At 40.5% G+C, this 72,089-nt stretch overlaps 1 protein-coding gene across 1 annotated transcript; it reads right to left on the bottom strand.

Moving 5' to 3' along the window:
- Positions 1–13,786: 13,786 nt before the first annotated feature.
- Positions 13,787–70,306, bottom strand: brinp3a.1 (bone morphogenetic protein/retinoic acid inducible neural-specific 3a, tandem duplicate 1). The gene is made up of 7 exons (XM_062997068.1): positions 70,077–70,306; positions 49,803–49,990; positions 48,286–48,470; positions 22,627–22,732; positions 22,119–22,355; positions 19,108–19,330; positions 13,787–14,894 (listed from the first exon to the last, which is right to left on the bottom strand). Exons 1-7 carry the CDS (start codon positions 70,304–70,306, stop codon positions 13,787–13,789), a joined length of 2,277 nt encoding a protein of 758 aa, XP_062853138.1.
- Between the last annotated feature and the right edge of the window lie 1,783 nt (positions 70,307–72,089).

Here is a 72,089-nt window from a genome sequence, read left to right as displayed (position 1 = left end):
ATGTTAATATAACTTGGATGAGTGCTTGGACGCCTGCACTCTATTAATTTGCTTTTAGTGCCACCAAATTAGTTTCAGTTACCCCCTTTGGCGGAAAAGTCTCCTGTGCATAAATATAATTTACGCACACAAACATTTTCAGTACAAATATTCAGCTCACACAAATGTCAATTACTTGCTACTTGCACTCTACTCGGGTTTCCATCAAATACCCATACTTGCCCATTAATTTTTTGGGAGAGGGCTATTCTAGTCAGACACAGTCTGCTGACACTGCCAGGGCACCTTGTTCTTAACTGATAAAGTCATGACGGAAACAATTTCCTTGGAGAATTGTGTTTTTCTAATAATGTCACCTTCTCCTAGCCAGGGGAGAATGCCAGAGCAATTTCACTTTCATACATTAACAATATCTGTTGCTCCTGTTATTATAAAGTAGCTCCAGTGGAGCACAATTTATCAGAGTGGAGGCGATGATGACAGAACATCACTTTATTAGAGTTATGAATTGAGTAGTGATCTGTGAAGATCATAGACAAGAAAATTCCAAATCTACTCATATCTAGGGTGGCATGGTCGCCTCACAGCAAGAAGGTCCTGGGTTCGATCCCCAGGCGGGGCAGTCCGGGTCCTTTCTGTGTGGAGTTTGCATGTTTACATTTACATTTTAGGCATTTAGCAGATGCCTTTATCCAAAGCGACTTACATTACAGTTACAGTACACAGTCTGAGCAATTGAGGGTTAAGGGTCTTGCTCAAGGGCCCAATAGCAGCAACCTGGCAGTGGTGAGGCTAGAACCAGCAACCTTTGGATTACTAGTCCAGTACCATAACCACTAGGCTACAGCTTGCATGGTCTCCCTGTGTCTGCGTGGGTTTCCTCCGGGAGCTCCGGTTTCCTCCAACAGTCCAGAAACATGCAGTCAGGTTAATTGGAGACACTGTAGGTGCCCTATAGGTGAATGTGTGTGTGAGTGTGTGTATGTGTGAGTGTATGTGTGTTTACCCTGCGATGGACTGGCGCCTCGTCCAGGGTGTTACTGTGTGCCTTGCGCCCATTGAAAAGCGGAGATAAGCTCCAGCAACCTTTCCCCGCGACCCTTATTGGATAAGCGGTTAAGAAAGTGAGAATGGGATATACCAATAGCACACCAGCACCGAGTTTCTGAACTCCTCGGTTCGAAACTCGGTGTTGTCATCGGTCAGCTGGGCGCCATCAGTCGGGCATAATTGGCAGTGTCTGCAGCAGATACTAATTGGCCACCGTATCTGCAGGGTGGGGGTCAGACTATGTGTGGGTGGGTGGGTTTTCATACGCTGTGTAAGGACCCTGATTGGCGGAAGAGACACCTGTGCAGAATGCATGGGCGAGAAGAGGAGGGATGTGCACTTGTCGGAAGAGGCGTGTACAGCGACGTGCTCTCCTCGGATGCAGTTGGGTGTCCCTTAGCAGTGTAGGACAAATTGAGTGTGCTAAATCAAGAGGAAATCGGGAGAAAATGCATAAAAAAAAAGAAAGAAAAAAGAAAGTGAGTGAGTACTCATATCTAATACAGTTGTTCTTGAAAAAATAAATAAACACACAATGTGTTAGTGCCTTTAAGTATTATAGTTATGAGAGTGGTTAGTTTACATAATGTGTCTGCACTTTTTTGCTTTATTGTTTATTTGCTTTTCAAATGGGCTGTTACACTTAAGGGCCGGAGGCACTTGGATTTAATTGTTGGATCTGTTTTATTAGGCTGTTGCAAGAACAACTGCATAAACTACAGCAGAATTTGGAGCACCACAAGTCTTATTTAGCATAATCTTTGCAAATGCTAGAAGCCAAAATGCAGGAAGCAAAAAAAGCCAATACGCAAATACACATTATTTATTAGAGTTTGCATGTTCTCCCTGTGTCTGCGTGGGTTTCCTCCGGGAGCTCCGGTTTCCTCCCACAGTCCAAAAACATGCAGTCAGGTTAATTGGAGACACTGAATTGCCCTATAGGTGAATGTGTGTGTGTGTGTGTGTGTGTGTGTATGTATGTCTGCCCTGCAATGGACTGGTGCCCCATCCAGGGTGTTACTGTGTGCCTTGCGCCCATTGAAAAGCTGGGACATGCTCCAGCACCCACCAACCCCCCCACCCCCCACCCTAATTGGATAAGCAGTTAGGAAAGTGAGTGAGTGTTCCTTGAGAATTCCACTACTAAAATGCTTTAACTTTCCCTCTGTGTACCAATTAGAGCGTTATCAAGAAGTGGAAAATGTGTGGCACCACCAACACCTTGACAATATCGAGCCGTTCCTCCAAACTGGGTGACCAAGTCGGGAGGATATTGATCAGGGAAGCTAACAAGACCAGTGGCAATTTTATACAGACTTATGAGTCTGTATGGCTGAAATTGGGTGGGCTGTGCATGTGATGACAATCTTACAAGCTTTATACAAAGCTGACCTGTGTATGGGTAAAGTATGGCAGGGTGGCAGGAAAAAAAGCTGCTTCTGGAAATGTGTTGTACTGAAAGAGATTCTTAATGCCATATCGCAAAAGGTTTGGACTAAAGTCCAAGCAGTATGTTTGACATAATCTTGAGAACTGATGAACTTTAATAAGAATACTAATATTAACCTTAATAACTTATAAATACCGGTAATGAGTAACTACCGTGTCTGTCATGAATGTAACCATAAAATGTAAAACATGACGTTAAAATCCTAATAAACAAATAAACAAACCATGAAGTACTGTGGTGGCAACATTATGTTATGGAGATGTTTCTTCTCAGTAGAAAATGGTTAATTTATATGATTAAAACTTGGATTTAATTGGATTTGATACACTTGGTTGCATCCATATTTGCTTTAACAACAGGAAGACAAATGCCCCTCAGAGCCAAGTCAGAGCCCTGACCTCAATCCAGTAGAAAATCTGTGGACCTGAAGAGAGCAGTGCTGTGCCAGTCACCACAAAATTTAACTGAACTTGAACAATTCTGTTAAGAAGAATGAGCAGATATTCCCCAGTGTGAGGGTACAAAGCTGCTAGCGACAGATTAAACCACATTAAAGCAAAATGTGGTTCTACAAAGTACTAAATCAAATGGATTGATCACTTGTTCAACTATTTTATTCTAGTTTTTCATGTTTTTTTTTATTTATTATTTTTCAAAACCTCTTTACTTTTTTTCTGTTGAAATGTGTAAATACCATAAAGCTGAAGACATTTGTTTTTTGTGAGTTTTGGTTTCAGTTTTTTTTATGGGCATGTGCATTTACATTTTCGGCATTTAGCAGATGCTCTTATCCAGAGCAACTTACAGAAGAGCTCCCATAGTGAACATGACCTTACTCTAGTTTAAACAGACAACCGTACAAGAACACAAATCTGCTGAAACCTGTTAGAACCAAAGCTATTTTTTTTTCAAAGAAATTAATAAGAGCGTTAGTAAGTAAGTAAGTACAAGTCAGCTTAAGTGCTTAGTAAAGAGGTGATGAAGGTTTTTAATCATTTTTTAAAGACAGCGAGAGACTCAGATGTTCGGCTCGTTCCACCACTAGAGTGCCAGTACAGAGACAAGTCTTGATGCTTGTCTTCCTCGGGTCCTGGGTGGAGGATCAAGTTCAGCGAGACTAGTGGAGCGGGGTTTGATTAGATATTGAAGGTAACTTGGGGCTGGTCCATTTTTGGCTTTGTAGGTGAGCATCAGAGTTTCAAACTGAATGTGTGCAGCTACATGAAGCCAGTGAAGAGAAAGCAGCAGTGGGGTGATGTGGCAGTGTTTAGGTTGGTTAAAAACCAGACGGGCAGCTGCATTGTGAATGAGCTGCAAGGGTTTAATAGCGGACATGTGGACAGTGGATATGCAGAAAGGGGATGAGCATTATATCACAAAAATGGTAATATAGGGTAGGAGATGTGTTACCCCTAATGGGACCACTTTAGGGGTCACCCCTCTCCTCCTCCTTTTATCACCCTTTTTCTGATATAATGCTTATCCCTCTGCTGCATATGCCCATAAAGCCATCTCAATTATTTTTTTATCTTGTCCACCCATGTCACTCCCAACAAGAATCACAGCATCTTTATCTCTGCCACCTCCAGCTTCCTCTCCTGTCTTTTTGTCAGTGCTAACACCTCCAAGCAGTACAACATAGCAGGCCTGACAACTGTCACTAAACTTTCCCTTTGGCAGACACCCTTTCATCACAAATCATGCCTGCATCTTTACTCCACCCTCTCTCCCCTGCCTACACTCTCTTTGTCACCGCTTTATCACATTTTCTATGATTGTGTACACTCGATTCAAAGTATTTAAATGTATCCACTTTTACCTTTTTAACTACTTGCAACTTAACCTTTTCATCAACCTCCCTCTGATTCAGTCTGTTTTACTTCTGCTAGCTGTTATTCCCTTTCTCTCCAGTGTACACTGACCAGACATAACATTATGACCACTGACATCAAATTTGATGTGTTAGAAGCAGGAAAAATGGGCACGCTTGAGGATTTGAGCAAGTTTGACAATGGCCAAATTAATATGGCTAGACGACCGGGTAAGAGCATCTCCAGAGCATCTGCAGTGGTCAGTATCTATTAAGAGTGGTCCAATTGATGCACGTGGGGAGCGAAGGCTTGCTTGTGTGGTCCGATCCAACAGACGAGCTACTGTAGCTCAAATTGCTGAAGAAGTTAATGCAGGTTCTGATAGAAAGGTGTCAGAATACACAGTGCATCACAGTTTGTTGCGTATGTGGCAGCAAAAGGGGGACCAACACAATATTAGGAAGGTGTATATCTCTGTCTCTCTCCCTAACCTGCTCTCTACTGTTGCTACAAATCATGTCATCCGCAAACATCGTATTCCATGGAGACTCCTGCCTTAGTTCATTCATCAGCCTGTCCGTGACCATTACAAACACAGAGCTGATCCCTAATGCAGTCCCACCTCAACTTTAAACCTGTCAATCATTCCTACTGCGCATCTGACCATACATATACATTATTATTACATTACCTGCAATTAGCAGACACTTTATCCAAAGCAACTTGCAATTATCACTGAATACAGTTTAAGCAATTAAGGGTTAAGGGTCTTGCTCAAGAGCTCAACACTGCCAGATTGGCAATGATGGGCTTAAAACGACAGCCTTCTGATTACTAGTCCATTATCTTAACTGCTGTGATACATGTCTTTCACCACTCGTACAACACTCCTGGTTTCTTCATAAAATAATATTACAACTCCTCTCTCAGCACCCTATCATTAGCTTTTTCTAGATTTACAAACACAATGCAACTCCCTCTGGCCTTCCCTATACTTCAGAGCAGTTGTAGCCTAGCGGTTAATGTACTGGACTAGTAAGCAGAAGGTTGCTGGTTGAGCAGACTGCTCAGACTGCATACTGTAAATCGCCCTGGATAAAAGCGTCTGTTAAATGCCAAAAATGTAAATGAACTTCTTCATCAACACTCTCAAATCAATCATTCAATCTGTGGTGACTGCTCAGACTCTCCAACCAAGGAGCTAGTCATCTCTCTTGATGACTCCCAGATCAGACCATCTGATAAGGTAAGAAGCCTTGGTGTTGTCCTGGATAACCAGCTGACCTTCTCTCCTTATATAGCCAACATAACAAGATCGTGCCGGTTCCTCCTCTACAACATCAGGAAGATTCGACCATTTATCTCCATGGAAGCTACTTAGATTCTGGTCCAGTCACTTGTAATCTCACAGCTGGACTACTGCAACTCCCTTCTGGCAGGTGCTCCCATGTCTACTACTAAACCCTTGCAGCTCATTCAAAATGCAGCTGCTCGCCTGGTTTTTTACCAGGCCACCTCACCCCGCTGCTGCGTTCTCTTCACTAGCTTCCTATAGCTGCACGCATTCAGTTTGAAACACTGATGCTCGCCTACAAAGCCAAAATGGACCAGCCCCAAGCTACATTCGTGGTCTAATCAAACCCCGCTCTGTACCACGCAACCTCCGAGCCACTAGTCTCGCTCGACTTGATCCTCCACCCAGGACTAAAGGAAGACAAGCATCAAGACTCTTCTCTGTTCTAGCACCCAAGTGGTGGAACGAACTTCCTCTGTCTGTCCGAACATCTGAGTCTCTTGCTGTCTTTAAAAAATGATTAAAAACCTTCATCACTTTTTTACTAAGCACTTAAGCTGACTTGTACTTACTTACTTACTAACGCACTTTTTCATTTCTTTAAAAAAACAAAAAAAAACACTTTGGTTCTTACAGGTTTTAGCAGATTTGTGTTCTTGGACTGTTGTTTACTTAAACTAGAGTAAGGTAATGTTTACTATGGAAGCACTTCTGTAAGTCGCTCTGGATAAGAGCGTCTGCTAAATGCCGAAACTGTAAATGTAAATGTAAATGGTGAACTTTGCTGGCATGAAACTTAATTACTGCTCAAAAATCCTCACCTCTTTTCTCAGCCTAGATCTTCATGCTGTGGCTGATCAACTCAGTAGTGCCTCAGTAGTTATTGCAACTCTGCACATCACACTTATTTATAAAAATCAATACCATTACGCTTCTTCTTCATTTTTCTGGCAACCTCTCACATTCCAAGATTTAGTTAAACACTCTAGTTAAAAACTCCATTTCTCCTAGACACTCTTCCTTTCCACTCTTCATTCTCGTTTTAGCTGCCCTCACTTCCTCCTTGCTAATCTGAGACACTTCTTGGATCACTATTTCTACTTCATCCAACCTTTCTTATTTTTTTCATTCATTAAAATATTCTTTTTTACTTTTACATTGTACATTGCCATTGGCATATTTTATCATTCTTACATGCTGTATTTACACTGATCAGCCATAACATTAAAACCACCTCCTTGTTTCTACACTTACTATCCATTTTATCAGCTCCACTTACCAAATAGAAGCACTTTGTAGTTCTACAATTACTGACTGTAGTCCATTTCTCTACATACTTTTTTTAGCCTGCTTTCACCCTGTTCTTCAATGGTCAGGACCCCCACAGGACCACCACAGAGCAGGTATTATTTAGGTGGTGGATCATTCTCAGCACTGTGTTAGTGTGTGTTGTGCTGGTATGAGTGGATCAGACACAGCAGTGCTGCTGGAGTTTTTAAATACTGTGTCCACTCACTGTCCACTCTATTAGACACTCCTACCTAGTTGGTCCACCTTGTAGCTGTAAAGTCAGAGACGTTCGCTCATCTATTGCTGCTGTTTGAGTTGGTCATCTTCTAGACTTTCATCAGCGGTCGCAGGACGCTGCCCACGGGGCGCTGTTGGCTGGATATTTTTGGTTGGTGGACTATTCTCAGTCCAAAAGTGACAGTGAGGGGTTTAAAAACTCAATCAGCACCACAACACACACTAACTTACCACCACCATGTCAGTGTCACTGCAGTACTGAGAATGATCCACCACCCAAATAATACCTGACCATTGAAGAACAGCATGAAAGGGCGCTAAAAAAGTATGTAGAGTAACAGAGGGACTACAGTCAGTAATTGTAGAACTACAAAGTGCTTTTATATGGTAAGTGGAGCTGATAAAATGGATTGTGAGTGTGGAAACAAGGAGGTGGTTTTAATGTTATGGCTGATCGGTGTATCTTTACTTCAGCCATTACCATCCTTAAAATGTGTCCATCTACCCTTTCTGATTTCTGTCCATAACATCATTTTTACCCAAAACTTTATCACCTCTATTTTCTCACCAACATGCCCATTAAAGTCAGCTCCGGTCACAACTCTCTCTTTCTTTATTACCATCTTGACCACTTTATCTCACTGCGAAAATATTATTTTTCCTCCATCTCACAACCCACTCATGTGGCGTATGCACTGATGGCATTCATCAGCAACCCATCAATTTCCAGCTTCATACTCATCTCTTTATCAAACACTCTTTTCACCTCCATTACATTCCTAATGTACTCGTCCTTCAGTATTTACCTTCCCCTATTTCTCCTTTCATCTAAACTATGGTAGAACAGTTTACACAACCTCTAATGCTCCCAGCCTTACTCCACTTCCACATGGTTTCTTGTACACATAGTATGTCAGCCCTTCTCTGTTCCATCCTATCAGCTAGCTTTCTCTCTTAGCAGTCATATTGCCTATGTTCAAAGTTCCATCTCTCATTCCCACCTTCCTACCTTTCCATGTCTCACTGCTATAGAACAACAGTAGGACAGTTTCCACCAGTTCCCTGTTGGCTTTGACTAATCCAGTATGTACAGTAAATATGACTTTTGATCCACATATTTGATTTGGCCCTTGATGCCCTTCTTGAGGAAACCCTTCTTCTATTAAGTAATCTTTTACTTTTATTTTGTCACACTGAGGTGTTTAAATAAAAAAATAAAGACTGCATAACTAAAAATAAAATGCAGCTTTAAATACTGATTGCAGTAGTTTGCACCTTGAAACTCTTGTCCCATGGATGCCATTTTTTCCCAGTTTCATTACTATTGTGGAATCGTCTACACCGATCAGCAAAGCATTAAAACCACACATTGTTTCTACACACATTGCACACATTTATCGGCTTACTTACCATATAGAAGCACTTTGTAGTTCTACAATTATTGACTGTAGTTCATCTGTTTCTCTGCATGCTTTGTTAGCCCCCTTTCATGCTGTTCTTTAATGGTCAGGACTCCCATAGGACCACCACAAAGCTGGTATTATTTAGGTGGTGTATCATTCTCAGCACTGCATTGACACTGAGATGTTTAAAAACTCGACTCACACCAGCACAATATAGTCAGTGTCACTGCTGGACTGAGAATAGTCCACAAACCAAATATATCCAGCCGACAGCACCCCGTGGGCAGCGTCCTGTGACCACGGATGAAGGTCTAGAAGATGACCAACTTAAACAGCAGCAATAGATGAGTGATCGTCTCTGACTTTACATCTACAAGGTGGACCAACTATGTAGGAGTGTCTAATAGAGTGGACAGTGAGTGGACACGGTATTTGAAAAAACTCCAGCAGCACTGCTGTGTCTGATCCACTCATACCAGCATAACACACACTAACACACCACCACCATGTCATTGTCACTGCAGTGCTGAGAATGATCCACCACCTAAATAATACCTGCTCTGTTGTGGTCCTGTGGGGGTCCTGACCATTGAAGAAAAGTGTGAAAGCAGGCTAAAAAGCATGCAGGGAAACAGATGGAGTACAGTCAGTAATTGTAGAACTACAAAGTGCTTCTATATGGTAAGTGGAGCTGATAAAATGGACATTGAGTGTAAAAACAAGGAGGTGGTTTTAATGTTATGGCTGATCGGTGTATATTTTAAGTCAAATTAATATTTTTTTGTTTCCTTTTAGTTTGTCAAAGACTTTTCACAAGTCTTTGTGAAATGGCTTTAATAAATAATTATCTACACTTTTTGTCTCCGTGTTATGTTGATCTTTATCAAACCAAACAACTACATTTTAACTGGAGAAAGTCATCCAGAAGTGTTCTGATTACAACCTAAGGCAACTAAAAAAGGTTGTATGCTACTCACACTTGCACGCAGAGACAGATTTGAGATACGCTCAGTCATCTACCCCAGCACTGGTGAAGTTACAGACAAGAAGAGGAATATCTAAGATGATGGGCTTTGATTCGCTGGCAGTCGCTCTCACTCACCCATCATCCATCAATGTAAATATGTAAGACAGTGTAGGCTGGAGAGAGGTTATTCTGCTCCATCAATGCAAACTGGATTTCCGTACACCTGGCTGACCTGTTCAGAAAACAATTCTCATCTCCCAATTCCCAAAATATGATTAATCTTAAATGCACTGCACTCTTCTTTCTTTGGAAATCCCAGGCCAAACAAACACTTTGTTCTTGTTCCAGAAGGAAAATAAAGCAGATGCATTATGAGGAACATTTGACATCTGGCCATGTCATTTGCCCACGCACCACTAATGAAGTTACATAACACACTTTTTTTCCCCATGAAGTATTATTATTATTATAATGATATTAATGCTGTTCAATCCGATTGGTCCCTGTGTGTAAAAGTAATTATCTTCCGTAGCTTATACTCTTAACAATTTCACATTGTAACTACATCTTCTGTCATTTTACCCCGAGGTGGTTCTGACTGAAACCTCTTTACCCTCTCGAGGTTAAAGACTGCAAGTCGAGACTGCAGTGCCAACAATGCTGCTCCTACTAGATGGGATGGGAACCTGGCGTCCTTGCACCAAAAATGTCTAGAACTTAAAACGGACTTTATCACTGACTGAACAATGAAGAAAGTGCTTGATTCTATTTTGGAATCTATAGGTGTTACCCAAAATGTGGTTCTGCCGGAAACCTGTTCACCCTCTCGAGGTTAAAGACTGCAAGTCAAGACTGCCGTGTCAACAATGCTCCTCCTGCTAGATGTGACGGAAACCTGGCTTGTTTGAACCAAAAATGTCAAGAACTCACTACAGACTTTATCACAGACAAATGATGAAGAACTCCAATTATGTTTAACTAGTTATAACTTTTAGTTTAATTAAATTCTGTGTATGCATGATTTGTTTAAATCCTATTTATTTAAATAATCCTCCAGGCCACCCAAGAAGGATGGAGGTCCCTGCTGAGTCTGGTTCCTCTCAAAGTTTCTTCTTGTAATTTTAAGGGAGTTTTTCCTTGCAACTGTCGTCCTCGGCTTGCTCAACATGGGTTTTTGGTCTGTTGGTGCTGGATTCTGTAAAGTTGCTTTGAGGCAATGTTCATTGTACAAAGCGCTATACAAATACATTTAACTTGACTACTTTCCTGGCTAATTTCCACACAAATTTTGTGGTTGTTGCCTAGTTGTCCAGCACCCCTGTTGCAAAGCCTAACAAGCAATTTTTAAACAATTGACTGCTTTCCTAAGTGCTAAAAGGGACTCTATTTCATTAGATGACCATTATAGTGACACATCAGGGACCATCAGGGAAATCAGTTGGTTAATATAAAACTATGGATCAGATCAAAACAAGACAATTTCTCAAAGCAGTGTATCATTAATTAAATAGTTAATAATAATTTAATAAAGAAAAGAACATCTGCATAAAGTTGAATACTAATTAAATTTCATTTAGTGTGTCTAAAAGTATGTAGAAATTACAATCCAACATTCAACATTATACTCATTAACATTTGGGTGCTATACCAGAATCTCAGTGAAGATGATTGGGTGGCACGGTGGCTAAGTGGGTAGCACTGTCGCCTCACAGCAAGAAGGTCCTGGGTTCGATCCCCAGGTTTGGCGATCTGGGTCCTTTCTGTGTGGAGTTTGCATGTTCTCCCAGTGTCCGCGTGGGTTTCCTCCAGGAGCTCCGGTTTCCTCCCACAGTCCAAAGACATACAAGTGAGGTGAATTGGAGATACAAAATTGTCCATGACTGTTCGATATAAACTTGTGAACTGATGAATTTTGTGTAATGAGTAACTACTGTTTCCTGTCATGAATGTAACCAAAGTGTAAAACATGACATTAAAATTCAGTGAAGATGCTTTGTGACAGTTCTAGTGTTAAAAGCACAAAAAAAAAAATTTGTGACAACGCTTAAGAATCTCAAACCTTTATTGTATTAACAAACCCAATTCTATACATTTATGGATATTTTTTCACCATTATGCTTATAAAATCACACAGAACATACAGTTAGGACGCAAGTCATGTTTTCCAAAAAATTATAATAATAATCCTATAGTCATATTTATACAAATATTTAAAAAATCTTTCTAACACCAAGAGCAACTGCTGTTTTGTCAGATACAGGCATACAGTATGTTATTATTACAGGACTGACAGATAGACCTTTTGTACTGTACAGATAAAGTTTAAATTCCTCCCCAACTATACTGATAAGCTTAGACTGAAAGCATGTTTACAGTGGGTTTTAAACACAGGCCCTGATTTATCAAGAGCTTGCTTGCTTGTGTAAAAGCATTGATTTACTTGTAGTTAATTAACTAACAGTATAAAAAGTATCACATCTTTTAAATGAGCTAAATTCAGAGCACATTTGCTGTAATAAATATGTGATTTTGAATGCATTTACTTTGGGAAAAAATGCCCATGATTTAAATTAAGTGCAAATTCTGTGTTTAATTAATATCAGCACCAGTATGTGTTCTGGCTGGGTGGTAGTGCAATCATAAAAATTAAAACTTATTTACCATTAGTCATTTAATAGGTGATTAAATGAGGAAATAGTAAAACTCAACCATCCACTTACCATATAGAAGCACTTTATAGTTCTACAGTTACTGACTGTAGTCCATCTATTTATCTGTATGCTTTGTTAGCCCCCTTTCATGCTGTTCTTCAATGGTCAGGACCACCACAGAGCAGGTATTATTTAGGTGGTGGATCATTCTCAGCACTGCAGTGACACTGACATGGTGGTGGTGTGTTAGTGTGTGTTGTGCTGGTATGAGTGGATCAGACACAGCAGCACTGCTGGTATAGAAAGTGCTTCTATATGGTAAGTGGAGCTGATAAAATTGACAGTGAGGTGTTTTAATGTTATAGTTGATCTGTGTATTTGTCCTCATTATAATTAGACTTTTTGTGTGGATTATAAGCACTATTTGTGCTTTGTTCCCACCTACGCTTAGTGGCTGAAAGTGTCACTGTGACTACTTTTATTTGAACTTTGCATATTAATAGCACATGCTAAATGTTTATATAATTTAATTATTGTGTTGTAATTTTTCAGGCAATCCTGGTCTTCACTTGTTTCATGGCCATTAAGTAAACACAGTTGAGCTGAATGCAAAAGACCAAGACATGCAACAGAAAATTCCTTTTGGCGAATTATCCATCCATCCACACATCCATCCACCCATCCATCCATGCATCCTATCCATCCATCCACCCATCCATCCATTCATCCATCCATCCATGCATCCACCCATCCATCCATGCATCCATGCATCCATCCAGCCATGTATCCATCCACCCATCCATGCATCCATCCACCCATCCATCCATTCATCCATCCATCCATGCATCCATCCACCCATCCATTCATCCATCCATCCATCCATCCATCCACCCATCCATGCATCCACCCATCCAGCCACCCACCCATTCATGCATCCATCTATCCATCCATGCATCCATCTAGCCATGCAGCCATCCACCCATCCATCCATCCATCCACTGTTTCACCACCGCTTTATCCCAGTCTTGGTTGCAGTCTAATTCATTAGGCAAAAGGCAGAAAACAGTTCATCTCAGGGCAGAAACACACAAACAAACACACACACACACACACACACACACACACACACACACACAAACACAGGGTGATTTTAGTAGCTCCAATTTGCCTGACTGCACATCTTTGGACCATGCCACCCATATTATTTATGAACCTGTAAAGGTCAGCTTTATGTATGGAACTGGACTTTCTAACAGATACATCTTTATTTGTAGACATTTGACTTAACTGTAGTTCTTTATACTGTTTAAACAAATCAGCACTGTTTATTAGGTATCTTGGTAAATCAGGGCCATTAATAATGATAAGAAGAAGAAAAAGAAGAAAAATAAAGGCAATTAAAATGAAGCTATTTTCCACCTGTTTACACTTTAGCTACTGTAATCAATAAGTATCAGTGCTGCTTCCAATGAAGGTACATGTGAATAGCGCTACTGAAGTTTAGGTATTTTGTTGTAGGGTAAAAAAAAAAATACTAATAATAATTAAATAATGACCCCAACAGCCTTACCCCAACAGTCTTAAAAGTGTGCTATGTAAAAGAAATAGTCTTCATAAAGTGTAGATGATCTGATTAGCTACATAGTTTGGTTGTTTCATACTCCTTTGAACTGGGCTGCTTGACACTAAAGGCTTGCAAAGCGGCCTGAATTCGGACCACATCATTGGTGGACAGTTTTAGACGATGGCGCAGAAGGCAGGAGAAAAGGTCCAGAGGCTGCTGACCTGGTGGAGAGAGTCGATTCACTCGGTCTTGGATCTCCAACAACTGCAGCAGGGCTGAATCCCTTGAGCCCTGTGTGTACGGATAGTCCAGCTGCAGGATCAAGTCCTGGATCGCTTCGGGATCAAAGTGCATGCTGTACCCAAACAGCTGCATGCTGTTAATCTTCATGTAGCCTAGATTGCGTGAGGAGTCCATGTACTCCAAGGGCTCGAAATAGGACGTTCCATTCCCGCCGGTTCTGACACGGCTTCTCAGGTATATGTGTACAGTCTCGAAAAATGTCTTCCACTTATTTCCCAGAGTTAGCGTCCAGTTATAACAGTCAAGTGGGATATCTACCTTGGTCCTTTCCCAATCAGGGTAATTATTCTGGTCTATGGGCATGACCCAGCTCTCTGAGTGACTGCCTCCAAAAGGATTGATGTAAATTGACAACACTGGTTCCAGAGTACTGTTCTTAGTCAGGCAGATCTGCAGGGAAATGCCCAAAAGCATGTGCACATGAGTGGACTTAAATTTGTTGCTTTTTAAGGTCAGGAGCATCCTCTTCCTCCACGAGGGGTCGAACCAGTTGTTAAGCCTGACATCATTGCTAATGAACATGGCGTGGATGCTGATTCTTGTGTCTCGCTTCTGGAGGAGGTAGCGCAACTCCTGGTCCTGAAGATCAGTCTCAAAGCCAATGTAGGTGTCAATGGAATCAGGAATGATGTTCCTACACATGCCCTGGCTCAGAGTGTAACCTGGGTTACAACTGGCACACCGTGAGCGGTTCTCATAGGAACAGGAAGCACAAAGTGGCCCATCACCTACGGTGCATGGGATGACACCCTGGCAGGACGAGGAGTCATACTGACAGGAGCAGATCCGCTTCTCCTCCATATAAGTGCCTAGCTGATTATTCTCACTGCAGTACATAACAGAGAGGATGTAGTTCAGCCAATAGGTTAAAGACCTGTGAAGAAAGAAAACTGATTAAAATCAAATGTTTTGTGAATAAAATATGACACTTGCATTTATCCAATCATTTACAGGGTCACAGTGGTATCAGATCCATCTTAGAAACACCGGGTACAGGATGGGAATACACTTATCCACTGAAGGACATAAAAAAATCATTTACTGATTCACACCTAGAGGCAGCTTGGGGGAGCCAGTCCCCCCTAAAGGTGTATTTTAAAAAGTTGGGAGAAAGCCAAAGTTCTCAAAAGAAAACTCACACAGTCAGAGGAGGCCAAACTTCAAACTAAAAGGAATTCAAGTTTATAATAGACCCCAGATCCTCAGGACCTCGTGGCTATGAGGCACACTACATGTAACAAAAATACTGACAGTAGAATTCATCATATATTTTGACCGCCAATAACAGGTCAACAAATGTAAAGCATTATTGTTCATATACATTTACAGTTAAAGAAATAAAAAATAAATAGATAGATAGATAGTAGATAGTAGATGGCACCTTTCCATCAAAACCAGCATTAACTTCTTCAGCAATTTGAGCTACAGTATCAATGAGCCTTGGCCGCCCATGACCCTGTCGCCGGTTTACCACTGTTCCTTCCTTGGACCACTTTTGATAGATACTGACCACTGCAGATTGGGAACACCCCACAAGAGCTGCAGTCGACTAGCCATCACAATTTGGCCCTTGTCAAACTCGCTTAAATCCTCAGGCTCGCCCATTTTTCCTGCTTCTAACATCAACTTTATCAACTTAACATCAACTTAAAATGTTCACTTGCTGCCTAATGTACACTAACAGGTGCCGTGATGAAGAGACAATCAGTGTTATTCACTTCACCTGTCAGTGGTCATAATGTTATGCCTGGTCAGTGTATAATAACACTAACTCTGATTTTTTTTTTCAGCACCCCCCTTTCTTCACATCAATATGGCAAAGCCACATGATATATAACAAAAGTTTTATAAAATGTAATTTTTAAATTAAACTCAATTATAATGTGTATTATTATTATTATTATTATTATTATTATGTGCTGATCTCCAACTAATATTTCAAGAAATAAAATATATAATAATAAAAAAATAATAATAATAAATAAATAAATAATACCAGGGCATTTGAGTGGCACAGCAGTAAATAATGCAAGCCCACTTCTGCTGGAATCAGTGTTTCAAATCCCGAGCAACGCTATCAACCGAAAGGCGCCCAGTAATTGTAGAAAAAACTGACCTACTATGACTATGAAAGTTTTAGTTTTTACTTGGACATGCTAATTGAAAATACTATGCTGGTATGCCATTACATAGACCAGTGGTGTTTCTTGGTGTGTAATTGCACAGTAAATTACACTTATATTTTATGATGCAAAAACACCTGGCAATATGTAATACAGTCTGATTTAATTCATAACATCCCCAACATAGTAGTCTCCACTCTAATTCATTCCAAAGGTGTTCTATCGGCTTGAGGTCAGGACTCAGTCAAGTCAAGTTGAGGCCAGTCAAGTTCTTCCACACCAAACTCGCTCATCCACGTCTTTATGGACCTTGCTTTGTGCACTGGTGCGCAGTCATGTTGGAACAGGAATGGGCCATCCCCAAACTGTTCCCACAAAGTTGGGAGCATGAAATTGTCCAAAATCTCTTGGTATGCTGAAGCATTAAGAGTTCCTTTCACTGGAACTAAGGGGCCAAGCCCAATTCCTGAAAAACAACCCCCACACCATAATCCCCCCCTCCACCAAACTTTACACTCGGCACAATGCAGTCAGATGAGTACCGTTCTCTTGGCAACCGCCAAACCCAGACTCGTCCATCGGATTGCCAGATGGAGAAGCTGATTCGTCACTCCAGAGAACACGTCTCCACTGTTCTAGAGTCCAGTGGCGGCATGCTTTACACCACTGCATCCGACGCTTTGCATTGCGTTTGGTAGTGTAAGGCTTGGATGCAGCTGCTCGGTCATGGAAACCCATTCCATGAAGCTCTACACACTGTTCTTTAGCTAATCTGAAGGCCACATGAAGTTTGGAGGTCTGTAGCGATCGACTCTGCAGAAAGTTGGCGACCTCTGCGCACTATTTGCCTCAGCATCCGCTGACCCCGCTCTGTCATTTTACGTGGCTACCACTTCGTGGCTGAGTTGCTGTTGTTCCCAATCAATTCCACTGTGTTATAATACCACTGACAGTTACTGTGGAATATTTAGTAGCGAGGAAATTTCACGACTGGACTTGTTGCACAGGTGGCATCCTATCACGGTACCACGCTGGAATTCACTGAGCTCTTGAGAGCGACCCATTCTTTCACTAATGTTTGTAGAAGCAGTCTGCATGTATAGGTGCTTGGTTTTATACACCTGTGGCCATGGAAGTGATTGGAACACCTGGATTCAATGATTTGGATGGGTGAGTGAATACTTTTGGCGTATATTTGGTGTATTTTGGGGATTTAATAAATTGCTTTTACTAAAGCTTTTTTAAAACAGCTGTGACAAAATACAAAACAAAAGGTCTTTTAAATAACAACAGCAATATTCTAAAATAATTCTAAAGAAAACTCACTTCTAACAGAATTAATAGTTACATGAGATTGTAGTTTATAAAACAATTACTCTTGCATACTGTCTACTATAGTGCAGACTATTATGAGAGCAGTATATACTGGTAGTATGTAGTTTACCCTTTAAAACAAAGCCTGTAACTTAAATATATCTCCCATAACAGGTAGGGCAGTAGTGCAGAGTGTCGGAAATAAAAAAAAAGGTAGTAGATAAGAGGGGAAGTGAGTTTGTAATGGAACCTCTGCTCAGTGAAGAAAATAAAAAACGTGTTTCTTGGTTTAACATGCACACAGAATGCATAAATATTTAAAAAGCAGTTTGTCTGAGAATGTGACGCTGGGTGGCAGAGGAAGAAATCTCTGCTGTGTGTCAGCATATTTCTTTTATGGTAAGGTTGAAATGTGCACATGGGACAAAACACACTTACATCCAGTTACTCTCTGTAAAACTGATTTCCTGGGAATTTACATATTCTAAGGAATGTTCAGAGATAAAAATGTGCAAAAAAAGTAAGTGTCTTACTTTTGACAACCATACAGGAGACGAATATTAATCCAGGTATCCTAACTGTACTTAGTCTTTTGGATTAGTTCAGACACTCCTGATCAAATTCTATGTTTTGTTGATTCTCTAAGTATAAATAAGTGAACACCTCATTTACAGAAATAGAAGAATCTGGATAGTAATCTCTCTCTCTCCATCAGCCATAACATTAAAACCACCACCTTGTTTCTACACTCACTGTCCATTATATCAGCTCTACTTACCACATAGGAGCACTTTGTACTTCTACAATTACTGACTGTAGTCCATCCGTTTCTCTGCATGCTTTGTTAGCCCCCTTTCATGCTGTTCTTCAATGGTCAGGACCCTCACAGGACCCCCACAGAGCAGGTATTATTTAGGTGGTGGATCATTCTCAGCACTGCAGTGACACTGTCATGGTGGTGGTGTGTTAGTGTGTGTTGTGCCGGTATGAGTGGATAAGACACAGCAGCACTGCTGGAGTTTTTAAACACCTCACTGTCCCTGCTGGACTGAGAATAGTCCACTAACCAAAAACATCCAGCCAACAGCGCCCCGTGGGCAGTCCTGTGACCACTGATGAAGGTCTAGAAGATGACCGACTCAAACAGCAGCAATAGATGAGCGATCGTCTCTGACTTTACATCTACAAGGTGGACCAACTACGTAGGAGTGTCTAATAGAGTGGACAGTGAGTGGACACTGTGTTTAAAAACTCCAGCAGCGCTGCTGTGTCTGATCCACTCATACCAGCACAACACACACTAACACACCACCACCATGTCAGTGTCACTGCAGTGCTGAGAATGATCCAACACCTAAATAATACCTGCTCTGTGGTGGTCCTGTGGGGGTCCTGACCATTGAAGAACAGGGTGAAAGTGCTCCTATGTGGTAAGTGGAGCTGATAAAATGGACAGTGAGTGTAGAAACAAGGAGGTGGTTTTAATGTTATGGCTGATCAGTGTACATATTATTTATTTATTTTTTACACAAAGTTTGTACAGAAATACTAAGAAACATTACACAGACTCTCCACAAAACTTCAGCTTCACAGTCACAATCTCTCCTCAAGCAGACCTTTCAACAGAAGCCAAACTCTTGCATATCTTACCTCTCTTTTGGCACGGATATTTTGGGCTGAGTTCGGCACCTCTTGCTGAGGGTGAAGAGTTTGCTGACGATCCGCTGTGCTTTGCTGAGAAGCTGTTGAGTGTTCGTCTCCAGTTGCTGAAAGCGCTGATATACAGCCTGATCGTTTTTCCAAAAGTATCTAACAGCAGATGTGTTCAAAGCATAAAATGTTGGTAGTCTTTTCACAAAACCCTGAAACTCATCTGGAAAGCAAAGAGTGTTAAATAATTAGTGACAGATTTCACATAAAAACAGGATCATTCTCTTTTAATTAATTAAAAAAATGAAAGATGTAAAGCCATTAGCATCCTGTGATCAGAATGTATCATTATAAAAGACTAAAGAAAATTAACACCATTGTGAATGAAAAAGTAAATAGCTCTAGTTTTTAACTGTACTGTACCTACTGTACAACTAGTGCTAAGTATCTAAAATCCACACAACACTGCTGCACCTGATACACTCAGTCCAGAACAACAAACACACACACACCACAAAGCACTATATGTGCTAGTCAGTAACTGTATACATACAAAGTTCATCTGTAAGGTAGGTGTAGCTTAAAAAGTACTAAATATAATACATAAATAAATAAATCAATCAATCAATAAAGTTCAACTAAATCATTTATAAAATTGGCAAATAAAGCAGAAGAGCTGGTCCCTATTTGGGCTCTGCAATCATATGCAAACATAAAGGTTTTTCATTCTATCATTGCCAAGGGAGGTGGATTGGCTCAGTGCTCAGTCAAGCAAATGTAGGGCAAACCAAGCCACATTTACCATTGTAGTAGTTCCCTAGAAATAATTCCTATCATTGCCCTATAAGTCAAAAAGTAATACTGCAATACAGTGTCAATACTGCAATACAGTGTACAGGACATACATAGGATTGAAATTACATTACTCGCAGACCCATGGTGCAACAATAAAAATTAAATAAACACTAAACATAAATTGTAAAAAAAATCATTAAATATCATTAATCAGTCATTAAATATGAAAAATGTAGGTCCTGATATTAACAACCGAGACATTAAAGTGACATAATGCAGGTTTAAAGTCTTTGGGTATGACCAGTGCAATTATAAACAGTAGTGCAAATTGAATAAGCTTAAAGACAGGTTAAAGTGATGAGTACGTAAACAGTAAACAGATCCTGGGGATGTTAAAGTTCGGTATTGATGGGGGGGGGTGGTTAAATATAAATAAATATATAAAATAGTATGACTGAAATATCTTTGTTTGTTTATTTGGATTTTAACGTCATGTTTTACTATTTGGTTACTTTCATGACAGAAACAGTAGTTACTCATTACACAAGATTCCTCAGTTCACACAAGGTTATATCTAACACAATCATGGACAGTTTAGTATATCCAATTTACCTCACTTGCATTTTTTTGCAGTGTCACTGCAGTGCTGAGAATGACCCACTGCTCTGTGGTGGTCCTGTGGGGGTCCTGATCATTATAGAACAGGGTGAAAGCAGGTTAAAAAAGTATGTAGAAAAACAGATAGACTACAGTCAGTAATTGTAGAACTTGAAAGTGCTCCTATATGGTAAGTGAAACTGATCAAATGGACAGTGAGTGTAGAAACGAGGAGGTGGTTTTAATGTTATGGCTGATCGGTGTATATACCCTCTTGGATTGTCCAACAGTGACACAATTTAAGCTACTTTTAACATGTAAATGTATAAAGAACTTATCTGAATGAACTAATTAAGGTGATTTTATTTACAATTTACATGTATGGCATTTTGCTGAGTTTTATTTAAAGTAACTTACAATTATTAATCTGTACAATCCAAGCATTTGCTTGATGGCTCATCAGTGGCGAATTTGCAGATATGGGGCTTGAACCAGCAATCTTCTGATTACTAGTTTAGTACACTAACTGCTTAGCTACCAATGACTTACCAAAAAAGACAATCTTTTCTAGTTTGACCTTTTTAATAAAATGAAATAATGCCGCTCAGGTGGCGCAGCGGTAAAACACACTAGCACACCAGAGCTGGGTTTTCCAATACATTATATCGAATTTCAGCTCTGCCATCCGGCTGGGCTGGGCGGCTGTATGAACAACGATTGGCTGTTGTTCATAGGGTAGGACAAGCCGAACAGGGTCTCCTCATAACTGAGTGAGCTATGACCTCTGCTGGCTGGTTGATGGTGTCTGCACAAGAGTAGAGGAATAATGCTGATCAGGGTGTGGCTCTCCGTGCACAAAGCTGATCGGGATGTGAACTCGTCTCGTGCGGAGTAAAGATGTGCGATTACTGCGCATGTGTCGGAGGGGACGTGTGACAGTCTCGCTCTTCTCAATCGGGGTGGGGAGTCGGCTCCAGTAGAGAGGAAGCGTAACGCAATTAGGTGAAAATTGGACAGAAAAAAGGGGAGAAAAATCGGAAGGAAAAAGGGAAAAAAATGCAAAAAAATAAATTAATTAATTAAATTAAATAATAATAATAATAAAAATAGCTACTTAATGTTCCTTTATTTTTTATGATTTGTTACCATGTTTCTATATGCAACGAAACATTATGCATTAAAATAAAAGAATAAGCGTACACTTTAACTTATGATGACTTATATTTTGACTAAAATACAATTCAGAAATGCTTTTTTTAAATGAATTAGGCTCATTATTCATTAATTTATGATTACATTTTATAACTAATTTCTCTTCAGCAGTGTTGTAGCAGGTCCAATCTATCCAACACACTCAACTCACTCATTTATTTCCTCCCTCACACCTTGTCAAGTATGTGTAAATAATCCACCCACTGTTTGGTTTAAGCAAGTGGGAAAAACTAATTTACCCAATAGAAAACAACCAAAACATGAACATGAATATTAAAAACTCCTTAAAGACAGTAACAGGACGCAAGGATCGAACCCAAGTCAGTAAAACAGGTATACAGGTAAGAGAATGTGAACATAAACATTTAGAAAACAGTTAGAAAATGTAAGTAATTTAAAAAGCCTACCTGATTCCTTAAATTCAACATTAGCTTGTGTCCAGGACTCTCTGATGACCCTCAGGCTGTCCTGCATGGCCTTCAGGTTTTCAGTGGGGCAGTTACACTGAGGGAAATCCACGCTGCACTCACACCAGCAATCATTGTTCGTGCACTTAAATTTGCCCTCAGAGTGGCAGCTGATGTAGCTGAGGGCTGCCTGGACAAATTGGCTCCTCAGGTACCCAGGCAGAATGGCCTGCAGCCCTGAGGGAACAACATAAGTGGTTTTATTTATTTATTAGCATGTTGTATAACATACAACTTACAGGGAAAAAGTCAGTCTATATACACTTTATAAAAGCTATACATCATTATATTACATGTTATATTGTATTACATGTATATTCCACTTTTTTTTTTATTAAATTACTTTTTTTGCATGTTACTGCCAAATTCTTCAAGACAGTTCATATTTTGTACTAACGTATATATTTATAAATGGGTTTTATCATGAGCTCAGTTATAAATTTAGTACCTTGTAAATAAATCTTGTTCTCAGGACTTTGAACAAGAACTGAACTGACAGAATCGAGGTTGTCATAGTTACTGCATCCTAGAGGACCCGTCCTTGTTTCGGTCACCTAGGAAGAAGAAAAAAAGTCATGAACAACAGATGAGAAAGACAAAGGGTGTGTTCAAAACCTAGTGAGCTGCCTTGCTGTCTTACTGCCTACACAGGCAGCTGCCTAAGTAGAGAGGATTCTAATAAATCATTGACTTATAAGGCAGGTTATTCGAACGCACTACTTAGACAGCAATTCCATCAGATTTCGCTAACTAAGCTAACACAGTTAGCCTCATGCCATTCAAACCAATGGAACAGGGTGGCACAATGCGCTAGCATGTCAACTAACATCTCCCTCCGTGTCCGAAAACGGTTAAATTAGCTGACAAGCCTGAACTTGCAAATAAAAACACTTGTGCAATTTTATACAACTTAAAAATCAATAATAATTTATTTACATTTGAAAATAACTCATTCGTTTCTCCGCACCGTCCGCTTTATGTTTTTATTTTTCTGTGAGAAAAGTTGTGCCGCACTGAATGCTGGGATTGCCTCCACCGCTAAGGCAGCATCAGATGCTCACTCGTTCTTGAGTTAAAATACCATTGAAATTTTAAGATACCTTACTAGTGAGAATTTTAAGGCATCTAGGATTTCAACAGCCTACTTCTCGGGAGTGCGTACGATGGCGTAAAATGCTGTCTATGTAGAGAGCTCACTAGGTTTTCAAACACACCCAATGTTGTTTGCATTTTTAGAAACATCTGTTTGCTGCTTAAAAAATGCAGTTGTTGTAAACATTTAGCAAGTGCTAGTATTATAAGTGTGAGGTTAGATAATTGTTAGGGCTTTACTATGTGATTGCTGGGGGTGTTACTGCTAACTGCAAAAAATGGCAATTAAACTGGCACTTGAAATTGCTACGTCTAAACTTTTAGCTGTTTCAATGTTTAAAAAAACATAATGAAATAAATATAATGCAAAGGTCTGTAAAGGTTAAAACACTGAGCGGGAGGTTTTTCGGATGTTGGAGTGTTTTTTAAAATTCCATCTTAATCACAAATTCAAGACATAGTGCAAAGGCAGTCTAAGTTTAAAATGAAGCAGTGCAGTAAATAAATAAGGCAAACAGGTCAGAAAGATAAATGGACCAAAATAAGCTATTAAGGTATACCAACATCCTGGAAAGAAGAAAAAAAAAAAAAAAAAAAAAAAAAAAAAAAAAAAAAAAAAAATTGCAGTAGTTCCAGATGTAACTGGTACCACATTTTGGTACCAAAGTCAATGTAATAATTGGTACTATATATCCCGACCAGGCATAACATTATGACCACTGACAGGTGAAGTAAATAACACTGATAATCTCTTCATCACGCCTGTTAGTGGGTGAGATATATTAGGCAGCAAGTGAACATTTTATCCTCAATGTTGGTGTGTTAGAAGCAGGAAAAATAAACAAGCGTGAGGATTTAAGTGAGTTTCACAAGGGCCAAATTGTGTGGTCAGTATCTATCAAAAGTGGTCCAAGGAAGGAACAGTGGTAAACCGGCGACAGGTTAATGCTGGTTCTGATAGAAAGGTGTCAGAATACACCGTGCATCACAGTTTGTTGCGTATGGGGCAGCAAAAGGGGAACCAACACAATATTAGACAGGTGGTCATAATTTTAGGCCTGATCGGTGTAACATTATAGCATTTTATCTATTTTCTATCTTTTAAATAAATGTGCATGCGTAAATGAATACATTTTAAAGTCATGAAATCTAAACTCATCATGGTTATCAAAACCAAACAGCACATGTACAGTCACATATAATCACGTCCCGTTTTATATCATTTTCATAATTAGTCTTTGTAAATCCTGTTTTAAATGTTTACTGACTATACACAAATGTAATGCTCTATTTGGGACTCTTGTGCACAATATGGGCAAAGGAAATGTAGACTCCCCTCCTAATTGTAGTCACAAATGCTATTTTAACACAAATGGCACAAAATCCTAATTTTGTGAAAAGCCTGGAACAGTGGAGGTTGTTATTGAGTCCAACATAACATAACATAGCATATGTTAGCCACAAAGTTCAATGAAAAGCACCCTTCAGCTTGTCTTATAGAAGAGTGTTCAGATTAAACTAATCTGTCTACTGCAGTGTACACAGTAAGCATTTTCAACAAACATCCCAGAGTTCTGATGAGAACCGGATTTACATGGAATTTGCAGGCTGTCAGTCATCCAAAAATGATTACTAAGGCTTTATTTAGAAATGTCCTGTAATGCTAAATCTCTCTAGAAGAGCTACAGGAAAAGTGAAACAGTCAAAAATAACTGAAAACAGCAGTAAGATAAAAAAAATTAATAATAATAAATGAGCACAACACAGCACAGATCAGTGTTACTGTACCCTATAAAACCTTGGACTCGCCAAAGGTTTGAAATTAATTATTATATTAGGTAAGATCTGGCAAAAATCTGAGTTCATGACCACATTCTGAATTTTTATTTCCAACTGAAAAAAGAGGAAACAAACTGTGAGAGGAAAAGATCTGAAAGATAAAAAGAAAGCGGCTGATCGAAAACTGTGAACCGCTGCTCAGCCAGGACAAACCACAGAACCGATATAAAAAAGTATTATTTTATTGGTATTGTACCTCCACGCTTGAGGTGTGGTGGCCAATATAGCATTCACCTTGTTGCAGATTGAATTCTGAATATATGCATCTATCTATCTGTCTGTTTGTCTATCAATCTGTCTATCTATATGTCTGTCTATCTATCTATCTATCTATCTATCTATCTATCTATCTATCTATCTATCTATCTATCTATCTATCTATCTATCTATCTATCTATCTATCTATCTATCTATCTATCTATCTATCCATCCATCCATCCATCCATCCATCCATCCATCCATCCATCCATCCATCCATCCATCCATCTATCTATCTATCTATCTATCTATCTATCTATCTATCTATCTATCTATCTATCTATCTACCTATCTATCTATCTGTCTAATATCTGTCTGTCTGTCTGTCTGTCTGTCTGTCTGTCTGTCTGTCTGTCTGTCTATCTATCTATCTATCTATCTATCTATCTATCTATCATACTTGCACATTTACTCACACAAAAGGAAAATTCAGGGAGTAGCCAATCCATCTTTTGCATCTGGAGAACATGCAAAACACTGCACATAAAGTAACTGTAGTTAAGGTTTGGACCCATGTGCCTCAGACTCTGGTGCACTGCTCATGTTTAAACTGTTTATTCAACCATGCATTTATTTTACTACCCACTTCATCCTGTTCAAGGTCAAAATGGGTCTCACCTTGACAGTCTTGCCTACACACACACACACACACACACATTCGCGTACACCCACAGGACATTTAAAGCAGCAGATAAACCTTTTGCACATTTTAGGAAGAGAGAAGGAAGAGCCAGAGTACCTGGGAGACACCCACACGAACATGAGCCAAACATGCAAAACTTCCAAGACCAGAGGGGGGATCGAACCCTGATCCTCACGAACCATGATGCTGCACTGCAGTAACTATTCCAACTTAAAACTTCCCATTGTTTAAAAATAAGAAAATACACAATTGTGTGACTTGATCAAGTACAGTATGTCTGCAGTTTGAAAATTCATGAGTTCAATTCCAGCATTTGCTTCTCACTAAACACACATAACAACTCAGCACACGACTTCTGTAGAACAATCCATGTGATAAGTGCTTGTTTTTTTCTTTATTGCAAGCCAAGGTGACCTGTTTTACCATTACTCCAGCTTTTCTTTGCACTACACGTTGTGTTGTTTTGTTCTGAAATGTCATTGTGCCTTACATGATCCATGGCGATATTATGCAAGGTACAAAGAACAAAATGACATTCTGAGGGCTGAATTTATCCTGTCCGGCCATCCATGAATCCAAAAATCTACAATTCTCAACTTTCAAACAGCCCATTTAATAATAACGTGGTGCTGACACTGACTGAGACGAGAGAGCAGGAATCATTTTTGCTCTTTCTATTAAAAAGAATGATTGGCTCGCTGATATGAATCAGTGTGCGGGAGAACAGGCATAGAACCACCTCCTCCCAAGGCTGCTTTAACATGCAAAAGTGCGGTAGGGTATCCAGCTATACACAGCTACATCAAAATGGTAACTTAACAAAAACAAAACAACCAGCAAACAATATACACTGATCAACCATGACATTAAAACCACCTCCTTGTTTCTACACTCACTGTCCATTTTATCAGCTCCACTTACCATATAGAAGCACTTTGTAGTTCTACAATTGCTGCATGCTTTGTTAGCCCCCTTTCATGCTGTTCTTCAATGGTCAGGACCCCCACAGGAACACCACAGTGATGGATCATTCTCAGCACTGCAGTGACACTGACATGGTGGTGGTTTGTTAGTGTGTGTTGTGCTGGTATGAGTGGATAAGACACAGAAGCGCTGATGGAGATTTTAAAACACCTCACTGTCACTGCTGGACTGAGAATAGTCCACCAACCACAAATATACAGCCAACAGCACCCCATGGGCAGCGTCCTGTGACCAATGATGAAGGTCTAGAAGATGACCAACTCAAACAGCAGCAATAGATGAGCGATCGTCTCTGACTTTACATCTACAGGGTGGACCAACTAGGTAGGAGTGTCTAATAGAGTGGACAGTGAGTGGACACGGTATTTAAAAACTCCAGCAGCGCTGCTGTGTCTGATCCACTCATACCAGCACAGCACACACTAACACACCACCACCATGTCATTGTCACTACAGTGCTGAGAATGATTCACCACCTTAATAATACCTGGTCTGTGGTGGTCCTGTGGGGGTTCTGACCATTGAAGAACAGGGTGAAAGCAGGTTCAAAAGGTATGTAGAGAAACAGATGGACTACAGTCAGTAATTGAACTACAAAGTGCTCCTATATGGTAAGTGGAGCTGATAAAATGGACAGTGAGTGTAGAAACAAGGAGCAATGTTATGGCTGATCAGTGTATGACATGCAAGATAAGAAAGAAAGATTGCAGGATGACCTGAAAGGACTTAGAACAACAGTTCCATAGTAAACAATAAGCAACAAATTGCATTTTAAATCATCGTAATTTCCTAAAGAAATTTCCTCTGCTTATAAAAGAAGTAAAGAGATGCACATGGGCTTAGTGCTACAATTTGCACACGCATTCAGTCAAACATCTTATGAACAATATACTCTAATCATGATTATTGTTGTTGTTATTATTATTATTGTACAAAAATAGAACTCTGTGAAAGGAGAAAAACATTGCGTGAACAGCAGTTTAAAATCTGTTTGCTGGTTTCACACGTCTCGCAGAAAGCATGCATTAGCCCTCGATAGCTAGTATTAATATCTCATGGGTGGATTAGTAATCACCAGATTGAAGTAATATTAAGGCCAAAATGTTGTTATGCATGCAAACGCCTCTGACAATGATGCCAGGCATTCATAGGCATCCACACACTTCTGGGTGCCAAATGATATCATATGGGATCCACATGCTCTTAAGAATAGAAAAATAATAGTAATTAATTAGGAATAGCAGGAGTATTTGGGACATACTGTGTGTGTTTCTAAATTGGCAGCTGACTGGGATATACCCAGCAATTGTGTCAAAGGGGTGCTGGGACAAACAGATGGTTGAAGGCAGAGCAGCTGTTACTTTTACAGAAAGGGAAGAGGATGTTGACCTTGGGGCTACCTTTCAAGGTGCCGTCTCTCAGCAGTGTGCTAATGGGGTATTGTGAGACAAAAGGTGGATGTTGTGTAGTTTCACTTTTTTCTGAATGTCTGCCCTACTTCGCAGTAACATGTCCACTTGTTCCATTAAACTATACACGGATCAGCCATAACATTAAAACCACTGTTTCTACACTCACTGTCCATTTTATCAGCTCCACTTACCATATAGAATCACTTTGTAAATCTACAATTACTGACTGTAGTCCATCTGTTTTTCAGCATGCTTTTTAAACCTGCTTTCACCTTGTTCTTCAATGGTCAGGACCCCCAAAAGCCAGCCTTAATGAAAATTTGGTTTGTAAATTGCATTAGTTTTATGGTTATGTATTTAATATATGGGCCATTATTTAGCAACCAATGGTCAGGGAAGAAATACAGCTATTGTTGGAAAAAATTGTAATTGTAACAAATTGTAACAAACTGTAATTGTAATAAAAAATACAGTCAAAATAAGTAATTTAGACAGAAAAGCAGAATGTTTTGAGGATCCATAGCTTGCATTTTATGACGTGTAAAAGTGTCTTAAGTGTCATAATAGTGTCACAGCGTTTATGACAGTTATATAGATATGTGTGTTAAATGCTTAAATGCTCTTTTCTTTCTGCAGGAGTGTGAAGATAATACATATATTACGGCTGTCACACGATTAAAATTTTTAATCAAGATTAATCGTGATTAATCGACTGAAAAAAATAACTAAGCAAAATTTGAACAGTTATGCACATTTTTATTGCAAGAACATGTTTACCAATAAAAAATTATGATAAAATTATTAAATCTAAAATACTTTTTAAAAAGCCAGCCAACGCCAATATAGAGTTGTTAACAGCTGCCCAGCTTTCAGCCAGTTATTTAAAATGACAAGTCTGTTCACATTATCTGGCAAAAGTGAGGATCTTTTCCTGTTCGTAACCCTGCCACTGAAAACAGGTGCTCAGGATACTAATATGAACCATTTATAGATGCAACACATATAACATCATGTAGACCCACATCGTTAACTATTGCAACATACTTTTCTGTGGTGGTGTGTTATGACAGTGTCTGATGAATGTTTTCACGTTGGGTGTGTTTTGTCCCTTTGGGGATTCCATGATGTATGGAATAGCGTGCTCCTGACACGTGATCCTGACACGTGATCTGGTGTGTCTGTGCTTTACCGTAACAGAAGAAGTTATTAAAGTATTATGCTCCCGATAATATGTTAATGTACCTTTAATTTCTTAATTAATCAAGCTAGTATACAATTAAAGATGCTCGGTTACACTGTTAAAGCATCTACAGTCCATTGCAATCCATTTAACACCAGTGTTTGTAATGTTCCCACGAAACACCCCTATATTTCGCAATATGTAGCAGCAGCAGCTCAAGTAATTTGTAACTCAAGACCACAAACTGGAGAAAGACCCGTGTTATCGCTATACATTATAAACACAATGTTGCTGTGTTAAAGCAGCGCAAATTACCATAATGACGTGTGTTTAAAGTAGCACAAACATAGCCCAATAAAAATCGTTTGATTAAAAATTTTATTGTCGATTAATTTTTTTTAATCGCAATTAATGACAGCCCTAATATATATATATATATATATATATACTGTATATCACTATATCAGTGATGGACTTCTGATAAAAGCAGATCTCTAAAACTAGATGAGCACAGGACTCTGAGACGGCGATCACGACTCAATCATCCTTGACAAAAGCTTGATTTAAAGCTACTGTATGTCACAGCCCTGACAAATGAGAAGACAAAAAGGCGGCCTGGAGGCAAATCCATCTCCCCTGCCGTCACTTAAAAGTGATCCTGATAGAAAGCTCTTTTAATATCTTTCCTGTGGGCAAATAAAATTCTTCCTACTGTTCTTATAAATTAAAGCTGAACAGACAGGAAGGGGGAATCAGAAATATTATTCTTTTTATCATGAACTTAAAGGCTATGAAAAATCTGTAAAAATACAAATTAAATAATAATGTATGTAAAATGTAACTATATGCCAGAGATGGAGACTTGAGACTGCGACTTCAGTCTGAGTTGCACGTAAGTCGCACACACAGCGACTTCAGACTCGACTCGTTTCAAATGACTCGACGCATGACTCGCAAAAAAATGACTTGTAAACAACAAGAGTCGCTAGCATCAGCATGTGTTAACATTAGTTACGTGTGAAAATTATATATAATTATTATTATTATAAATATTCTGCTCTCTAATAATGCTCCAGCTGTCTTAACCCGCAACACACCCAATGGGTAAATAATACAAACAGCTTCTGGTGTAGTGATACAGCGTCGCTCCCTACTCCCTACACATTTTGAAGTTCACTTCATTAGAACATTTTCGTTACCTTTGAATTGGAATCTCACTTGGTAGAATACCCTACGTAGTAGTTCATGTGCACTTCACATGAACTACTGAAACAGGAACGCTCCTACAGAATTGGCACTAATGGTTGAAAGAACGCTTTCTGAACCAGTCAGACTTCCTGATTGTAACTTTTAGTAAGAAATGCTGTTATTTGCATTTATTCAGTTTGTGTCACACAGATGATGTGTCAATGAAACGCTTGATTGGCTTTCTAACAAGTTTGGAGGTTTTTAATTATAAGCACACATAACGGATTATGTTCCTAATGGGACAACACACGGTTATAAATGTAACAGCATCTGGAAGAACAGAAGCTAAGGTAAGCAGTGGTTATGATTTTTTTTTTGCTGTGTTTTGGATGTTGGCCGCTGTGCCGTGATTTATCGCACACTTTTGTTTTGCAATGAAAACAAAACGTATCAGTTTAAGCTTTTAACTGGTACCTTCTTGTTATGTAAATTACATTTATTTGCACAATGACTAGGAAAGTAAAGGCACTAAGTAAAATGGCAAAATACAGTCGCTAATCTGTTGTTGTTTTTTATCTGAACTTACATTTATTTGTTTATTTCTATGCTACATTTCCAATATATGTTTTGTGTAGATTATATTGACTCGTGGCTTGACTCGGACTCTAGCCTAAAGACTCGTGACTTGACTCGTATTTTGTGACTTGTGAACATATCTGCTATATGCTAGTAAATCCCCAAAACATCTAAAAAGAACAGAACAGTTGAAATAATTTTACTAATATGTCTGACAAGCAGAAACTCCCATTATCAGTAAGTGATTCATTTGACTTCCATTCAGTAAATTGAAATAACTTTAGTAAAGTGAAAGAACAGAAAATGAGGAGGAAAAGCACGAGTTCAGCAAGTCTAGCACTGCCATTTAAATTCTTTTTATTGATGTTCCCACACAATTAATTAAAAATCCACCGAGCCTCCACTGGGATCAGCAGATTAATTTTTAACAGAGACAGATGTCCGACTTAAACTGAAAACTGGCCAAATGCAAATATTTTCTATGCATAGCAATGAGCACATCTGAAACCAGGGAAAGGTGGTGAGCGGCACAGAGCAGCCAAAGCTTTCGCTTGATGTTATTTCTGGATGGATTTTCTAGCTGTAGCGCCAATATGGGATCACCCCGTAATGACACTGCACCTAGAAAGTAGATAGTGTTGTGTAGCATCATGTTACATAACTGTACACGACTGCTGATGCTCACATTTTAGTCAAGTCATAGTAAAGTGTCAATGTTTGCCAAACCAGCACAAATACTTGTTCTATCTAAATAACAGTGTCAGGATCTGTTCCTTTCTCCATTGTGCTGCTCCTGAGACTGTTATTCATGCATTTGTGACATTTACAATTGACAATGCAATGTTGTATTTTATGGACTCCATCTTCAGGTTTTGAACAGGTTGCAGTATGTGCAGAATTCAGCTGCAAGGATTTGAACCCATACTAGATCTTTACTGGCTTCCAGTACAGTATTGTATACAGTATACACCGATCAGCCATAACATTAAAACCACCACCTTGTTGCTACACTCACTGTCCATTTTATCAGCTCCACTTACCATATAGAAGCACTTTGTAGTTCAACAATTACTGACTGTAGTCCATCTGTTTCTCTGCATGCTTTGTTAGTTCTTTAATGGTAAGAGCAGGTATTATTTGGGTGGTGGATCATTCTCAGCACTGCAGTGACACTGACATGGTGGTGGTGTGTTAGTGTGTGTTGTACTGGTATGAGTGGATCAGACACAGCAGCACTGCTGGAGTTTTTAAACACCTCACTCTAACTGCTGGACTGAGAATGGTCCACCAACCAAAAATATATCCAGCCAACAGCGCCCCGTGGGCAGCGTCCTGTGACCACCGATAAAGGTCTAGAAGATGACCAACTCAAACAGCAGCAATAGATGAGCGATCGTCTCTGACTTTACATCTACAAGATGGACCAACTAGGTAGGAGTGTCTAATAAAGTGGACAGTGAGTGGACACGGTAATTAAAAACTCCAACAGCGCTGCTGTGTGTGATCCACTCATACCAGCACAACACACACTAACACACCAGCACCATGTCAGTGTCACTGCAGTTCTGAGAATGATCCACCACCTAAATAATACCTGCTCTGTGGTGGTCCTGTGGGGGTTCTGACCAGTGAAGAACAGGGTGAAAGCAGGCTAAAAAAGTATGTAGAGTCAGCAACTGTAGAACTACAAAGTGCTTCTACGTATATGGTAAGTGGAACTGATAAAATGGACATTGAGTGTAGAAACAAGGGAGTCATCTCCCTCTCCTGTGGGAGTAGAGCTCTTTTACAAAGGAGATAGGTAGTGTGTTTTGCTATGGCTGCAAGGGGGTGAGGAATCACAGGCCTGAAGACAAAGACAAGTGATGAGGGAGGAATTCTGTATTGGGGTAATAGTTGGAGTTTATGGGTTATATTAATCAATACATGTTAGAGTGTTTATTAATACATTGGATAATGGACCATTGAATCACTGAGAGAATTTCTTGAAGGGGCAGATGACGACGATGATAGGGATGATCGGGTTTTCTGTCTGTGGATGGCTTTCTCCAGTTAATATGCGTACTGCAGTGACTCTGTAGGTATCTGCCCAGCTTTTGATTCAGTCACTCCACCTGTCCATTTGATTGTGGACGATGACCAGAAGTCAAGCTTATATTAATGCCCTCCAGAGGTATACTGAAATGATGCCCTAATAAATTCCACACCTCATGAGGACAGGCTGAAATGTTTGTAAGTTTTTAAAGCAGTAAGTTATGGAGACCTGGGAGAGCAATTAGACATCTGATCTATGAGGAGAACCAATTTATCAGCACAAGGTATATTGTGGTATTACTTTCCCTCTCTGGGAGGACTGTGATGAAATTATCTCAGTGGAAATACTCCTCGAAAGGAAATTTTCACAGCAAGCAACTCCTGATTGTTCACATTCTAATTTCTTTCAGCTGATGAGTTTCTTAAAGTAGTAAGCAATGGGGTACATTTATTTTGGGATTGTCTTGGCTCTGTGAGAGAATGGCTCCCACTTTAACCTCTGAAGCATCCACTTCAGCTATGAATGGTTGTGTGGGATCTGGCTGATGCAGGATGGAGCTAGGTGAATTGCTATTTGTGGAGGATGAACCCTTGCTCAGCAGCAGGTGACCAAGTAAGTTGGGGTGGAGCCTCCTTGAGGAGTCAGGTAAGGGTTACAGCAGCATGAAATGTAATTGGTGAATCCCATGAATCTTTAACTTTGTGTGGTTTAGGTCAGTCTTGCACTGCCTAAATGGTATTATCTCTAGTGCATACAAACCATGGGACTTAACTCACAAAGGAGACCCTTGTTGCATACAGACCTCAGAGCAACTCTCTCCTTATATATGAATAAGGTTGTACACACTCCTTAAGTACAGTTTAGTAAATATTTGAGCTCCCCATAACTGCCTCAGTGTAGCCAGCACCAACGAAAGGATTGAGTGGAATTTCTTGGTTAAGAGATTAAGTGCCTAGTAGTCAATGAAGAGTCTTAGTCTGCTATTCTTCTTGATCATAATAAATAATCCAGCAGATTCTGCAGGACATCCAAGTCACTTGCATCCAAGGGTCTCTTGAATATATGCACTGATGTATTATTCAGGTTCTTTGAGGAATAGATGATATAGTCTGGGACGAGGTAGGAAAGCCCAAGGAAGCAGGTCTGTTGGAAGGTTGGATGCTTTGGTCTTGCTAAACACATTACTCAGATGGTATGTTTCAGGGATGTTAATGGAAATGGGACTGGTAGGTCTTTCAATAGTCATAGAGCATCACTGGAACTGGAGACATTTGTTATTGTAGTTCTTTGACCATCCTTTGATTTTGCCATTCAACCAGGAATGTTCGGGTTATGTTGCTTGAGCTAGTAGAGGCCAACAACCACAGAGAATCTGGAGGACTGAATGACATACAGGAAAAAGGGTTTCTCAGTGGTCTACATTTACATTTTCTGCATTTAGCAGACGCTTTTATCCAAAGTGACTTACAGTACTGGGACAGTGTATTATCTAAGCAATTGAGGGTGAAGGCGCTTGCTCAAGAGCCCAACAGTGACAACCTGGCAGTGGTGCGGCTTGAACCAGCGACCTTTTGATTACTAGTCTAGTATCTTTTTTATATATTTTGTTTATTCATTTTCTCCCCTTTTCTCCCTTTTTAGCTCGTCCAATTGCTCGATTGCATCAAGCTTCCTCTCCACCAATGCCGGTCCCCGCTCTGATTGAGGAGAATGAAGCTAACCCTTGCCCCCTCTGACACGTGGGCAGCAGCAGTATGCATTTTGTCACCTACACTTTGACAAGTGCAATGCAGATCAGCACTGTGTACAGAGAGACACACCCTGACAGCACTCTTTTCCCGTCTCTGTGCAGCCATCAATCAGCCAGCAGAGGTCGTAATTGCATGTTATGAAAGAGTCCCTATCCGGCTTTAATATCCCACCCCTATATAAACAAGGGGCCAATCGTTGTTCATGTGGCCGCTCAGCCCAGACGGCAGGAAGAGCTGAGACTCGATACGATGTATTCAAGATCCCAGCTCTGGTGTTCCAGCGTTTCATTTTACAGCTGCGCCACCTGAGCGGCACGCTAGTCCAGTATCTTAACCACTAGGGAACAACTGCACCTAGCATAGTGCCAGTTGCTACTGTGCTAACGTTAATTACTATGTTACTAGTGTGCATGCAAAGTGAAGAGGCAAAAGAAAGCATGGCAATGATAGTATACAAACAGCAATGCACAGAAGGTACAATGCTGTGTGAGGAACTGCAGTATGGAGGTTCTTTGTAAGCAAACTGATGATGTGCTAAAACTCAGGTGAGTAGGAGTACTGTCGTTACTTAGCCAGAGGTGTGACCAGGAAAGTGTGTAGTTGGAAAGTGTAGTCTGTTGCATTCATTTACCATTATAGTTTCACTCTCACTCATTTTCCACAACCGCTTATCTAATTAGGGTCGCGAGGTGCTGGAGCCTATCCCAGCTTTTCAATGGGCGTAAGGTACACAGTTACACCCTGGATGGGGCGCCAGTCCATCGCAGGGCAGACACACATACACACACACATACACACACACACATACACACACACATTCACCTATAAGGCAATTTAGTGTCTCCAATGAACCTGACTGCATGTTTTTGGACTGTGGGAGGAAACCAGAGCTCCCGGAGGAAACCCACGCACACATGGAGAGAACATGCAAACTCTGCACAGAAAGGACCCGGACCACCCCGCCTGGGGATCGAACCCAGGACCTTCTTGCTGTGAGGCGACAGTGCTACCCACCGAGCCACCGTTCCGCCCATTATAGTTTCATAAATAACATAATTATTTTAATTCCTAATGATATACTTGTACAGTTATCATAAACATATTCACCAATGTATGTTTAGATGAGAGTAATCTAGAGAACCTAGAGGAAATGCACAAGGACATAGGAGAACATGTGAAGGCTCTTACTGAAAGTGGCATGAGCTGAAGTATGAACCAGCATCTCAGGACCTTATGTCGCTGTGTAGCACCCACACCCACAAACTAAACTCTACTTCCATATTCATATAAAATGAAACACTGTAAATAATATATTTCCCATACACTCATAACACTTAAATAAAATATTCATTTTAATCAAAAGTCCTTTTTCAGCTCTAGTTTCTACAGAATTAAACATTAGCTACACAGCTAATGTAGGGAACGGTTTACTGCACAGACCAAGGAGGAGCGAGAAGGTCGACTGTTCTCCCACAGAGATTCTCTCAACCATCTATTTACAGCTAAAGGGAAAGAGCACTAAGTGGAACAGCGACGAGTCAGCCAACCAGCTACTCAGTCCATTAGTCCGCTGATACGCAAAGTTCCAATGCTTCTCTTTCTAAAGTGTATCTAAAAAAGAAACCTAAATGGAAAGAAAAAGCCAAAAATTGGTTAACTGGTTAAAAAAAAAGACAACGCTGTAAGAATCAGCTCAAAAAAAGGCTCCAGAAATCTGGAACAAATTAGCAATAGCCTGCACTGATCTCTGGACTTTCCTTAAATAGTCCTGTAATCAGGTATGATGCATTAGTGCTCATTAGTGCTACATCTCTTGGGATTTGTAGTCCATTTGGGACTACAACGGGTTGAGCTATGTTTCCGAGCAAACAAAGAAAACCGTCCTGTTACACCTTAGTTTCACACATTTAAATCTGAGAGTTCTTACATTTCACTGATAGTTTTGAGAAAATTAAGGACATTTGTGAACAGATTTAAAGGGTTTATATCACAATAATGTAAATTACTTAAAACCAAAAGAGCCAAATGCATTTCTTCTTTGAGAAAAAAATAAATGAATTAATTTAAAAAAATATATATATGTGTATATACATACACACACATCAATCAGCCATAACATTAAAACCACCTCCTTGTTTCTACACTCACTGTCCATTTTATCAGCTCCACTTACCATACAGAAGCACCTTCTAGTTCTACAATTACTGACTGTAGTACATCTGTTTCTCTACATTCTTTTGAAACCTGATTTCACACTGTTCTTCAATGGTCAAGACACCCACAGGACCACCACAGAGCAGGTATTATTTGGGTGGTGGATCATTCTCAGCACTGCAGTAACACTGACATGGTGGTGGTGTGTTAGTGTGTGTTGTGCTGGCATGAGTGGATAAGACACAGCAGCGCTGATGGAGTTTTTAAACACCTCACTGTCACTGCTGGACTGAGAATAGTCCACCAACCTAAAATATCCAGCCAACAGCACCCCGTGGGCAGCGTCCTGTGACCACTGATGAAGGTCTAGAAGATGACCAACTCAAACAGCAGCAATAGATGAGCGATCGTCTCTGACTTTACATCTACAAGGTGAACCAACTAGGTAGGAGTGTGTAATAGAGTGGACAGTGAGTGAACACGATATTTAAGAACTCCAGCAGCGCTGCTGTGTCTGATCCACTCATACCAGCACAACACACACTAACACACCACCACCATGTCAGTGTCACTGCAGTGCTGAGAATGATCTACCACCTAAATAATACCTGCTCTGTGGTGGTCCTGTGGGAGTCCTGACCATTGACAGGGTGAAATCAGGTTAAAAAAGTATGTAGAGAAACAGATGGATTACAGTCAGTAATTGTATATATTACATTTCCGTGTGGGTGGAACTTTGCTGGAATGGCCAGATGTTGGCTATCAGAAGTTAATACAGTATAGTTAACATTTAACTTATACAGAAGTCTACCTAGTATTAAATTAACAAATGTAATCAATTAATACAACCTGTGTTCTAATAAGACAGGCTGGGGAATAATTAACACTCCATGCATTAATTAAAGTCTGGGGATTCTTTCTTTGTAACATTTAGAATTAGGAAACCTCATTATCGGTTTAAAAAGGTGATCCGTTCTGCACACATGAGTAATGAATTAGTCTGCGGGAGTGTAAGAAGTAGGTTCGAAACAAATGAAATGATTTGTGTTGATGTGCACAGAGTGATGAAACCTTTTCAAAAGTTATTTAAAAAGCTTTTGATCAAACAAATAGTTCATTGAATAAATATACACTGATCAGCCATAACATTAAAACCACCTCCTTGTTTCTACACTCACTGTCCATTTTATCAGCTCCACTTACCATATAAAATAACTTTGTAGTTCTACTGTACAATTACTGACTGTAGTCCATCTGTTTCTCAACATACTTTTTTTTAGCTTTTACCCTTCTTCAATGGTCAGGACCCCCACAGGACCACTACAGAGCAGGTATTATTTAGGTGGTGGATCATTCTCAGCACTGCAGTGACAATGACATGGTGGTGGTGTGTTAGTGTGTGTTGTGCTATGAGTGGATCAGACACTGCAGTGCTGCTGGAGCTGGTGTCCACTCACTGTCCACTCTATTAGACACTCCTACCTAGTTGGTCCACCTTGTAGATGTAAAGTCAAAGGCGATCGCTCATCTATTGCTGCTGTTTGAGTTGGTCATCTTCTAGACCTTCATCAGTGGTCAGAGGATGCTGCCCACGGGGCGTTGTTGGCTGGAGATATTTTCAGTTAGTGGACTATTCTCAGTCCAGCAGTGACAGTGAGGTGTTTAAAAACTCCATCAGCGCTGCTGTGTCTGATCCACTCATACCAGCACAACACACACTAACACACCACCACCATGTCAGTGTCACTGCAGTGCTGAGAATGATCCACCACCTAAATAATACCTGCTCTGTAGTGGTCCTGTGGGGGTCCTGACCATTGAGGCTGATAAAATGGACACAAGGAGGTAGTTTTAATGTTATGGCTGATCGGTATACAGTGTATCACAAAAGTGAGTACACCCCTCACATTTCTGCAGATATTTAAGTATATCTTTTCATGGGACAACACTGACAAAATGACACTTTGACACAATGAAAAGTAGTCTGTGTGCAGCTTATATAACAGTGTAAATTTATTCTTCCCTCAAAATAACTCAATATACAGCCATTAATGTCTAAACCACCGGCAACAAAAGTGAGTACACCCCTAAGAGACTACACCCCTAAATGTCCAAATTGAGCACTGCTTGTCATTTTCCCTCCAAAATGTCATGTGATTTGTTAGTGTTACTAGGTCTCAGGTGTGCATAGGGAGCAGGTGTGTTCAATTTAGTAGTACAGCTCTCACACTCTCTCATACTGGTCACTGAAAGTTCCAACATGGCACCTCATGGCAAAGAACTCTCTGAGGATCTTAAAAGACGAATTGTTGCGCTACATGAAGATGGCCAAGGCTACAAGAAGATTGCCAACACCCTGAAACTGAGCTGCAGCACAGTGGCCAAGATCATCCAGCGTTTTAAAAGAGCAGGGTCCACTCAGAACAGACCTCGCGTTGGTCGTCCAAAGAAGCTGAGTGCACGTGCTCAGCGTCACATCCAACTGCTGTCTTTGAAAGATAGGCGCAGGAGTGCTGTCAGCATTGCTGCAGAGATTGAAAAGGTGGGGGGTCAGCCTGTCAGTGCTCAGACCATACGCCGCACACTACATCAAATTGGTCTGCATGGCTGTCACCCCAGAAGGAAGCTTCTTCTGAAGTCTCTACACAAGAAAGCCCGCAAACAGTTTGCTGAAGACATGTCAACAAAGGACATGGATTACTGGAACCATGTCCTATGGTCTGATGAGACCAAGATTAATTTGTTTGGTTCAGATGGTCTCAAGCATGTGTGGCGGCAATCAGGTGAGGAGTACAAAGATAAGTGTGTCATGCCTACAGTCAAGCATGGTGGTGGGAATGCCATGGTCTGGGGCTGCATGAGTGCAGCAGGTGTTGGGGAGTTACATTTCATTGAGGGACACATGAACTCCAATATGTACTGTGAAATACTGAAGCAGAGCATGATCCCCTCCCTCCGGAAACTGGGTCGCAGGGCAGTGTTCCAGCATGATAATGACCCCAAACACACCTCTAAGACGACCACTGCTTTATTGAAGAGGCAGAGGGTAAAGGTGATGGACTGGCCAAGCATGTCTCCAGACCTAAACCCAATAGAACATCTTTGGGGCATCCTCAAGCGGAAGGTGGAGGAGCGCAAAGTCTCGAATATCCGCCAGCTCCGTGATGTCGTCATGGAGGAGTGGAAAAGCATTCCAGTGGCAACCTGAAGCTCTGGTAAACTCCATGCCCAGGAGAGTTAAGGCAGTTCTGGGAAATAATGGTGGCCACACAAAATATTGACACTTCAGGAACTTTTACTAAGGGGTGTACTCACTTTTGTTGCCAGTGGTTTAGACATTAATGGCTGTATATTGAGTTATTTTGAGGGAAGAATAAATTTACACTGTTATATAAGCTGCACACAGACTACTTTTCATTGTGTCAAAGTGTCATTTTGTCAGTGTTGTCCCATGAAAAGATATACTTAAATATCTGCAGAAATGTGAGGGGTGTACTCACTTTTGTGATACACTGTATATGCTAATAAACCAAAAATCAATCCTACGGTCTGCTAAAATAAATATAATATGCATTCATATAAAAAAGAGTATTGATGAGCCCTGGCTGGGAAAAAGCCAGAACGAGGTCTTTGTGCACTTTCATAGCGGCTAACAAAGACACGTATAGCTCAAGAGATAGCTGGTAAAACTCTACACGGTTTATGCTTGATTCACAGCACATCATGAACGGAGTCAAATGTTAATTAAAAAGAAAAGAAAAAGAAAAAGACAAATTTAGTTTCTCTGGTTAATCAAGGAGTCATAAGCCATACTGCCTTTCTGACTGTAGCAGCTAACTATTGCTGTAGTGCCTGTACATATTTTAGTTTGATGTCCAAGTGACAACAGTACTGTAGTTTTTAACAATAGTGGCATTGTGACTTTTAGTCTACTTCAAATCTGCCTCAAATTTAAGATAAGATAAAATAGACTTTATTGTTATTGTAGTTAGGGTGCTCTCAGTGAGACCAGCAGCAATAAGAAAATGAAAAATAACATTACAAATATTAAAAAATATATAAATAAAAGATGACTTGGTACAACATAAAATAAGCTAAAATTATATGAAATATAAAATATTTACATGATTATATGGATATATACACAGGGTTTAAATAGTGCAAAACAGAGCAGCAAAACCGGTATCACAGTAGAGAAAAAGAATAATTTTTGCACAAACTGTGCTGATTTTATACTGATCAGCCATAACAATTAAACCACCTCATTGTTTATACACACACTGTCCATTTTATCAGCTCCACTCACCATATAGAAGGACTTTGTAGTTCTACATTTACTGACTGTAGTCTATCTAATTCTCTACATCCTTTTTTTAACCTGCTTTCATCTTGTTCTTCAATGATCAGGACCACCACAGAGCAGATATTATTTAGGTGATGGATCATTCTCAGCACTGCAGTGACACTGACATGGTGGTGCTGTGTTAGTGTGTTGTACTGGTATGAGTAAATCAGACACAGCAGCGCTGCTGAAGTTTTACACTCCTGTCTAACTGGTTGACCTTGTAGATGTAAAGTCAGAGACGACTGCTCATCTATTGCTGCTGTTTGAGTTGGTCACAGGATTCTTCCCATGGGGCACTGTTGGCTGAATATTTTTGGATTGTGACAGTGACAGTAAGGTGTTTAAAAACTCAATCATCATTGCTGTGTCTTATCACAACACACTAACACACAACCACCATGTCAGTGTCACTGCAGTGCTGAGAATGATCCATCACCTAAATAATACCTACTCTGTGGTGGTCCTGGGAGAGTCCTGACCATTGAAGAACAGCATGAAAGGGGGCTAACAAAGCATGCAGAGAAACAGATGAACTACAGTCAGTAATTGTAGAACAACAAAGTGCTTCTATATGGTAAGTGGAGCTGATAAAATGGACAGTGAGTGTAGAAACAAGGAGGTGGTTTCAATGTTATGGCTGATCAGTGTATTTAAATAGTGTATTTAAATAGTGAAACATTAAGTATAGTCTTAATTCTGATTCTTATTCTCTGTAATAATTATTGACTAATGATAAGGAAAGGTAGGTTAGAGAGAAGCCAGTGGTCACCTTCATCTGATATTAACAGGTTCCACACAGAGCTGTGCCATGCATGGAGACGCACGCTATGCTCTATGTGACTTCCCCTCCTGCAAACGCTGCCAACTGTGTTTATTGGATGCCTGAGCAGAATAATTTCATGGCTGAGATTCGAACTTTGATCTCAGCTGAACTAGAATTTAGACAAACCAGATCATGTGTTCTAGGCACACAAGAAAAATAAATAAATAAATAAAAACTCTCTCTGGCAAGACAGAATTAAAGCATAAAGTGATAAATAACTTAGAGACTTAGGATTGGTTTCCAAAAAGCAGAAGACGTTGAGTCCACTGGGAGACATCTATAATCTTTAAAAGTGATTTGCTAAAGGAACAGAGCCAACATTGTACCACTATGCTATAAAAAGAGCATTGTTACAGGATATGTTTTAATTGAATTGATATAATTGCCAACGATGACTAAATAACAAGTACTAATGATGATATGTTGTCTACACAATTTTAATCTATCATTTTAATAGAGACATTAAAAAGCTCATAAAAGATCTGGCTTTCTATTATTAGTCAATGATGGTTCACAGAGGCATAAAAATCTTATAGCCCTAAATTACAAGGTAGAAATATGCAAATATGCCAAAAACAACACACTTGCTTCAATTAGTGTGAAGATAAACAGAGTCAAATCTAATAAAATGTCAAGTAGAGTGTCTTGAGGTTTGTTTGTTTGTTTGTTTATTAAGATTTTAATGTAATGTTTTACACTTTGGTTACATTCATGACATGAATGGTAGTTACTCATTACACAAGATTCACCAGTTCACAAGATTATACCAAACACAGTCTTGGACAATTTAGTGTCTCCAATTCACCTCACTTGCATGTCTTTGGACTGTGGGAGGAAACCGGAGCACCCGGAGGAAACCCACACAGACACGGGGAGAACATGCAAACTCCACACCTTCTTGCTGTGAGGCGACAGTGCCACCCACTTAGCCACTGCTCCGCCCTGTCTCGGGGAATTTTTGCACTTTAGTTACATTTTGGTCCATTTGGACCCAGAGTTTGATACATTTAAGCATAAACAGAAGCAGGTTTCAAAGCATGGTTCAGTCCTAAACGTTGATCTATCAGAAAACAAGGACCAAAGGTTCAAGTTAAGTGATCTAGGATGCTACCTGGGCGGTGTGTGAAAATTTGCTACCAGAACACTGATTGGCTGTGATTGACACTGGAAGACAACAAGACACTATATAAACACACACACACACACACACACACACACACACACACACACACACACACAAAGCTGTTGGTACAAAATGTACGGCTAAAAGCTGTTGGTTATGGCTGAAAAACCTAAACTCAATAATTAGGAGGGGTGTCCACATACTTTGGTCATATTCCATATGTAAAATAAAACATTTTTGGGACAATTACTTTTCTTTGCTTACAGGTAAGCACTTAGCATATATAAATATAGAGTTTTAGGTCAGTATTATCTGTACTATATACTATCTATACTTAGTATTAGCCTGGTACAACCTTACATTCATGAGAATAGGACATATACACTGATCAGCTATAACATTAAAACCACCTCATTGTTTCTACACTCACTGTCCATTTTATCAGCTCCACTTACCATACAGGAGAACTTTGTAGTTCGACAATTACTGACTGTAGGACCACTACAGAGTAAGTATTATTTGGGTGGTGGATCATTCTCAGCACTGCAGTGACACTGACATGGTGGTGGTGTGTTGTGCTGGTATGAGTGGATCAGACACAGCAGCGCTGCTGGAGTTTTTAAATATCGTGTCCACTCACTGTCCACTCTATTAGACCTACCTAGTTGGTCCACCTTGTAGATGTAAAGTCAGAGACGATCGCTCATCTGTTGCTGCTGTTTGAGTTTTTAATGTTATGGCTGATTGGTGTGTGTCTACATACATCTGTACTGATCTGTAATCAATAGATAATGCAACTGTGAAACAACCTATGTGCCTGAACACATTGTGGTTGTCTCTGAAAATCTTAGCAGCTGTTTTTATTACATTTTTGCTTCTTCTGAGTATGCTTACACACCTTGTGTCTGCTCATATTGTGAATCAGCTTGTGGCTGGAAGAAAGAAAGAAAGAAAGGAAGGAAGGAAGAAGGAAGAGTGCCTTGAAATGGAATTACATTCCTGAAAAATTGAACCCCAGTAAACCAGCAGGAAGTAAAAGATAGTGCTTAATACTTTCAGCTTAGCCTTTTAAATGAAACAGTGATACGCTCTGTGCAAGAGACCTCATCCACTAAGATTAGCTGGAATAAATCTTTTCAGTTTCCAATGTTCTTCTATTTCTGAGTTAGAATTAGAAAGTTTTGAGTATACTGTGTAAAAGAGCAAAGAAATGAAGCAGTAATAATTACCAGCAGATCTTTTACTTCTCTCATTTTTTTTTCCATTATCAGAGACTTTGATTACTGACCCAAATAGGAACAAAACTGATGTTAAACACAATAATTAGTTGTGTCACACTTTGTTGTGTCATTTACTAAGAATAGCACCTATGAGAAAATGCTTAAGAAGGTAAAGACTATATTAATGAGGACACTAGTAGGTCTAAACTAGGCTGGAAATGCACTGTGCTCCATTTCTAATCGACACAGTGGGACAGATGTGGTATTTTTAGTCACTATACCTAAAGCCATACCTGCCTTTTGTTAATTTAATCACATATGCAAGCAATCATACATAAGAGGCGGACACTTTTTCATAGTTTTTCCAATAAAGAGCATACACAGACTAGGCATAACATTATGACCACTGACAGGTGAAGTGAATAACACTGATTATCTCTTCATCACGGCACCTGTTGGTGGGTGGGATATATTAGGCAGCAAGTGAACATTTTATCCTCAAACTTGATGTGTTAGAGTCGATGAGCGAGTTTGACAAAGGGTCAGAGCATCACCAAAACTGCAGCTCTTGTGGGGTGTTCCCGGTCTGCAGTGGTCAGTATCTATCAAAAGTGGTCCAAGGAAGGAACAGTGGTAAATTGGCAACTGGGTTATGGGCGGCCAAGGCTCATTGATGCACGTGGGGAGCGAAGCCTGGCCTGTGTGGTCCGATCCAACAGACGAACTACTGTAGCTCAAATTGCTGAATAAGTTAATGCTGGTTCTGATAGAAAGGTGTCAGAATACACAGTGCATCACAGTTTGTTGTGTATGGGGCAGCAAAAGGGGGACCAACACAATATTAGGAAAGTGGTCATAATGTAATGCCTTATCGGTGTATAATACATTATTCCAAAAGCACACAGAGCTAATGGTGTGTGTGATTAACCTGAGAATTTATAAGATTTATTTTACTTTCTAGTTCATATGTGTGCACACATCTGAGTACATTAATAAGGCCGCCCAGGTGGTGCAGCGGTAAAAACACACGCTGGAACCAGAGCTGAGATCTCGAATACATCGTATCGAATTTTGGCTCTGCCTGCCGGCTGAGGCTGAGTGGCCACATGAACAACGATTGGCCTGTTGTTCAGATAGGGACGGGATTAAGCCAGATGGGGACTCTCTCTCAGACTAGTGCAATTACGATCTCTGCTGGCTGGTTGGTGGCACCCGCACGGAGATGGGAAAGGAGTGCTGTAGGGGGTGTGGCTCTCCGTACACAGCGCTGTGCTGCACTGCATTCGTCAAGTGTAGGCGATAAGATGTTCAATTGCTGTGCACGTGTCGGAGGGGGCTCCACGCAGCCTCGTCCTCCCCAATCAGGAGCAGGGACCAGCATTAGTGAGAGGATGATTGACGGGCAGAAATTGGATGTGCTAAAAGTGGGAGAATAAAAAAAAAAGGGGAAAAAAAAAGAATAACCAAAAATAAAAAGTATCCTTCCTTATTAGAATTTGTGTAGGTTTTACAGAAAATCTGAATTTTCTTATTAACTCATCTAGTCACTAAATAACTGAATGTAATATTGGAAATAAAAATCATCATCATGTAGTAAAACACATCACATGGGCACTAATTTTAATTCATATACCCGACTGTAATGACTGCACTCCTCTGTGTCTCAGATTCTAATGAATAACCCAGATTTATGTCAACTGTCACATTCTGTATTTCTTCTTCAGTTTCTCGCTCACTGTTGAGGTTAAAAATCAATTTATTACTAATGGTGCAGAAAACACTTCTCATTTGTCTCTTGCTCATTAGAGAATAACACGCTGACTGTATTCAAATTGGATGACAAATGGGAAGGGTCTTAGGGAAACATTGGAATGGAAATATCATTTCTCACCCTGATGCATAATTCTACTGCCAATTTCATATTTATTTACTTGATATATATAGTCTATTATGTTTAAAACCTTGCAGCGCTTTTGTATTGGCAGTTTACTCCCTGTGTGGCATCATAATGTTTAACAAGAAAATGATCAGCAATTATTTAACTGTATTCTTTTCCATCTTCATCCAATAACTGCATTAAGGATGCTGAGTCTTGAAATATTTTTCTATCAATCATAATGACAATCAATATGACTTTATTGTGTATTTATTTTAATAAGCACGATGGTGGATACCACACAGCAATTTTAATCCTGGGTTTGATCATTGTCTGTGATCACTGTCAGCAGTTTTGCATGTTGTAGATTTTCTCCAGGTACTTCTGTTCCTATATCCTCCCAAACACAAGCAAAAAGGCAAACTGTCTCTTTCTAGGTATAATAGGTACAGTATAATAAGATTGTGTTGCCCTGAGAAAGATTGGCACCTTGTTTAGATTGTATTTCCACCCTGCACCCAGAATTTCTATCGATGTTGGACCCACTATGACATTTAGCATTAGGCATTAAGCAAAACTAAATAAACAAATAAAATACACCGATCAGCCATAACTTGTTTCTACACTCACTGTCCATTTTATCAGCTCCACTTACCATATAGAAGCACTTTGTTGTTCTACAATTACTGACTGTAGTCCATCTGTTTCTCTACATACCTTTTTAGCCTGCTTTCACCCTGTTCTTCAAAGGTCAGGACCCCCACAGGACCGCCACAAAACAGGTATTATTTGGGTGGTGGATCATTCTCATCACTGCAGTGACACTGACATGGTGGTCGTGTGTCAATGTGTGTTGAGCTGGTATGAATGGATCAGACACAGCAGCGCTGCTGGAGTTTTTAAATACCGTGTCCACTCACTGTCCACTCTATTAGACACTCCTACCTAGTTGGTCCACCTTGTAGATGTAAAGTCAGAGACGATCGCTCATCTATTGCTGCTGTTTGAGTCGGTCCTCTTCTAGACCTTCATCAGTGGTCACAGGATGCTGCCCACGGGGCGCTGCTGGCTGGGTATTTTTGGTTGGTGGACTATTCTCAGTCCAGCAGTGACAGTGAGGTGTTTAAAAACTCCAGCAGCATTGCTGTGTTTGATCCACTCATACCAGCTCAACACACACTAACACACCACCACCATGTCAGTGTCACTGCAGTGCTGAGAATAATCCACCACCCAAATAACACCTACTCTGTAGTGGTCCTGACCATTAAAGAACAGCATGAAAGGGGGCTAACAATGCATGAAGAGAAACAGATGGACTACAGTCAGTAATTGTATAACTACAAAGTGCTCCTATGATAAAAGCTGATTAAATGGACAGTGCGTGTAGAAACAAGGAGGTGGTTTTATTGGTATGGCTGATCAGTGTATTAACTAATTAATGTCGTCATCCACCATACACCTCAAAAGCCAAAACCCTTCCCCCCAGCATCCACTCTCCCTCCAGAACACGCAGCTGCATTCTAGCTGTAACTCAGACCTAAATATAGACACTGAAGACTGGGGGTCAGGTCCCCGGCTCTGTATGCATCTGGGCCGCGGGGTTACCTTGATGGCGGTGGAGGCGATCTGGAGGTGGTGCAGTTTGCGCAGTGTGCTCTCTCGGTCTATGAAATATGAGGCGGCCAGCTGGTGAAGAGCCTCCAGTGTCACAGCCGTACTGTTGGAGTCAGTCAGGTCCACCGTCCGGCTCAGCCTCCTCTTGTCAACAAATATAGTTAAAGCCTCTCCACCTGCAACAAAGCAACAAATAAAAGAAGAGGAAAAGCTCAGGAGGGCGGGGCAGAAATGTGGGTAGGACATTAAAAGTGAAAAGATGCATTGGAAATTCCCTGGCCAGTGAGAAAAGATACAAGAGGATTTTATTAGATTATAAACCTACTATTATAGGCCACTGTTCAATGATAAATGATGTTAGGAAATATGGGAACAGTAAACAGACTGGTGGGTCGACTTTTATCATATTTTTATTTGGAAGCCAAAGACTCCTTTCAACCCTTGATGTCTACTTCTAAGGGCGCATTCACATGAAAAGCGGCAAAACCACTTTTGCGCTTTGGAGGGTGGCGGTGCTGCTTAGCTTACCGCTGCGCTTCCCTAGGCATACATTTGCCACGTTAGGTTTGAGATTTTCGCACTTGTTGCGGCGCTCAAAGTTCACCTGATTGAACTTTGGCTCAGGTGGGCACTGACCTTTTCAAAGCACCTCCAATGAGACGAACTGTTTGATGTCACGTAGTCTTAAGTGACTCGGGCAGAACGAACAATGCTTAACGAGAACAAAACTGAGCGTCACTTATTGTACTAAAACAATGACAGAGGAATTCAATTAATGGGGAAAACATATAACCAGTAACTATTAAAATAAGTTTAATAATCCTATGTCGTTCTTTAAGTACATTAAACCATGTTTTCTAATGACAAGCGTTATGGACTCTGATTCTCACAGAGGCTGATTCTCACAATTTATCAGAACCTCAAGCTATAATAATAAGTTTAAAAGTGAAACAGTGAGAAAAATCCAGCTAAACACAAATGTATGTAGATGCTCTCATAGTGAATTTGACGGTTATTCCACCCAAATGCAGATTTGCGTCACTTCTCATTTGAATGCATCCTAACTATCCAGTAGGGAATCTTTTATGCACTTTCCCCCAATTTCTCTCCCAATTTAGTAATATCCAATTACCCAATAGGCATTTCTCTTCTTCTACTACTGCATGAGATCCGTATCGGGCACTGAGTAACTCACCAAACTCCATTACCCATGTCTCATAGTGCATGCACTGTCAGCCTGCAGCCTGCAGAAGTCATAACTACAGCACTCGGACAAGCCAATCATTGTTTGTATAGGCACCCAGGCTGCTGATAGCATAGCTATGATTTAAACTCACAAGTTCAAGATGGCAGCTCTGGTGTGCTAGCGTGTTTTTACCTCTGCGCAATCCGAGCATCTTGTTTTTATTGTAATGACATAAGTCCCAAGTCAATTAGAACATATACTGTCCCAATTTCCTAAAACAAAACAAACAAAAATATACCAGAAAATATATTTGTTCAAATACCTCCCAGTGTAGCTGAAGACAGGAAGTGTGTTCCGTACTTTCTGATGATGTTGTCAGTGATGGCACTGAGGGTTGGACGGCGGCCCAGCTGCCTGATGGTCTGCATGAACTCCGGGTCCAGGGGCAAACCAATGCCATTGTTTTCTCTTTCCAGAGCCAAGCTGTTCACCTTCCAACGTCCGAACTCTCTGAAATATAGCACAGGCACCCACACACACACACACATGCACATAGATGACTATTAGGAAACGACCTTCACTGCCACCAAAAGTGGTACAGCCGTGAAACAGGGCTGACTGCTGAGTGACTGTTTTCTGTCTCGCTCCAAAAGCTTTAAAGAGCCTTTGTAGAAATGGAGCTTTTACTGCAGTAAAAGTTTAAAATGACAAAATGACAGACAGAAAATGCTCACACAGCTTGAGTTCAAGAAGCAAAGGCATTCAGATACAGCAGGACCTGCTGGGGGGAAGATGTGATAACTGTATGACCCCAGTCTCGGCTTTTTGAATCTCTTTTGTACTATTTTGTCCTGAAAAAAGAGTGCCATTAGGTTCCAGCTCTGCCTCTAGGAATTGTGCCAACTTTTGCAAACCCAGCTGTCCTCCCCTACTGGCCTTTTTAATGCTGGAATCGAAGGTTATTTAATGTGATGTTTTATGTGGCTGCTAATGAACATAAGCAGGACTTTGTGTTGCACAGTGTGTGAACTGAGACTATTCATACAGAGACACTGATGCTATTATAAATCAGACACAGGTGCAGGCAATTACGAGAGGGGTGGAGCTGAATGGCGAAGCAAGAGCAGAGCGTGATACGACACGAACAAATGGGCCAGATGCATTGGGTGTGTCTAAATCAAAAATAGTGTTGCCTTTTAGGGTAGTATTCATAGACAAGAGGGAGTTTAGTTATGTCAAAAATGCCATTAAAGCAACACTGGAAGAATTACATGACTGAAAAGTTATTGAGTTCCCAATAAACTGGCAAACTGTCATAGAATGCCACCTTTCACATCAGATCATAAGATTCCTTTTCACTGAATGTGCACAAATCCCCAAATGTACTCACCCAGATGGCATAGCGGAATATTCTGTCAACACACCAGTTCTAGGATTCTAAACTCCTCGAGTCTGAATCTCAGCTCTGCTACTTGTCAGCTGGGCGTCCCTAGCAGACACATTTGGCAGTGCCTGTAGCTGAAAAAACTGCCCACTAAGTCTACTGGGTGGAAAAAGACCAAACTAAAAAGAGGATGGGGTCTCTAATGCCGTGTAAGGACCCTGGTTAGTAGCCCGAACCACCTGTACAGAAGTGGAGGAACAAGGAGATCCTTTTAGAGTAGTATTCAGAGACAGGAGGGTAATTAGTTATGTCAAAATGCCATTAAAACAACTGACTAAAAAGTTATTGAGTTTCCAATAAACTGGCAAACTGTCATAGGCTGCCACCTTTCACATCAGATCATAGGATTCCTGCCCTGCTTCGCCATTCTTGTCAAGAGGGTTTTTTCCCTTAATTTACAAATTCACTGTTCACTTAATGTGCACAAATTCCCAAAGGAACTCACCCAGATGGCATAGCGGAACATTCTGCTAGCACATCAGTGCTGGGATTCTAAACTCCTCGAGTTTGAATCTCAGCTCTGCTACCGGTTGGTTGGGCGTCCCTAGCAGACACATTTGGCAGTGACTGTAGCTGACAAAATTGGCCACTAAGTCTACTGGGTGGGAAAAGCCCAGACTAATAATAGGGTAGAGCCTTTGCCGCTGTGTAAGGACCCTGGTAAGTAGAACAAGGCACCTGTACAGAAGTGGAGGAACAAGGAGATCCTTTTAGAGTAGTATTCAGAGACATGAGGGTAATTAGTTATGTAAAAATGCCATTAAAACAACTGACTAATAAGTTATTGACAAATTGTCATAGGCTACCACCTTTCACATCAGATCGTAGGATTCCTGCCTTACTGTGTGGGAAGAGTACAGACTAATAAGAGGGTAGAGTCTTTGCCGCTGTGTAAGGACCCTGGTTAACCACCTGAAGATCAGTGTGTGACTCTCCATGAGTGAGACTGGCCTCACATGCTGGTATGAGTGGATCAGACACAGCAGCGCTGATGGACTATTAAACACTCCTACCTAGTTGGTCCACCTTGTAGATGTAAAGTCAGAGACGATCGCTCATCTATTGCTGCTGTTTGAGTTGGTCATTTTTGAGATCTTCATCAGTGGTCACAGGACGCTGCCCATGGGGCGCTGTTGGCTAGATATGTTTGGTTGGTGGACTATTCTCAGTCCAGCAGTGACAGTGAGGTGTTTAAAAACTCCATCAGCGCTGGTGTGTCTGATCCACTCATACCAGCAAAACACACACTCTCACACCACCACCATGTCAGTGTCACTGCAGTGCCGAGAATGATCCACCACCCAAATAATACCTGCTCTGTAGTGGTCCTGTGGGGGTCCTGACCATTGAAGAACAGGGTAAGCAGGCTAAAACAGTATGTAGAGAAATAGATGGACTACAGTCAGTAATTATAGAACTACAAAGTGCTTCTATGTGGTAAGTAGAGCTGATAAAATGAACAGGAGGTGGTTTTAATGTTATGGCTGATCATTAGTTTTTAGTTCATCTCTTATGTTTTTGAGTCATCTAATGATTTTGAAGCTTGCAAATGATAACCTGCAGTCACAATCCCATCAAGATTTTGACGTATTGCTGCCTCAAAGCCGCCTGTCTCAAACCATTTGATTACAGGTACCATTGTAGCGATCTAAATGCTTCCCCTCAGGAGCAGAGTCAGCTGCCTTCTGTTTCAGACACAGCGCTCTCTCTCAGCACTGGCACTCTTGTAAATTTGCATAATGAAGAGTAATAATTACTCCTGCGGCTGATGCAGAGCGCCAGAGGGCCGACAGAGAAGCAGAGATTGATAAAGGTGATTGACGTTACGTCGGAGCACAATGATTTGATGGACGGTCATGGATGGACCCGGAGGTTAATCCAGCACCGAGCTTGTGGTGCAGAGACTCAGAGAGACTCAGCAGAACTGAGCTGGCTGAAGAACTACCTGCCATGCTTCCCCACTGAGAGCTCTGGCTACACCGAGTCAACAGAAAGAACATGCTCCTGTGAAACATGGAGGCCAAAACTAAACTAACACCGTCACTCACAGGAAGCCAGCGAGACTGCCTCCATTACTCTCTGACAACACTGCAGCTTTGAAAAATGAGCTTCCTGTAAAAATGTGGCAGATGGTTTCCTGCTTAGCTTCTCTTTACAAACAGGAATATGAATTAATTGGTTCATTGTGCAAAACACATTTTGATTAAAACTGTCAGCCTGTGAATCTCATCAGTGCCACGAGCCTGGCCAGGGCGCTATACACTCAAAATGGGCTGTGTGTTAAGGAGGGAGGGCCAGTGTTAAGTTACCTTGTTGCTGCTGCATTAGCAAGTTGTTGGCATGAGAGGCAGAGGAATACTTGGAGGATAGAATAATGATCAAGCATTTGTTATGGCTATGTTTAGGTCTGCGTCTGAATAATTCACACATATCTAGGGGGAATGTGCATGTCTTGGGTTCTCCTTGGTCAGCTGTTCTGGTAGTTGGGGTAACCACAGCAGATCTAGTCAGCACTGGGTCAGTGGTAGTCTAGTGGGTAGAGCTGTGGGTTATCAACTAGAAGGTTGTGGAATTAAATCCTTGCTCTGCCATATAGCCACTGTTGGACCCTTGATTAAGGCTTTTGACCTTCTAAGCTCCAGTGATGCTGTATACACTGATCAGGCATAACATTATATACCTTCCTAATATTGTGTTGGACCCCCTTTTGTTGCCAAAACAGCCCCATAACTGTGATACACTGTGTATTCTGACACCTTTCTATCAGAACCAGCATTAACTTCTTCATCTCGTCTGTTGGATCGGACTACACGGGCCAGCCTTCGCTCCCCACGTGCATCAATGAGCCTTGGCCGCCCATGACCCTGTCGCCGGTTTACCACTGTTCCTTCCTTGGACCACTTTTGATAGATACTGACCACTGCAGACCGGGAACACCCCACAAGAGCTGCAGTTTTGGAGATGCTCTGACCCAGTCGTCTAGCCATCACAATTTGGCCCTTGTCAAACTTGCTGAAATCCTCACGCTTGTCCATTTTTCCTCCTTCTAACACATCAACTTGAGGATAAAATGTTTACTTTCTGCCTAATATATTGCACCCATTAACAGGTGCCGTGATGAAGAGATAATCAGTGTTATTCACTTCACATATCAGTGGTCATAATGTTATGTATAGTTGTAGACTGATTCCAGCCTCCAGTAAATAATTCAAAGCTTTAGTTAAAGATTTTTATTGTACTGTACACATGTATATAAAAAGTTTTTACATTGGATGCCCTTCCTGATGCAACCTTGGGACTGGCACTGAGAGCACACTGACAAGTGTACCTCCCAGTGGCTAGGCCGTTTTGGCCAGAAATGTCTGTGTAGGTGCTGGACTGGCCGACACACAGCACCACTGAGGTTCAAACTCCAGATTCCCGGGTCTCAGCGGTAGTGGGCTACCACACTTTTTCGCTGTGCCACATTGGCCCGCATACACTGATGTGCAAAAACATTAGGTACACCCAACTAACTAACATTAGCAATGACCCAAACAGGTCATTCAGCTTCTACAATGCATTCTGGGTTGATTTCTTGCACAGGTAAACAATGCAAACATGCCTGGGTGTTCATCTGACCAGTCAACCTTCTTCTTTGCTCTGTTGTTCACTTCTTATGACATTGGGTGTGTTCGAAAACCTAGTGAGCTGCCTCGTTGTCTTACTGCCTACATAGGCAGCTTCCTAAGTAGAGAGGATTCTAATAAGTCAAGGACTTATAAGGCAGGTTATTCGAATGCGCTACTTAGACAGCGATTCCATCAGTTTTCGCTTACTAAGCTAACAGTTAGCCTTATGCCATTCGAACCAATGGAATGGGGTGGCACAGCGCGCTAGCATGTCAACTAACATCTCCCTCTATGTACCAAAAACGGTTACATTCGCTGACAAGCCTGAATTTGCATAAATGCCACTTGTGCAAGTTTATAGAAATTAAAAATCAATAATAATTTATGTACGTTTAAAAATAATATACTTTTTTTTTTTTCTGTGAGAAAATTGGTGCCGCACTAAATGCTGGGATTGCCTTGATCACTAAGGACGCTTCGCATGCTCACTCGTTCTTGAGTCAAAATAGCATTGAAATTTTAAGATGCCTAACTAGTGAGCATATTAAGGCATCTAGGATTTTGAACAGCCTCCTTCTCGGGAGCGCACACAGGATGACGTAAAATGCCGTCTATGTAGAGAGCTCACTAGGTTTTCGAACACACCCATTGTGTCCATTGTGGGTGCTTTCAAAACTAAACATAGGTAAGCATGAGTACTTTGGCCTGGGTCAGAGGAGCCCCATAAACACTTGCGACACTTGCACCTCATCAGTCGCATTAAAATGATCTACAATTAGAACCATATTAGCCATTCTGTTGGTTCATACCATACACCACAGCCTTTATGTCATCTGGACACCCAACAACCTCCTGCTGCTTTGTTAATACTTCAACTCAGTCATCAAGCCATAACAATTTAGCCCTTATCAAAATCGTTCATGTGTGCACTACAAGTAACTATCATCAAAGTTATAAAGTTATGGCACATCTGTTTATATGTTGTAGATAAGGTGAGGTTGGTAAGTATAAATTAAATGGGAAAAAAAAGTAAAGTGTAGGAGAGGATTTTTCATAAGCTGTTAGTAATGACTGACTATAGCTGGTGACTTATCTTTGCCTCTTTAATAGAAGTGTATTTACTAAGACCAATACAATTTACATGAAACAGTTGTCTTTTGCCAAAGTCAGTTAGAAAACCCACAGATGTATATAATCAGATGTAATTCAAGAACCACCAAAACAGGTCTGTATTTGCATTGGCCAAAAAAAAAAAAAAAAAAAAAAAGAATTACTCCAAATTTGGCTCTCCCTCTCTCAGACTTGGCCAGTTGTGTCTGTTGAGAGCCTGGCCAGAAGAACCCAGGTCCCCATGTGGTGAGCGAATTCATATCTGAGTGCCAGTACTCTTAATTCTCTAAATGATGAAAATACAATTATGCATTCACTTCAGCTAAGAATACAGAGCAATAAATCGTTGTACAAAGAACTTAAATCATTAAGAGCTTCATAACAAATATCCACAAAGTTGAATCAGTTCATCTGGACACAAGTTTGTTGTAGAGATACGTTTCATCACTCAATCCGAATGACTTCTTCAGTCTGAGCTGGTGTTGAATACCTCAACCTTATATGCAGTTGATTTGCATAACAACTGATCACCACCCATTGCATAACAATGGAACTGGTGATCAGGTCCATATGAAATTCACAATGACCATTAATTACAATGGTCATGTGTGTCTTTCACACATGATTGGGGTAAAGCTCCAATTACGGCGTTGTAAGATGGTGAGAGATGTACTCTCAGGCCCCCTCCCCGGTTCAGAGATGGTCGTCAAATACAAATCAGAAGGGCTTTATTGTCATTATATGATTCAAATAAGGAAATTGCAGAAGCTGAAACCCAGGTGTGTTACAAACAGACATAAGACCAAAATTTAGTTTAAATAAACAGATAAGATCAACATAAGAACAGCCATGACAAACAATACTAGAAAATGCTTTAAATCCTTTAATCCCTCAGATGCCAAAACATTTACATGCAAAAACTATATGCAATAAAACAATGTTAATATATAGATGCGAGACACAGACCCCATATCGGAAACACATCAAAGCGCTTGAAGATTACCATGGTCGCTGCCTGCGGAGCATCCTTGGCATTCGATTATGGCACAGAATACCGTATGCGGAAATTCTAAACAAGGCCAGCATAACTCCAGCCGAACACTTACTGCTAGGGATGTAACGATTCACCACAATACAGTTAATAACCAATTCAAAAATTCCACGATTCAAATCGATTTGACATGTAAAATGAATCGATATTCACTTTAAACAGCAGAGGACACTGGCGCTATACACCTCACCTTGTTGACGTCACTGGTGCTATACGCCTGGTTGCCAAATTCGGGGTTTTTCAGCCAAAGTGGGCTTAATTCAAAATTGTTTTGCATAGTTTGTACCTACCTCAGAAATAAAAGGGCATTCATTATTTAGATACATAAAAGAGACAACTACGCTGGGTATGACATTTCATTCAAATGCCCGAAAAACGGCTTCCCCGCCGGCTATTCTATGGTGAAGCCTTCAGTCGGCCGTCCTAAGAAGCGGTATATGGACCACATTAAAGCAATTCTGCTCAAATGCAACATCAAACCATCTAACTTGGAAGCCAAGGCAGTCGACAGAGATGAGTGGAGATCCCTATGCCAAGCAGGTCTACATAACTTTCTAAATGAATGGTTTGATGCCGATCAAAAACGTCACGCAAAGCGTCATGAGGCCGCGGGAATTCCAGAGGTCGGCCCTCGTTGTCTACACTGTAATAGACCAAGTGCATCGGACTTTGGCCTTCGCAGCCACCTACGGGTTCACATGACAAAAACCAATAATAAATGACTACAGTACATTGTCGTCATCCATAATCGATGGACTACTACGCACACAATATAGCAAAATGATGGGAATCAATTTAATCACATGGAGAATCTCTGAGATTTGTACAGAATGTTTCCCAAATGCTTTAAAAGCATGAATTAGCTGGGTACAGCTATGGCCGTAATAAACAATTCAGCGATATCTGTCTGGTGCAGGTGATAAGAAAAGTCAAGCCAAGGACAGTGTGAAGTAATTATTTATAATCATCATACATTTCTCCCTGTTCACTTTGTAGTCGTACAGGCCACATTGGCTGAATAATAATAATACTGGATTAGGAATAAAATTAGACACTGTATCTATCAAAGAGGATGTCAGAGTGCCTGTAAACAATAATACTATATAATGAAAGCACTTCACTGTCGAGGTATTATAATAGGATGCTCTTGGCCAAAGGTACTTAGCTTTATTGCAAGCTTTTGAAGGATGGAAGTCTTTCAGGATTAACAACAAGCCTTGAGAAATACTGACACACTGACGATTTGTTTCATTACATTTAAAATAACACGTATAGTTCAATCAGTTACAATGACTTAAATGTATGTATTTCTGAGCATCAACACAAACACACACACACACACACACCTTTTTATATTATATTAAGCATTATATTCTCTTTTTATACACGGGCTTAAATGTAAAATACACCAATGAGGCATTACATTATGACCACCTTCCTAATATTGTGTTGGTCCCCCTTTTGCTGCCCCATATGCAACAAACTGTGATGCACTGTGTATTCTGACAGAACCAGCATTAACTTCCTCAGCAATCTGAGCTACAGTAGCTCGTCTGTTGGATCGGATCCCCACGTGCATCAATGAGCCTTGGCCGCCCATGACCCTGTCGCCATTTTACCACTGTACCTTCCTTGGACCACTTTTGATAGATACTGTTCACTGCAGACCAGGAACACCCCACAAGAGTTGCAGTTTTGGAGATGCTCTGACCCAATTGTCTAGCCATCACAATTTGGCCCTGGTCAAACTCGCTCAAATCCTCACGCTTGCCCATTTTTTCTGCTTCTAACACATCAAGTTTGAGGATAAAATGTTCACTTGCTACCTAATATATCCCACCTACTAACAGGTGCCGTGATGAAGAGATAATCAGTGTTATTCACTTCACCTGTTAGTGGTCATAATGTTATGTCTAGTTATATATGAATTTTTATTGTAAAAGAAGGATATTGACGTGAGAGCGATCCTGTGCAAAATCAGTAACATTTCTCTTTATTTGAGGGGTCGCTCATTATTATAAAAGTTGTTATGCTGGCTGCAGTGTGCACCTGATATAAGCCTATTAAATCTTTTTTTTTTATGCTTTATGATGATTTATCCCAGTCATGGTGGGTCAGGTGTTTTTGTAATTACTAGATGCAATGTATTAACACAAACTGGACAGGACGTCAATCCAATGTGGGGGCTCTGCCATCCAACCCTCTTAAGGTATAGCTAATTATGTCTGTATGTGGATGATTTGAATCCTGGATTGCTGTGGTAGTGGGTTAGCGCAATTAACCACTGTGTTTCCCATCGAATCCTAATGTTTAAAAAAACTTTATTGGTTATTTAAGATTATTTTATGGTGTTGTTAACTACTGCTGCCACCTCTAACTATTAAAACATATTAGTTTGGATATTCTGTTAGCACACCAGCGCCAATGACCGGACTATGTGGGTGAGGTCTTCATACGCTGTGCAAGGGACCTGGTTAGCAGATAGAGGCGTCTGTGCAGAATGCATGGGTGAAAAGAAGGGGTCCGCTAAAGACTGCGCACGGGTCAGAGCAGTCAGCAGTTCTTAACCAGTTTTTCTCTTAGACACCCCTGTGTTTAAAAAAAAAAATCTGGGACCCCTTTAACACGGGTTATATTATTATTTTTACACTTTTAGCAAGATTAACAAAAGGTGTTGTGATCTGCACTTGACACCTAAATCGGAATCTTTCATAGTCACCGTCCGTTGATCTTTGCACTTTTGTGGTTGGAAAATCCAATATTTGTTCATTCTCAAAGACCCAACAGTAAGTAAAAGTAGTTTATGACATCACAAGAGATCTCCTATATGCCAATATCCTATTGATTTTCCCATCTCATCACATGTGTTTCTTTTTTACTTTATCAAGTTCAATGTGATTCCCCTCTAGGCTCACTAAGGCCCCCTTAGGATGTAAATATTTTGCCATTCTCTAACTAATCAGTTCATCTGTTTAAAGCAGATGAATAGACCTGGTATCCTGAACTAGCCAAGCATCTCACATCAGTGGCTAAAAAAAGAGTAAGCGTTTTGTCCTTGCATGTTCTACCAACACAAGTACAAGAACTCTCCCGAGATCTGCATGCCTTGAACCATAAAAAATGAGACAATTAACCAGGGCCTGGTTCCACTACATTCAGCTCCATTCAGTACACACTCTCCCTCTGGTCTTGTAAATAAACTTCCTTTTGTATTGCCTCTGTGTAACATTGCCATCAGGCATTTAACACATAAAGCCCAATTAAACAAACCAACAAAAAATAGCTCCCCAGTTCCGTGTTGACACAATCGACTTTCTCAATAACCTCAATAATTTCTTTGGACAGTTTGAGGCATTAAACGGCACACCAGCGATAAAACCACTTCACACCATGTGGGCTAAGTACTACGTCTTGCCCAGGCTGCTTGCTTAAGCAGTGTGCATACCCACTTACTCATGTTCTTACAGTCATATTCAACATTCTCTGAGTCAAGCCATTGTCCCATCCTGTTCTTAAACCCTAATCATCGTCCCAGTGCCAAAAATCATATAGTTACCAGTTTAAACAACTATCACCCAATAGCTCTCACCTCTAATATACACCGATCAGCCATAACATTAAAACCACCTCCTCGTTTCTACACTCACTGTCCATTTTATCAGCTCCACTTACAATATGAAAGGACTTTGTAGTTCTACAATTACTGACTGTAGTCCATCTACAGTGGCCAAGAAGCAGCAGTACAAACGGAACATGGTGACAGCGATTGGTTCCAGATTGGCAAGGGCGTCAGGCAAGGCTGCATCCTATCGCCGCAACTATTCAACCTATACACGGAACAGATCATGCGTAATGCAGGGGTGTATGAAGATGACCGAGGCATCAAAATAGGCGGCAGAACAGTGAACAATCTGAGGTATGCTGATGACACAACTATACTGGCCGAAAGCAAAGAAGACCTCCGAGATCTGATAGTCAAAGTGACACTGAATATAAAGAAGACAAAATTACTGGCCACAAACAACATGGATGAATTTGAGATAGATGGGGAAACCATTGAAATAGTCAATGATTTCACCCTGCTCGGATCAATCACAAACAACAAGGCCTCGAATACAGAAGAAATCAGACGAAGAATCGCTATGGGCAAGACAGCACTGAAAGATATGGACAAAGTATGGAAATGCAAAGACATCAGACTTAGAACCAAGGTACGACTAGTAAACTGTCTGGTGCTCCCAACTATTATGTATGGATGTGAAAGCTGGACAATCAAGAAGACTGATTGGAAAAAGATAGACAGTTTTGAGATGTGGTGTTGGAGAAGGATTCTCCGAGTGCCATGGACAGCCAGGAGAACTAACCAATCGATACTGGACGAAATCAAACCTGAAATGAGATTACGAGCAAAAGTACAAAGATACGACTATCGTACTTATTGCTAGACACCAATAACTGGAGAAATATATCATGCTCGGCAAAGTTAGTGGAAAACGCGGACGTGGAAGGCCTGCAACACGATGGATCGACAACATCAACGAGACAATGAACACTACAATATCAACGTTAATCAAAATGGCTGAAGACAGAAGAATGTACAGAGCTACTATCCACCGTGTCGCCATGGATCATCAATGATCACGAAGGCCAGGAAAGAGAGTCCATCTATATCTCTACATACCTTTTTAGACTGCTTTCACCCTGTTCTTCAATGGTCAGGACCCCACATGACCACCACAGAGCAGGTATTATTTGGGTGTTGGATCATTCTCAGCACTGCAGTGACACTGACATGGTGGTGGTGTGTTAGTGTGTGTTGTGCTGGTATGAGTGGATCAGACACAGCAGCGCTGATAGAGTTTTTAAATAGTTAAACCTAGTTGGTCCACCTTGTAGATGTAAAGTCAGAGATGATCGTTCATCTATTGCTGCTGTTTGAGTTGGTCATCTTGTAGACCTTCATTCGTGGTCACAGGACGCTGCCTATGGGGCGCTGTTGGCTGGATATTTTTGGTTGGTGGACTATTCTCAGTCCAGCAGCGACAGTGAGGTGTTTAAAAACGCCATCAGCACTGCTGTGTCTGATCCACTCATACCAGCACAACACACACTTACACACCACCACCATGTCAGTGTCACTGCAGTGCTGAGAATCATTCACCACCCATATAATACCTACTGGTAGTTGTCCTGTGGGGGTCCTGACCATTGAAGAACAGCATGAAAGGAGGCTAAAAAGGTATGTAGAGAAACAGATGGACTACAGTCAGTAATTGTAGAACTACAAAGTGCTTCTATATGGTAAGTGGAGCTGATAAAATGGACAGTGAGTGTAGAAACAAGAAGGTGGTTTTAATGTTATGCCTCATCGGTGTAATATAGATCTTTAAAGGCTCATCAAAGACAATTTTACGATCTGTTCTACCACCCCCACTTGACCCACTGCAGTTTGCCTACTACCTAAATCGCTCCACTGAGGATGCTTTATTCACTGCACTCCAGCTGAGCCTGGAACATCTGGAGAACAAGAATACGTTTGTACGGATATTGTTTCTTGATTGCAGTCTACAAACTGGGCTTACTGGGACTGTGTATTCCCCTGTGCAACCAAACACTGGACTTTCTCACAGACAGACCTCAATCTGTGTGGGTAGGCAATATGATTATGTATCTTGGGCCCCCCTTTGATTTACCCTGATGGCATATGACTGTTGTGCCAGGTTCAGTACTAACCACATCATAAAGTATGCAGATGACACTATACTACACTATAACTATTGTGGGTCTCATTCAGGATGACAAAAAAGATGGTGATAAACTTCAGAGGGAAACGCCCCACTCAAACCCTGATCACAAGTTCCTAAAGATGCTGGTTGATGATAATAGTACCTGGTCCCTGCACACCCCCACATCAACACCACCAGTGTCTGCATTTCCTGTAGCAGCTGAAGAGACCACATCTGAACACATCAATCCCCATCACTTTCTACAGAGGCACCACAGATCCGCACCACAGAGCATTCTGAGCAGCTACATTTCTCTGTGGTTTGAGGGCTGTATTGTCTCAGACAGAAAAAAAGCCCTGAGGAGAGGGGTAAAGACAGTGGAATGAAACATTGGGACCACGTTCCTACCTATTAGGGACTTGGCCAGAAAATGCCACCTGTTAGGAGCCACCAGCATCATGAAAGCATAAACACACGCCTGTCACTGCCTGTTTTCCCTCTTACCCTCGGGTAAGAGATACCACAGCTTACGGTGCAGTGTGCAGTACTGTTAGGTTCTTTCAAAGCTTCTTTCCAACTGCCATCAGACTCTTGAATACACTGCAACATCTGGAAACTTAAATCCTAAGTAGTTTAAATTGAATTATTTTATTGTGATATTTTCATATAATGTATTCTATATTTGTTCTCATAATTCTTATTTTATTATTACATTTGTATTGATATTATTATTATTACCTACTTATTATAATTTTTTTATCTCGCCCTTGCGTTTTAATTGCTTTGTGGTTGGGAATTGTTGGGAACAAACAGCTAATCTTAAACTAATCAGTTATCTGATTCAACTGGGTCAATTTACCAGTTAGGGGTAGAGGGAGAAGCATCAGTCTGCAATCATGTCATGGCACATTGGTGGATGGAGCAGCTGGCGTCTGGTGTTTGCAAATCCAACCTAACACTCTCACCTCTTTAGTTCCTTAGTTAGTTTTAATATTTCCTTTTGTTTCTGGCAAACTGATTGTTTTTTTGAAAACTCGATCATGCTTATCCTCAGGGGTAGAGGGAGAAGCATCAGTCTGCAATCATGTCACAGCATATTGGTGGATGGAGCAGCTGATGTCTTGCGTTTGCAAATCCAACCTAGCTCTCTCACCTCTTAAGTTCCTTAGTTAGTTCAAATGTTTCCTTTTGTTTCTGGCAAACTGATTGTTGTTTCAGAAGCTCAATTATGACCATCCCTACTTGCTGAACAGCGCACACTGTAGATTCTGATGTTGGGAACAAAGAGCTAAACTTAACATATCAGTTATCCGATTCACCTGGGTCAATTCGCCAGTTAGGGGTAGAGGAAGAAATATCAGATAGATAGATAGATAGATAGATAGATAGATAGATAGATAGATAGATAGATAGATAGATAGATAGATAGATAGATAGATAGATAGATAGATAGATAGATAGATAGATAGATAGATAGATAGATAGATAGATAGATAGATAGATAGATAGATAGATAGATAGATAGATAGATAGATAGATAGATAGATAGATAGATAGATAGATAGATAGATAGATAGATAGATAGATAGATACTTTATTGATCCCGAAGGAAATTGAGGCAATTGTATCAGTCGGAAATTGTATCAGTCTGCAATCATGTCATGGCACATTGGTGGATGGAGCAGCTGGAGTCTGGTGTTTGCAAATCCAACCTAACACTCTCACCTCTTTAGTTCCTTAGTTTTTTAGTATTTCCTTTTGTTTCTGGCAAACTGATTGTTGTTTTGGAAGCTCGATTATGACCATCGCTGCTTGCCGAACAGCTCACGCTGTAGATTCTGATGTTGGGAACAAAGAGTTAAACTTAAACTAATCAGTTATCCGATTCACCTGGGTCAATTTACCAGTTAGGGGTAGAGGGAGAAGCATCAATCTGCAATCATGTCATGGCATGTTGGTGGATGGAGCAGCTGGCATCTTCTGTTTGCAAATCCAACCTAACACTCTCATCTCTTTAGTTCCTTAGGTAATTTGAAAATTTCCTTTTGTTTCTGGCAAACTGATTGTTGTTTCAAAAACTCAGTTATGACCATCGCTGCTTGTTGAACAGCTCACGCTGTAGAGTACTTATCTCTGATGCTCTGTACACAGTATTAAATCCTGCCCTGAGCAACCGGATTATTTTGGTTTTTTTTTTTTTTTGCTCTAATCAGCAAATCTGTAGTGTAGCTGATATTTGTTCCACTGCTTTAGTGTCCAGAATCAGCCTGGTGGTAAGTAAATTACTGCTCATACAGTATTCATGCTAATTTAACTCAAAGTGATGTTTTATATGTGTGTATCTCCACATATTAAGCTCCACTTACAATATAGAAGCACTTTGTAGTTATACAGTTACTGACTGTAGTCCATCTGTTTCTCTGCATGCTTTGTTAGCCCCCTTTCACCCTGTTCTTCAATGGTCAGGACCCCCACAGGACCACCACAGAGCAGGTATTATTTGTGTGGTCATTCTCAGCACTGCAGTGACACTGACATGGTAGTGGTGTGTTAGTGTGTGTTGTGCTGGTATGAGTGGATCAGACACAGCAGTGCTGATGGAATTTTTAAACACATCACTGTCACTGCTGGACTGAGAATAGTCCACCAACCAAAAATATCCAGCCAACAGCACCCCTTGGGCAGCGTCATGTGACCACTAATGATGGTCTAGAAAATGACCAAGTCAAACAGCAGCAATAGATGAGCGATCATCTCTGACTTTACATCTACAAGGTGATACAACTAGGTAGGAGTGTCTAATAGAGTGGACAGTGAGTGGACACGTTATGTAAAACTCCATCAGCGCTGCTGTGTCTGATCCACTCATACCAGCACAACACACACTAACACACCACCACCATGTCATTGTCACTGCAGTGCTGAGAATGATCCACCACCTAAATAATACCTACTCTGTGGTAGTCCTGTGGGGATCCTGACTATTAAAGAACAGGGTAAAAGCAGGTTAAAAAAGCATGCAGAGAAACAGATGGACTACAGTCAGTAATTGTAGAACTACAAAGTGCTTCTATATGGTAAGTGGAGCTGATAAAATGGACTGTGAGTGTATATATGCATAATAAAGAGAAGGTAAAGCTACATCTGTAGTATAGACAATTAGTCAAACCTTAAACCCACTGAGAATGTATAGAGGGTTTTAAATTGGTAGTGAATCAAAGGGGCACTTTAACCTTGGGAAAAAGTCCACATGCCTAAAGCTATGGATCTAAATTAAAGCACAGTGCTGCAGAAAGCTAATTCATTCTCACAGCAGGTATCTCAAAGCTGGAATAGCCAGTAAAAAATGAATGTCATTGATTTGAACTGATTGAATACTTATTTTTATCAAAATATATATGTCTATGCATTTAAATGCACAGTTTTGTTCATGGTTGTTTATTTTTTAAAGCCAAAGTCTAATTTGACGTGCACAGAACATACACCGATCAGGCATAACATTATGACCACCTTCCTAATATTGTGTTGGTCCCCCTTTTGCTGCCAAATCAGCCCTGCAACTGTGATGCACTGTGTATTCTGACACCTTTCTATCAGAACCATCATTAACTTCTTCAGCAATTTGAGCTACAGTAGCTCGTCTCTGACCCAGTCGTCTATCCATCACAATTTGGCCCTTGTCAAACTCACTCAAATCCTCACGCTCGCCCATTTTTCCTGCTTCCAACACATCAACCTAATTGCTGCCTAATATATCCCACCCACTAACAGGTGCCATGATGAAGAGATAATCAGTGTTATTTACTTCACCTGTCAGTGGTCATAATGTTATGCCTAGTCAGTGTATATTTAAAAGTAAAAACAAAAGCAGTCGAAAAGTTTTCTATTGCCATAAAAGTGTAAGAATTTATTTTAATTCCAAGACTGTCATGTCATATGTCTCTTTAAAATTATATGTAAGCATGTGACCTTAACTAAGGGACACTAAAATAAATTTTCATAATAAAATATTTTAATACATATGGAACTAATCTTCTTAATAAAAGTCTCACACACTCAGTGCTCAGTGTTCCTGACAATCATGTCATAGGGGGTTTTATGAAGCACAATTGTGGTATGAGAGTTTGCAGAAGACAAGCTCAACTCACTCGCAATCTGCTCCTGTTTCTCAGATGCTACAGGCTAATCTCTCTCTCTGTAAGAAGACAGCACATATCAGCTTACCCAGAGCTCCTCCAGTAGATGCACTAAGAATCAGCATCAGTTCTAAAATAGAACATTGTACTGCTTTTTCCATGCCATCACCACTGTGAATAACACTACTGTAAACAGATTTGCAAAACTGAAATGAATGATATAGCAAATGCAATATAATCGTCATGCTTTGTCTTTGCTGCATGCCCAGAATCACTGGGCACAACATGGTGACACATCCCAGACAGGATGCCAATCCATCACGGGGCCTTCGCCATATACAGTGTTTAAAAAGATGACCCACATAATAGCACATGCCTACACTGGCTGTAAATCCCCAGGGAGGAATTTGCATTTCTAGTCATACACAGATTCAGAGACAGATCAACACGCTATATATGCTCCATATAGACCTTTTTGTTTTTGAAGCAAACCTCAAGAGACAACATTTTTACATATTCTACAAACTGTGGGTGTACATTTAGTAAAATTTAGTATGATTTAGTAAAAAAAAAACAGTAAAAAACAGCAGTGCCTATAAAATGAATGCAGCAGCCACTCCACCAACTAATACTGCCTGCGTCCAGTGTGGATCCACATGTATATAGGGTTTGTACATAGGGGTGCCATCGCCACAACACCAGAGCTTCACAAAAAATAAAGATAAAGAATGCTGGCATATGCCTGGTATCACAATCTCAGAGAGAGCGCAGAAGCAACAGGTTAAAACGGATAAGCCAGCAAAGATCTGGTAAAGAGGTCATGATTAGTAAGACGCTCTTCCACCTGGAGCAAATTACGCTTAATGAGACGCAGATCTTTTATATGGATTTATATAAATACGTTTGGCTAGGCCGAACAAGCACATTCCCTTTCTTTTTATTTAGAAGTTAGTCTTGAATTCTTAATGCCATTTAGTGACATTCATGGTCATGTAGAGCAGAGCTTATTAAATCCAGGGTAAGGGTCACGAGCCAAAAAATGGGTTGCAGAAAAAAATAATAATAATTAAATATTTTAACAGCACAAAACCAGAAAATGAACTTGTACGCAATCGCCCCCTTGTGGAGGCTCTGTGTTACATCTTGTAAACCAAAGTGGGACCAGACTGTACAGCGCAAAACAAAGAGTAAGATGCATTGTTTGTGTTGCCTGGGTGCGGACATAATGTGGATCGGCTGAAATAAAGTTTAAAAAGCCCTGATGTAGTGAAAAGGTTAACTAGCACTGTAACCCCTTGATTTTGAACCGGTTCTGCATGTTTTCACCGAAAAAAGAGGTTCCCGACAGTGAACTAGGGTTCTAATCTGGCACCACAGAATACTTGGTTTTTCAGCGCAAACCGTGACGTCATCTGTGGGCGTGTAATGGTGTAGAGGTTTGGGTGCTTTCACATGAGAAGCTGCTAAACCGTGTTTGTGCTGCACGTTCATCTTTTAAGGTTCACCTGATTAAATATTGAGCCAGTTTGCCGCTGATATTCACTGATATTCTTACAATGATGACTTGTGTGATATGACGTGGTAAAAGTGACCCGGACAGTACGAACAACGCTTAACGTGAAAAATAAAGCTTAACGTGGCTTGTTGTACTAAAACAATGATTGATGAATTTGGGCAGTACAGAGCACTTATAACCAGTAATAACAGAGAGAAGTTTAGTGTTTCTGTGTCGTACTTTTAGTACATTCAGCCACATTACGCTTTATTTAGGTGAAGCTTTTTTGAGAAGCGGATTCAGAACCCCGAGCTGCATAAACACCACACGTGAAATTAATACGGCTAAACACAGATACATGTGGAGCTTTTAGACTGGATTTGATGGTTATTTCACACAGATGGATGTTCGTGTTGTGGAACTTTAGTGATGTTTTATCGCTCAAGCCGAGCGCTGAGCAAATCGGCTATTTGCGCTAATGAACTAAAGAAAACAACAACTGCGACAAACACGTCTACGTATTCTTATCACTGATAGTTGAGCGATGCTTTTTGCATAAAAAATGAACATCTGTAACAACGGCACAAATGCTCGCAGGTATTCTACACACTCCACCATCATGTTACTACTCTTTACTTCCGTTGTGTAATGCCATGGTTGGCTCCCAAAAACTAGTGGAAATGCAGGTCGGTTCTTTACGAAACACCAAGGTTCGAAGAAACCTAAACAGAACCTGTTTAAGAACCAGGGTTCTTTTGGTGGAAAAGCGCTATGTGTGTGTTAGTGTATGACAGGTCAAAGATTCAGTCTGTGAATATTTATTAATAGCTAATTTTAGATGCAGGTAAAATGATTTCTTAGCAATCTGAACTATTATTTCAGCTATTGCTAACAGGTTCATTGTTCTGTCTCTTATGTATTAATGTTCACTTCATTTAAATGTCTCATTAACCTCATTATGTGCACAAAGGCACTCAGTAATTCACAGTTCTCAGTTTAAAAGGTGATTTTTAATGAGTTATCTGAGACAGAATCCACTCTATATAATCCATAAATCCTACTTCACATCTAGTGTCTGTGCTGTAGGGTGTTTCAAGATGCAGTATTGATCTGAGTGCAGATCTGTAAATGATGTAAACCCCTACCACTGTATACAGACACACACCTACTTTAGCATTCCAGCCCTCCAGCGTAGGGAGGTTTGGCATTTGCATTATCATACTATCCTATTTTATTTTTTTGCAACTGAGAAGTTGAGCATTCAGAAACTTGCTGAGCCGTACAGACCATCAAGTTTGACTAACCCCACTGTTGGCATCTCCATCTGTGCCTGGCAACACTGGCACCCGGGCCTGTCAAACATGCATGTCAGTCATTCTGATTTTTTTTAGATTTTTGTGCCGCTGTTGCTTCGTGTAATTCTCCATGCTCGAACACAACCCCCATCAACACATCGTCTGCAGTCTGAGTCACACCCTATCATCTGGTGATGATAGTTTCCATTCACACCCCAAAACCCCCAAAAAAATGATCCTGCCTGCGAGGGCAGTTTTAAAAAGCACAATTTGTATCAGGTTGTGTTGCTTGTGTGTTCTTCAGCATTAAAATCAGGATTTTGCTATTAATACGATGTGTAAACGATCACACGGTCTGGTTGTGTGTTACTAGAATGAATGGGATTAACCCTTTGATGCACAAGCTAAGCAAACCCCTTCTAATGCACAACATGGGTCGAAAATGACCCATATTCATCCATTCAAGAATATTTTCATATGCACATTAGTCAGTTATTCAACAATGCATGCAGAGAAACAGATGGACTACAGTCAGTGAATGTAGAACTACAAAGTGCTTCTATATGGTAAGTGGAGCTGATAAAATGGACAGTGTGTGTAGAAACAAGGAGGTGGTTTTAATGTTATGGCTGATCTTCATGCAAATAGTACAAAGGTGTTACAATGACACTAATATTTTATATCATTGTAACATAAAGAAAGAGAAAAAAATAAAGAGATAGAGCTACCTGTAAATTTTGTATCTGGTGGTGAAGCCCTGTTGGTAGCGCTCCACAAACTCTGTGAATTCCTGAGCTTGATGAAAAGGCCCTTTGTCCGACAGAAGCCAGCCGAACGCACCAGCAGCATCCCGGGAGCCCGCGGCCGAGGCTACCACCCAGCAGTGAAGGCTTAATAAAATATACTCCCATGGACACATGAGACACGCCAGTCTAAAAGCAACACACTGGCAGCTCATGCTTCACCCCCCGACTCCACATTCTCTCAGGACTTTCTTTACCTCCTGAAAATGCTAGAAGAAAAAAAAAATAAGTTAGACGGCACCAGTGACATGGCTCGAGCCTTTTGTGGATACACATTATGGTTATATCCTGGTCGGGGTCACGGCGGGTTTTGTTTCCCTAGAGTCACTGGGTGCTATGCAGTATCACACCCCAGACAGGACATCAATCCATTGTGGGACCTCAGCCATCATCCCAGATATAGCCAATCACGCCTGTATGTAGACGCCCGACTGGCTGACAACAGCACTGTGGATTTGAACCCTGGATCCCTTTAGTAATAAGCTAGAATAATGTACCACTGCACCACCACAGTGCCAGCCATGAAATTATAAACAATAGAATTAGTTTTATTATTATTATTATTATTATTAAAAGCTGGTAGTACCCGCTAAAGAGACCACAACATTTTAAGAGAAACACATCTAAGGTTTGGCCTAATTTCAATAATATAAATGCTGCTACTCTACTATAAATGCCAAAACCAAAACTAATACATCAGACATAACATTATGACCACCTTCCTAATATTGTGTTGGTCCAGCATTAACTTCTTCAGCAATTTGAGCTACAGTAGCTCGTCTGTTGGATCGGACCACACGGGCCAGCTTTCGCTCCCCATGTTCATCAACGAGCCTTGATCGCCCATGACCACTGTTCCTTTCTTGGACCATTTTTGATAGATACTGACCACTGCAGACCGGGAACACCCCACAAGAGCTGCAGTTTTGGAGATGCTCTGACCCAGTCGTCTAGCCATCACAATTTGGCCCTTGTCAAACTCACTCAAATCCTCACACTCGCCCATTTTTCCTGCTTCAAACACTTCAACCTAATTGCTGCCTAATATATCCCACCCACCAACAGGTGCCGTGATGAAGAGATAATCAGTGTTTTTCACTTTACCTGTCAGTGGTCATAATGTTATGCCTAGTTGGTGTATTTACATTTCCAAACAGTATATTTATGTACAGGTATTTGTAATGAGCCCAAAGTGCTGCAGAAGGTCTGGTCAAAAATAAAATGTAGATTTAGATAATACTCAGAAACAGAATATTTTTGTTTAGTGTTTACGTTAAACAGAATCCTCAAATACAGTATAAATCAGTATAAAGTGTTCAGCCTCAACCCATATGCTTAATAATAATTAAGAAAAGAGGTTACAGTTCTTGCGTTTCAAGCATTATTGGTAACCGTTTTTTGTTACACTTATCTAATCTTAGCTGGAATCTTGCAGTAATTTTCTCCATAGTAAAAACCTTTTTAACCATATCTTTCCATTGCACAACGTTGTGGGGTTGAGGCTTTAACCAACACACTGTTATCATTTTCTTTGCTACTAAAAGCAAAATTCTCAATAAATATATCAAGTCCCCGTCGGTCACGTTATCAGGTGGTATACCTAATATATACAGTGCATGATCTAATGTAAATCTGATTCCTAAAATTTGGTTAATCTCTTTTTGAACACTTTTCCAAAATGTATGGGTCAAATCCCCCACTTGTCCACAGTTCCTTCAACATAGCTCAGATGTCTTACTATATTTTGATGTAACAGAATGGGTACTGAAGTATCTCATTTTTATTTTCCAATCAAATTCCCTTCATGTTGGACTATTAGTTAGTTTATGTCCTGCTATGAATGTTTCTTCCCATTTGTCATGTGTTATTATAATATTTGCTTTCAACTCCCATTTTTCTTTGACTTCTCTATTATTATCTTCAGAATCCACCTGTAAT

Source organism: Trichomycterus rosablanca, chromosome 6 (genome assembly GCF_030014385.1).
Source record: "Trichomycterus rosablanca isolate fTriRos1 chromosome 6, fTriRos1.hap1, whole genome shotgun sequence".
In the NCBI taxonomy this organism is placed as follows: Eukaryota; Metazoa; Chordata; class Actinopteri; order Siluriformes; family Trichomycteridae; genus Trichomycterus; species Trichomycterus rosablanca.
This window is presented reverse-complemented; position numbering and strand designations above follow the sequence as displayed.

What these genes read in the sequence shown, in the direction of transcription:
- brinp3a.1 (XM_062997068.1), bottom strand. Translation starts at nt 70,306, where the DNA reads ATGAGCTGCCAGTGTGTTGCTTTTAGACTGGCGTGTCTCATGTGTCCA. An exon ending in GAACAAGATTTATTTACAAG is followed by an intron (nt 22,356 to 22,626) that starts GTACTAAATTTA and finishes TTGTTCCCTCAG; the next exon opens with GGCTGCAGGCCATTCTGCCT. An exon ending in TGTTGAATTTAAGGAATCAG is followed by an intron (nt 19,331 to 22,118) that starts GTAGGCTTTTTA and finishes TTTGCTTTCCAG; the next exon opens with ATGAGTTTCAGGGTTTTGTG.